Source organism: Antennarius striatus, chromosome 9, assembly GCF_040054535.1.
Source record: "Antennarius striatus isolate MH-2024 chromosome 9, ASM4005453v1, whole genome shotgun sequence".
NCBI lineage: Eukaryota > Metazoa > Chordata > Actinopteri > Lophiiformes > Antennariidae > Antennarius > Antennarius striatus.
Genome location: NC_090784.1, coordinates 19,350,695 through 19,411,762, shown reverse-complemented (window position 1 = coordinate 19,411,762; position 61,068 = coordinate 19,350,695). Strand labels below are relative to the sequence as shown.

At 39.1% G+C, this 61,068-nt stretch overlaps 5 protein-coding genes across 9 annotated transcripts; all 5 read right to left on the bottom strand.

Annotated features, from left to right (window-relative positions):
- Positions 1-1,097: 1,097 nt before the first annotated feature.
- Positions 1,098-17,541, bottom strand: stk40 (serine/threonine kinase 40). Of its 4 annotated transcripts, none has more exons than XM_068323922.1 (11): positions 17,333-17,541; positions 13,742-13,868; positions 13,136-13,221; positions 12,373-12,516; positions 10,758-10,982; positions 10,414-10,466; positions 7,139-7,254; positions 5,485-5,629; positions 5,002-5,121; positions 4,822-4,906; positions 1,098-4,627 (listed from the first exon to the last, which is right to left on the bottom strand). In XM_068323922.1, exons 2-11 carry the CDS (start codon positions 13,857-13,859, stop codon positions 4,409-4,411), a joined length of 1,311 nt encoding a protein of 436 aa, XP_068180023.1. In that variant the 5' UTR covers positions 13,860-13,868; positions 17,333-17,541; the 3' UTR covers positions 1,098-4,408. The 4 variants fall into 4 exon arrangements, with proteins under 4 accessions (XP_068180023.1, XP_068180022.1, XP_068180021.1 ...); XM_068323921.1 differs by having other exon boundaries at positions 13,742-13,884; positions 17,342-17,541; XM_068323920.1 differs by having other exon boundaries at positions 17,342-17,541.
- Positions 17,542-19,394: 1,853 nt separating this feature from the next.
- Positions 19,395-25,292, bottom strand: oscp1b (organic solute carrier partner 1b). The gene is made up of 10 exons (XM_068323620.1): positions 25,081-25,292; positions 23,834-23,988; positions 23,329-23,496; positions 22,879-22,959; positions 22,683-22,786; positions 22,196-22,324; positions 21,719-21,788; positions 21,237-21,376; positions 21,062-21,125; positions 19,395-20,267 (listed from the first exon to the last, which is right to left on the bottom strand). The coding sequence occupies exons 1-10, from the start codon at positions 25,190-25,192 to the stop codon at positions 20,148-20,150; spliced, it is 1,143 nt and encodes a 380-aa protein (XP_068179721.1). The 5' UTR covers positions 25,193-25,292; the 3' UTR covers positions 19,395-20,147.
- Positions 25,293-26,026: 734 nt separating this feature from the next.
- Positions 26,027-27,219, bottom strand: LOC137601969 (cornifelin-like). The gene is made up of 4 exons (XM_068324476.1): positions 27,091-27,219; positions 26,624-26,759; positions 26,475-26,577; positions 26,027-26,312 (listed from the first exon to the last, which is right to left on the bottom strand). The coding sequence occupies exons 2-4, from the start codon at positions 26,719-26,721 to the stop codon at positions 26,208-26,210; spliced, it is 306 nt and encodes a 101-aa protein (XP_068180577.1). The 5' UTR covers positions 26,722-26,759; positions 27,091-27,219; the 3' UTR covers positions 26,027-26,207.
- Positions 27,220-29,355: 2,136 nt separating this feature from the next.
- Positions 29,356-32,780, bottom strand: mrps15 (mitochondrial ribosomal protein S15). Its single transcript, XM_068324101.1, has 8 exons — positions 32,542-32,780; positions 31,251-31,319; positions 31,093-31,168; positions 30,860-30,908; positions 30,570-30,654; positions 30,389-30,447; positions 29,823-30,014; positions 29,356-29,615 (listed from the first exon to the last, which is right to left on the bottom strand). Exons 1-8 carry the CDS (start codon positions 32,678-32,680, stop codon positions 29,544-29,546), a joined length of 741 nt encoding a protein of 246 aa, XP_068180202.1. The 5' UTR covers positions 32,681-32,780; the 3' UTR covers positions 29,356-29,543.
- A 402-nt stretch (positions 32,781-33,182) lies between these two features.
- csf3r (colony stimulating factor 3 receptor) lies at positions 33,183-44,566 on the bottom strand. Of its 2 annotated transcripts, XM_068324533.1 has the most exons (17): positions 44,434-44,566; positions 41,575-41,671; positions 40,732-40,814; positions 40,269-40,565; positions 39,337-39,469; positions 39,019-39,185; positions 37,824-37,993; positions 37,544-37,682; positions 37,157-37,239; positions 36,832-37,039; positions 36,395-36,583; positions 35,897-35,998; positions 35,489-35,635; positions 35,265-35,405; positions 35,086-35,182; positions 34,884-34,962; positions 33,183-33,888 (listed from the first exon to the last, which is right to left on the bottom strand). In XM_068324533.1, exons 3-17 carry the CDS (start codon positions 40,793-40,795, stop codon positions 33,406-33,408), a joined length of 2,499 nt encoding a protein of 832 aa, XP_068180634.1. In that variant the 5' UTR covers positions 40,796-40,814; positions 41,575-41,671; positions 44,434-44,566; the 3' UTR covers positions 33,183-33,405. The 2 variants fall into 2 exon arrangements, with proteins under 2 accessions (XP_068180634.1, XP_068180635.1); XM_068324534.1 differs by lacking the exon at positions 40,732-40,814.
- Between the last annotated feature and the right edge of the window lie 16,502 nt (positions 44,567-61,068).

The window sequence follows — 61,068 nt, the reverse complement described above, 5'->3', positions numbered from 1 at the left end:
GTATCTATCTATCTATCTATCTATCTATCTATCTATGTTTTCCCCCCAATTCAGCTACAATAGGCGCCAGGCCTGGAGCAACTGAATAAATGAATCTACCAGATAGTTCAGATCTATTGAGAAAATGTATGCTTCATGGTCAGGCAAGACATTTGCTGTTCTTCTTCTTCAAAAAAAAAGGTGTTTGATCATAATTTTCTCTGGCAAATCCATAACTTCTGTGAGATTAAAGATTCACTACAACTGCAAAAACAGAAGAAACTGTATAAACATTATGCAAGAGAGCCGTATGTCCTGAGGAAATATTTGTTCCAACCTGCAATCAATCGTATATTCCCACCCTCATGGGTTCTTCTTTTCTAGCCATGTTTTGCAGTGTGTTGTGTATTTGCATCATTACACCACAAATCCATCTCCCAGATGATGGTTCGTTTCTACTCACAAAGAATATCTAATACTCTCTGAGGTAATGAGGCAAGAACATTTCACCCGTCTGACGTCGTCTCTTTGTTAGAGACACACACGTGACCGGAGGACGGACCTCCTCAAGGCCAGCTGCTTGTAGTTTATGGGGACAAAGCATCTGTGGAACTTTGACCCTGGAGACTTTTCCTCTTTGCTGGAAATGTTGGGAGAGAGGTTCCAATGATCCAGGGGAGAGACACAGTTGAGATATTATCTGCTGTGGGATCTCACAAGGGTGGGAAAGGTGACTCTGAAGTCTGTTTTTCTTTCTGTGAATAAATCTGCAGAGCATTTGTCCCTTTGGTTTCCTACTAATTGACAGGAATGGATGGAAGATCTGATTGCACTGATTCAATGAGCCCCCTCCCACCCATTTTTTTTGCTCTAGAATGTATAGTGTTTGTTAATGCAGCGTCCTTTTTAATGGGTTGGATTTAATGTCAGGAATGCATATGATGAGAAGATACATGTGTAGCTTTTAGGAGGCAGATGTGGAATCCAACAAAGAACATTCAACATCATCCGCAAGTCTACTGCGAATCTACCTCTTCCACAGCTGTCCATTTCATTTACTAAAGAAGTGCGCCACCTATTGTCAATGAAAGGAAATACAAAGACATGACACATTTGTATATTTCCATATCAAAGTTTATTGCTAACATGCATGTAGAGATCTGATGAAGTAGAAAAATATGTTTTTTTCTATACAAACATGTTTTTCATCTGTACAATTATGCAGTTTTCTGTATCTAGATGCCCATGTCTGACCAAGCAGCTAACATCATGTAATCCCATTGGGTTTATTTAAACTACACCACATTTCATTTCCTGCACCAAGTTTCCAGTTGAAAACAGTCAACTATACACTGGCTATTTAACTGATGACTGAGGACTTTAGAAGGAGGGTGAAAATCATCAAAAATTGTATTTGAAAAGAAAAAGACGACATATTTGTCCAATTTCTTGGCATTTATCTACTTCGATTTCTGGCTTCCTACAGGATTGACACAGAGCGATCTTCAGTCGGCACACCTTGCAAGTTTACAATCATGCAACAGTCACATGTTTTACAAGGAGTTCAACCTCACACTATTCCATGCTTTTTTTTCAGTCCACATCGCAGTCTACCAAAAACAACTCTGTAAAACTAACATTGAATGTGGTACAATCCACTAAGCTAAGAAGTGAAACATTTGATTAGGGAGGGGCAAAAAATTACACTGACATAAAGGCTCCACTGAACCTTAATTTACTAATCTGTAGCTGGGCATCATGGAAAATGACGTAAGACACTTTCCACAAACGATCACTTAATGTCAGCATTCAGCAATGGCTACGGCATTAATGAAACACCTTTTTCTGATAAACAATCACAAATACAATACTGCTGTATACCCATGGAATTCACATTGAGGTGGGAGAGAGCAGACCGCTCTCTTTAACGTATGGGTTTAGCCTCCGGATGTTGTGGTCAACGGCCAACGTGGCCGATAAATACACGTCAATCAGCACAGGTTGAGACAGAGTTGGTGTTTCTTCAGGGTGATCTAGATACAAATATGACTGGCCGAGTCACGACGTTACATATTTACATACTGACCACAGAGACTTGTGTGGGTACTTCTGGAGGTTAATGGTATTTTAAAAAAAAAGAAGAAGAGGAAAGTAGAACTAGAACAAAAGTCAGTCTCATGATTAGTGTAGCTTAAATTGATCACAAACTTTTGCAGAAAAGGCAAGACAGTTATTCAGAAAAGGGAAATCACAAACACAAATGCTACACTTTAATGAACACATTTAAAAAGGATCAAAAAGAGAACCAATTATTGAAGACCATTGAAGATCAATGGTTTTCTCCGTTTCACTAAGCAGATGTTGCGCCTAGTTTCAAAAGACGTTTTCATGTAGGCAGAGGTTTTTGACAGGTGATGATGGATGTCTGCGATAGAAAGACCTAGTGGTTTGAAAGGGGTGTGGCTTAAACAAGAGTTTAAATTAAAACAACATGAAAATTACAAGTAAAAAAAGATGTGGAGACATTTGAAAATATTCCAGAGCCTAAATTCATGCATTTAGTTGAAATATAAATAAGATGTCCAGATGGCTTGAAGCAGGTACCACTGCACAAAGGCTGCGGAGTACAGACGCCTTGTAGTCTCTAGGTATTAGATTTGCCTTGGTCTGAAGAAAATCTTTGATAAAAGTGAATTACGTGTCCAAAACCAAGACCGAACAACTAAACATAAAAAATATCAGTCTGTTTTTTCATTTCTCTATGGAATATTACAGTATCAGTTACACATGCCGGCTGGCCTCTCTGTACGGAGAGCTAACATTGTGAAATAATACAAATGTGTACAAGTTGAGCTGGAGAAAGAGCTTGAGAATGGTGATAGATATATTTTCCTTAAGAAAAGCATTCATGGAAATCATAGCAATTACTAAAACATTCAGTCAAGCCCTGTCTTGGAAAAGCCTGCTCTAGTTTTCACAGTGTCTGCCGCTGAGGCAGGCCAGACATCAAATACACAAAGATTCGAGGATAGCTTAGAGAATCTGCCACTATCAGAGGCCAACGGCTCCACGGCTTTGCGGATTTGTGTTTGCCTGACTCAAAAACACGTACACACTCAAAGATACTGCAGATGTATCAAAGTATACTAGAACAGTTCACATTCATACTGAAAAAAAAAAAATTGTCCTGTGATCTGTCTTGGTAAAAATAAACAGGAAAGTAGGATTACCTGGAGGCCATTTGATTTTGAATGAGGCTGTGTGGTACCAGTTTCCTTGGCTAAGAGTCATTTTAAGACAAGATTTTGGCAATACAAATGTGACAGTGCTCTTTCTTCACTACAGCGGCACTGAGACGGCGGTAGCGTCAATATGCCTTGGCAGAGAGGAGCCAACAGTTTTTCCCATTCAGTTCTTGGCATTGTGACTTCCAGGTACCTCACACTAGCTGCCTAGATGCTAATAGGTTTCCACAGGGATGAGCAGAAATAGGAGACAATGCACTCTCCAAATATCGAAGGATGAAAGTGCACATCATTTGATATTCAGTATCTTCAATCAAAAAGTAGGGAGAAGATGCTACTTGAGTTTACATGATTTTTTTTTTCCAAAAAAAAAAGAAGAAAAAAAAGCTTATTCAGATTTTTAGAAACCCCTGAAAAGGTTTCAAAAACTTTAATGCTTTACGTCACTGGTGGCAACATGACTCCATTGTTACAATCCCTTGTCTCAGAACAGTGAGCATGGTTTACCAACAGAGAAGAGAGACAGAGAGGTAGATTGATTTGAAGTCGGCGGACAGGTCCAGTCAGGATCGATTTTTTTGGACACGGGAAAACAGAAAAAGAGGAAAGACTGAAAGGAGGGAGTTGGAATGGAGGTATACAGAACTGACATCTGCCATCAGGCGATCTGACTTGAGGCAATAGCATTACCACGAGGAAGGAGAGAGGGTTGCTACATGATTCTGGTCCTGTATTGCTCCTGGGAGAGGGATCCAGAGTTGAGATGGGGAAACTGTTACAGTAAGGAGATCTCCAAGGAGGGTGGGGAGGTTCAATAATCTCCTCTGTAAATCCGGGAGAGCCTTTTGTTTGCCGTCACGTTGGTTGCACAGTGAGATCTGACTGGGTGACCTGAGGGCAAGGAACCTTTGGTTCAGATCTTCCTCAGGGGCTTTCCATGTTTTACAGGAAGGATCCAGGTGTTAAGAGCAAACTTGAAAGTTGGCAGTTTCTGGTGCCCTCTTGCACAGGCTCGGCCCAGGTTGCCCAAAGCCCACCAATGAATGGGGGGGCATTTGTACCCTGCTTTGGGCTTGGTAACCTGTATGAGGTCCTTTTCTGGGGCTTAGCCTACTCAGTCCTCTTTGGAGTCCACAGGACTCCATCAGGGAGGTCAGAGAGGCTGAGATGGATGGACAGGGGGACTAATTCCGGAGGAAACGTTGTGCCAGGATGGCGGCATCTAACGGGCTGACAGGCTGGGCATCGTGGCCCAGACGCCTTACAGGTGGGATGCTGCCAAACTGGCGCTTGGTGAGAAAGCTTTTGGCCTCGTGAATAGTGTTCTTCTCTTCAGCCAGCAGCAACTGCTGGCGCATGTAGTTCTCAAACTCGTACTGTGAGGACTCTTCTATCACCTTGGCCTGATGGAGGAAAGCGTATTCTGGTCAATGCACTTCAACATCTATGCTGACTGGAATAAACAAGTCATAACATGTTGTTAAGCATGTCAGAAAATAATTAGTCAGTAGCTCGAAGTAACGATATTTCAGGTAGTTTTGATTTATCTAACTAACTATGTTAAGGCAGGTGCATGCATTTTTCTATAATAATTCACCTCTTGCAGATGTTCTGGATGATTGACTTGATCATCAATATCCGGTACCACCTGTAGAGGTCCACTCAACGATGAAACCGACTGCCTGCGAATGGGAAAACAACCAGGATATTGATCAGTGGCCTTTTGTGGAATTATTGCATGTAATTCTGCTGAATATCCAGCAGGGGGAGCAACTACCATGAGGCAATGATGACGCTGAGTGACTCCAGAACTTCTCCTGCAGTCAGCCTCTGCTGAGGGTCCAACACCAGCAGCTTTCGGATAAGGCACACTGTGTTATCAGACACACGACCGTCCCTGAGAGGAGGAGGAAAGAAAGACATCAGTTTTTCATGGAAGACGTGACTACGTCACAAGCATATAAAGTCGCTACTGAAATATGACACAGCATTTTCTTCTGGAAAAAAACTGAATTTGAAAAAGTAGTCAGTTACTAGTGCAAGGACCTAAAATAAAGAATGACTGAAACCAGCATGAAGCGTGATAAAATGTTTAGAGAAAAGTTAACCAGATAATCAGTACTTTTAATGCTGTGTTTAAATATTCCTGACAGAATAAATAGACATCTGAGGATGCTGTGACTGATGTTACAGCAGTGCAGAAAACCTTTCTGTGAATACATCTCCACAAAATGTCACATGCCATGGGAAGAGCACTCACTCTGGGATGGAGTACTCAGCAGCCTTGATTTTGCGGAAGAGTTCTTGAGGTATGCTGTCGTAAAAAGGAAACTGGCCATACAGCATGGTGAACAGGACGACGCCAAGAGCCCACATGTCACTGGGTTTACCGCGGTACGGCCGACCTGATGACAAAATAAAAGATTGGTGAGATCAACAAATGTGGCGCTTGAAATGTTGACACCAAGTGCCTTTCCAAAGGAAAAAAAAAAAACTATAATGGTTGAAATCAACATTTGTTTAGTGGTGCAATGACAGTTTCTGCCTCGAGTGACTCAGCGGTGATCAATCCTTCAACCTGGAGCCGTCAAGTCTAATGATTAACAGCATGAGCAAACACAAGCATTCACTCATCATATACATATAGATCATATTTTCTAGAAACATCCTGTACATTGGTGACTTTAAAATGGCAGTGCCGTTTTAATAACGTATCTCCAAGACATTAATTCCACTGTACTTCAGCAATGAATAAGCTGGAACTGGTGAGGGTGGACCATCATGGCAGAGTATGACCACACGTTGTTGCAGCCAGGCAGGCGGTAGCAACAGCAGCAGGCAATTATGTTAAAGCCTGTGACACACACACACACACACACATGCACACACAGACAGGATGGGGTAGATGGGAGTAGTTTCCCTCTACTGAGTCATCAGTGTGTGAGTCACTGAAGCTCTGCTTAATTGTGTGCCTGTCACGTTACGCTGATATACACGCCCGGGTTTTATCTACAGTTTGAGCGGTTAGAGAAGAACTATTCCTGCTTTAGGAATGCCCAGGATGGCTCTCTCAAAGTTCCGATGAGATTGGTGCGTGACACTTGGGTTTTTACATGTACTTTGAAAAACAAGCATTTTGAAATATAAAAAAAATTGGATTTCTTCTTTTTTTTCCTCCCACAGACAAAAGGAAATGTGCCACACAAAGAGAAAAGCAGCTTCCTCTGCAGACACATGTCATCTGAAAATGCAATATCACTGTGACTACGCAAAGCAAAGACAGTAAATAAAAGCTATTCTGAGTTTTTGTTGGTCCGCCGTTGCAACATAACGTCTTTCCTGTTGCCTAATAACCGGAAAATCAAATGCAAAGCCGGCTGTTTGACGTTACGCAACGCTGTTTAAGAGAATCCCAGGATCCCATCTGATCAACAAAGAGTCCCTCGCTCACTCAAAACTCGCAAGCATGACATTTTGTACTTTGTGCGCAACACCTGACTCCACAGCTTAAAGTAGACGGTGGAAACATGACATTCAAACACTTGTGGACACAATCAGCTGATGTAAATATGAGCGTGGCTGCTGAAGGGGTTCAGAATGAACCTGCTTATGTCACCTCCATAAAAATAAACTGCACAACTGTCACAAAGGACCTTTTAAGCTTAATAGATCACTGCCTTTATGTCCTTATAAGAGTTTAAATAATTGAAGCTCCTCCCCAGCTACTTAGAAACAAAAAAGCCTCTTGGATTAGAGGTGAGTCATCATTTATTTTACATAAGAAGCCCAGTAGATTCAGATTCAAACCAAGGTTTGAACTTTCAGCATGTTTCCTTCTGTCTGTAAAGCATCTTGTTTGATGTGTACATTAGCCTTTAAAAAATGTGCATGAAACGCGACGGCTGATCACTAACCACTTAAAACATCAGGGCTGATGTAGGCCGGACTTCCTCTCTGGTCTTTCAGTAGGTCATCCTCGCTCACCAGGTGTTTTCCGAGGCAGAAATTTGTGATGGTGATTCGGTGAGTTCTGTAAACAAAAAACAAACACACATAGTAAATATCTCTTCTTTCATATACTTGATTTGAATCTGCCATTAATCCTCAATCCAGTGCAACTTCATCCATGACAAATACGTTGGAGCAATTTTTTAGTCAAACATTGTTATTAGTCATCATAACAAATTCAAGTTTACAATGTAATATGCTTCACACTCATTGCTTAAAGCCCGAAGTAAACATCAGCTGACTGAGAGAGGGAGAACTTGCTAAGAGGCCTTGTTGTTTTAATAACCGCACGCTTAGTGTGCTTTACAAACTCAGCAGCATCTGAAGAGGGTCAGATGCAAAACAGATGCAGATCCAGCTTTATTCGAAAATAGGCTTGCATCTTCTCGCATTACTTCATGTAATTCAGATGCTGTTTTTGTCATGAAGTGCGGTCCGGACCACCCTGCCCTCCAGACTAACTAATTAACTTTTTGTGTGACATGTTTCTTTCAGTTTCCTCCCTGTGTTCTAGTACCGTCATGTAAGCTTTATGTAAACTCTACTCTGTTGTGAAAAGTCATTTTCTATTTACCTACATCAAGCCCAATCTAGATACACGAGCATCTGAAAGTCTGAAACGTTCAAGATTGTTTCAGTCATTTGATTTTGTGACCACTATAATATTTCAAGTCATTAAATTTTATTGAAATTAATCATGAAGCTAAAATCTGCATGTGGAGTGAAAACTAACCATATTAAAGCTGAGGGACTCTTCTGTATATCGATGTTCTTTTAGCAGAGGAGGAAGAAATGTGAAAGCTGCGCTTTGACAAACATATGAGTCAATCTGTGGCTTGGGATAATTGTCTCAATGACTAAGCCTGAGCCTGCATAGAGATGGGCTGGCAAATTAATATATAAAGCTCATGAACATTTAAAATTTGAACTCCAGTGTACAACTTAGACTGCACGCACACAAAAACACACGGTGACAAACCGTGGTCTTAGAGCCCCGGGTCCTCTCTGGATCATGCACCTCGCCCACATCCGCTTTCTAAAAAGACCTGAGGTGAATAGCTTCCCCTTCTCTGTCTCACTTTCACACCCTGTTCAGTCACACACACAATCACTGCTTCTATTAAACCTTCTCAAGCTAAATTTCTGTCAAAAAACAGATTTTCATTCATTCATATTCAGGCATCAAGGACTCTCGACATAAAAGCTTCTATTCTCGAAGAGTCTGTTCTTTTGTCTGCTCGCATCACGACGTGGGCTTCTATTCTTGCACCGGAGATTGGATAAATGAAAATGCATGTTTGCCTCATGAGGCAAGGGTCCCAAAGGACTCAAAGGGAGACCACAGCATTGCCGCTTCCTTGTCATGTGACCCCCGGGTAAATCAGGAAACAAGAAACCCAAACAGCTCCCTGACTTCTCTTCCTTTATTGCAACAGTTTGCACTAAATATACCAGTTGATGAGAAAAAGAGGTTAAATGTGGACCAATCAAATTTGGTTTCTCAGATTGTTCCACAGCAGTTATTGACCCAAATACTGTTGCACCATTCAATAATAACACTGACGTAAAGATGCAAGATGTCTGAAAATATCAAATTGCAAACTCCTAATTCAGTCAGATACTGATCAACAGCAGAGAGAGTACGATGATGTATGATGAACACAAACACATTTGAAGGAATAAAACTGAAAACTACTGTCATTTTAAAAATACAAAGATGTACCCGGTTGATGTAGCTCTGACCCACATCGTCAATGACCCTTGCAGGGTGATTTATGACATCCTGCTTTCATAACAGCTCTCTTTCTCTGTAAGAGGAAATCACATCATTCTTGCATAAACTGCTGAGCTTGTTGAGGGCATCGGTACATTTCCCAGAATGACTGCAGGCAGCAGGAGAGGAGATTTTGGGTCTGGTCTGCAACTAAATGGACCGGGCCCAGCCCAGACTGACTGTACATTCATACTCATTGGGGTGGAGTGAAAGGGGAAACGCTTAGGTGAGCAAACACTGGCGCACAAAGAGATATAATGAAGTGAGTCAAACAGACAATGAAAGCAGGAAGGGGACTGGGGTGTAAAAGAGAACAAACAAAGTGGAAGGTAAATAAATGATGACGAAGAGTGTGTGTGTGCATATTGTGCTTCTGTGGCGTGAGTCAGCTCTGAGCTATGGAGCTTTTGGCAAGCCTCTACTTTGTCTCCAGCTGGGACGGAGTGTTCCCCTCCTCTGCTCCTTACCCCACCACCCTCCTTTTCCTGGCCATAACACTCTGCCCGTTTCGTCATCGCCACCACTGTCACCGCTGCTGCTGGTAGTGGAGGCCAGGGGTTCTCATGCCTGAGATGCAGAGCGTGTGGTAGCAAGATAAGCCAGCAACGTGACATCTCAATGCACCTACTCAGACATGCATGCTATGCACGAGAAGTAACTGGCTACAGCGTGAGACATCTCCAAAAGCGAGCATATTCCGTATTTGGATGTGTGTTCAAGCGAGCGTAGGAACAGTGTGTGTGTGTACCAGTGTTACTCATGTCCTTCCAAATGAAAACAGTGGCTTTGTGGGACGATGTTTAAGTCTAGAAGAGTCTCAAGGAATACAGTATGCATGCATTTTGTCATCCTGTCCAATCTCCACAGCAAAATGTCACTGAATAATCTAAACTTGGACAAACTGATATTAAAAAGTAGCTCACTTCGCCTCTGAATACACACTCCCACACACAAGTGATGTTTGGAGAAGGCTTTACAGTTAAGTCGTTTTCCATTCTGCCGATTTTAAACGCCAAGACTTTGTGACCTAAGACGCACTCGAAGCCCTGTATCTTCTAGAACACTGCTGTGCACTCTGCTGCAAACACAGGGGGTATATTCTGTTATATTTTTGCACCAGATTCAAGTTCACCTGCTTCTTCTCGAATCCCAACCACATGGAGAGACTCATTGGCCTTTACTCAACCCACAGACGATGACCCAGCATCGAGCACCAAAGAGCAACGCTTAAGAATGTGACCACGCCCACTCCCCCAAAGCCAAATGCATTCTTCATGCTGGCTGCTGGGGCCTCTCACACATGTGACTTGACAAAATGACTTGCTGGTGGGCTAAAATGATAGTCCCTGTATCATTAGAGGTCATTGGCCTGTGATCAGTTTGACAAGAGAATTACTCTCTTCTTACCGTTTGTTCAGCACCATGTTTCCCAGCTTGAGGTCTCTGTGTACAATGTTTTTCTGTATGAAAGAAAGAGAGGAAGACTGTTTGGTTAAATTCTGCATAGGGAATCGCAGATATTAGAACAATCAGTTGGTTTTTGAGAGTGGGATGTGTGTGGGAGATGAAAATATTTAACAATTAGGAAAAAAAATAATTCTCCAAAACAGTTGTGCTACTTGATCTTTCTTGATTAAAAAAATGGAATTCTGCAGGGACGAAAGTTTTTTTTTTTTTCAATTGGTGACAAAGGTGGATTCCAAAAAGCAAACCTTTTCTTGGTGTTTCCACACAACTCCACCTAAACTCACCTTATGAAGGGCCTCCACCACACGCACTACATCATAGAAGATGACAATGGCTTCACGCTCGCTCAATCGCTTCTCCTTTATGACATAATGCTGGAGGTTTATTAGATCTGCCGTCTTGACGCTGAAGTCGTGAGCACATAGGCAGTCCAGCACGAGACAGATCCGCTTCTTCATCTTGCGAATTTTATTGGCCTCCATGTCCTCCACTATCTCGTAGGCTCGGTCCTGGGGATTGCAAAATGAGAGTTGTAACCAGAGACGTAGGAGGCACTGAAAATGTAGGTTTGGCAATCTTTTAGAAGAATTTCAAAAAGTCATTTTTAGCATTATGATGCTTTTTCACAAGTGATTTCACACGTGGCTGTAGTTGCATGTGAAAAATAAAGGGTATTTCATCAATAGGAAGTGGTTTGCCACAGATCACATATATAAGATGTAAGAAAGTACAGAAGTGAGTGGAATACAGATTCAGAGCCCTCTTTAGTAACCACTCAATGTTTGTTCATCTCTCTTCACACAGTTTCTTTTGATCTTATTTACAGGGTTAACAGGTAAAATGTAGAGAATGAGCACAAGCTACTTCAGGTTCTTTGCTAAATAAAAAATCACTGTGGCGTGCGCCTCAAACTAAGATCCAAGTTGTTTTAGTTGTCTCGCTGGTAACATGTATCAAACACACATATACTGTATTTTGCTCACTTGAAACATTGGTACAGTACTTTATTCTATTAAACTTTGAACTCCAGAGAATAGCTTCGTCCTTCGTGTTATAGCTGTGACACCCATGGTGAGCAGATTTCTTCACATGGTGATCACTGTTCAGAGCTGTTGATCTATTTTAGAGGCACTTTCCAACGGCGTCTAATGGATAGAAATTGAATCATCCATTAATGCATTAAAGTGAATGGATTTGTGCATCATTCCAGCTGATCACCAGGATTCATTCAGCTGAGAAGGACGAGTGAAGGACATCACTCAGTCCTGCATGTAGCCAATGTGCGTAAGACACATTCATCACGCCACATGACGTCATGGAGGATGAATAACAAAGGTCGTTGCTATTCTTTACACTCCTATCTTAGGAGAGTCGCCATGTCTTACTGATTTTTGTATCAGATTTTCATGGTTTTTTTTAGGTGCAGTCTGCACCTCTGAGAGCATACATTATTAACCAATTCTCTCACAGTGGAGATGCACTATAATAATCCAATCGATACCGTGGGCTAAAACGAATTGGAGTACATGGCTTGATGCTGCTATTCTGAGAACGCCGACAGAGTGGAAGAAAGGATGTGAAAGAGACAAAGGAGATACAGAGAGAAAGAATATGGAACAATAACAAAGTTAAAGGAGGAAGCAGACAGGAAGACAGGTGAAGGAGGGGCTCATTGTGAATGGATGTGGCCCCGACTAGAAAATGACTGCAGATAATATCAGTACTATGACTTCCTTTGAAACGACCTTGACAAGGCAAAAGCGAGCAGGTCCATCGACAAATGACAAACTTCCCTTTGCTGTTACTCATCCAAAAACAGCAACTTAAAAAAAAAAGTGTTCTACCTGTGATATGATTTAATGTGATGTAACTGCCAAATATTATCAGATGTCAGTCTACCTGGAAGAGGCCATGATGGTGGACTACCCCATCCTGGTTGTGCAGCAGAGAAAGAAGGGAGTACTCTGTGTGCAGCAACATCTTCCCTTGCCTTTCCTCCTGAGTTTCTCCTGTCGAGTCCACTCTCTCCTCGAGCGTCAAGATCTGCCGTAAACATCAGTGAGCAAACGTTACAGGTCACAATAGCTCATACAAGATCAGAGTGGGGGGGGGGGCTCAACTGTTCGGTATGAAGTTAATCCTCAGTCCAGAGGCTAAGCTCTTTAAATGAGCGAGGACACCAAGTTACAACTGGTAAGCAGTTAACAAGAAGTACCATGTGTGCAGTGGAGATGGTATAAAAGGACTGCAGCTTTAACGGTGGCTCATATACTAATGTGGAGTAAACACGCTGTGAAGACACAGAGGCGCTGCAGTCATACGGTGAGGGTCATGCGCAGGGTCTTGGGAGGTTATAAGTCAACATTCCAGGTGGAGCACTACCTTCCTCCTCCCCTCGCCCTCCTGGTTCCACAGTCTCCTTGTGAACCAGACGCTGGATAGCCCCAATAAACACATTATTGAAGTGATGGTGTTTGCATCCAAATAAAACAGGGTACCATAAAATGAATGACAAAAAGGGTCGGTCAAAAGTTCAGGTGTCTACAGCGACAGTATAGCCGTGGAGTGATGTATTTAACTTCTTACAGAATCACATCCATAATTCACTCTGTTTGCAAGAAAGAAAAAGAAAAAAAAACATTCCATACTTCAGCATACTTACTTTGAGCTGATAGAAGTCATCAGTACCGTCCTTTCTGGCCAGACATTGCACTATGCTGGGCACTGGTGAGTTGCCCAGGCGAGGCCCTGCAAGGATAAGAAAAGGAACAGCTGCATGAGCAAAAGGCAGCCTACATGACGGAGTGTGTGCTCTTGCTGCAATTCATTAAAGGCAGCATGTGCACTAACCCCTTTACACCCTCAGTGTAATGTTTTCTTTGGCGCCCAGCATTGCAAACAGCAGCAGGGTTGTGAAGTATACAACAAAAAGTTTGGGACTATAGGAGACATTTACATTTTCAGGGGGTAGGAAATAGCCTTGCTCAAAGATGGACTCAGTTCACTCTGGTCGATGTGAGGGGATTCCAAAATTCCTCACATTCTTTTCACAGGTGCACACGCACGCACACGCACACCCCAGTAGACTCACATTTCCATTCAAACAGCTTTTACACACACATACTGTACCTACATGCATGCATGCATACACGTTATACATGCTTATAAGAAAAACAGCACGTTAGATGCGATGTTGGCCACATGCATCGCTTCGTGTTGACCATTTCCATGCTTTGGGGGCTTTTTCAAACACTGCCAGCTCCCTTACCGAGGATGAAGGGCCCGGCTCTCTTGGCGTTATTGCCAGATATCCCAGGACACTGCAGTTTGCTCGCCCTGCCTGAAGTCTCTCCAGCCCCCCTCTCTGATGAGCGCCGCTTGGACATACTGGTGCTCTACAGGGGAAAATATCTGATAAGTATGCAGGATAAAGATAACCAAGTTAAAAAGTACGTTGATGCAAATGACAGCAAAGACACAAAAGGATAGGCATAAATAGCATGGGGTATCCGTAACACATCAACAGATTTATAAATAGTTATAGTCAGTCTGTTTGAAATCAGACTAATAGTTTAGCCATCTGATAACTGATTGTGAGTACACAGATTAGCCAACAGAATTGGAAGGAGGTAAACTTCCGGTCAGCTCCTCCCTGTCTATTTTAAATTCCCCTCCCACACATTTACCAACACCTCAGTGTGAATGTGAGGCCATTACAGCTCACTCCAGAGCGATGGCTACTGGTGTCAAGGATGACACCCAAGCTTCAATCTTTGGCCATGCATGTGTGCCACAAACATTTGAATTTAAAAGTTTTCCATTGAAATGGAAATGCTTATGTGTAAATAAACAATTTAACAATGTTATTTAACCAGAACCTTTTTTTATTAGCAATAAGTCAAATATGTATCTTAAGAATTTCTTGTAGAGTTAGATATGATTTTTTCCCCATTCTGAATCTGTTTAATCTGAAAATCTCTACAGGTAGTTTATCCGCAGAAATCTTCCTGTGAAAAAATGTACATGTTCAAACAGAGCTGAAACAAAAGGAGGCACTAACAAGAAGAACAAGTGGCACAGTGTGACACATCATCATTACAAAAACCACTTTAAATTCTGCAGCAGAACTACCCCCCCCCCACACAGAATTTATAGAGTAAGAGGTGTGCTCTGTTTACTGATACTGAGTTCCAATGTGATGAAACCCCATCTGTTTCCTGTAACAGGGAAGTAGTGCCTTGAATCGAGAGGGATGACTCACCCTGCTGTCATCCTGAGTTTCCATTGGACAGAAAATACTTAAATGTCTAGGTGATGACACCAGTAGGAGTGTGAAATGTACCCCAAGCCTCTAATATGTGCTCAATCACAACACCCAAACAGAATTTCTCTGTAAAAGGGTCTAAAACAACAACAGAGGTAAGTAACAAAAGAATAAGCCAAGAAAAAAAAGATGATGACTGATTACAGTGGAATGCATATTTTAGTCAGCTACACAAGAGGTGATTCAGACTAGCAAAATTATATGGAGACACAAGCAACAACAAAATAAGTCAGTAGTCTTGCATGTGGAAGAAACTGAAGTCATTAGAATGTTTTATATGGAATAGGGTATCGTCTTATTTCAAAGCTGGAAATGTGTGACTCACCAGTTGGCATTATTAAGCAAAAAGGAGGTTGGACAGTTGGCAACCAGTATGGGCTGATATGAATTGTCACTTCTATGAATGTTTTTGCAATCCAAGACAGTAGAAAATGTCATCATGTCTCTCACCCATCTGTCTCCAACTCCACTGGTCAACACCCATGAAGTCTGACAAGCTGAAGACTTCTGACAGCAATGATAGCACAATCTAAGTGACATGAAGTCTTGCTGACAAAAGTAAGACAGAACAACGGATAATCTATTGGCCTAACTGGCTGGCAGTATCATCGATGTGCACGCTGCTCTCAGTGTGAATAAATAATAAATACATTTGATATGGTTGACTAAGTGCTGGAGATGCTACTAGACTGAACACACTAAACAGACAGCACAAAAACTAAGACCATTCTTACATTTTAAACATGATTTTCTGTGATAGTACCCTTTATGCACTTCTTTTCACTAAACCAGCATCGTTAAAATCATGGAAAAGTTGTGTCCAAGGACAGATTCTAGAGACCATAAACACAATTGTAGCAGAATGACATGAAAATTATAACCCCTCAACTGCATGTGAAACAGATATGGGATGCATGCCTTACAGATCATACAACGCATGTGTGAAATGTTACTGAATACAGTACTGTCTGGCAGGCTTTGGGATGAAAACTGAACATACTGTACCTACTTACATACCATCAAACAGAAGCATATCAGTACAGTCAAGATGCCCTCTTTGGGTGGAGGCATTAAAAACATTATAAAAACAAACAGATGCATGCATCTTGGATGAATAAAACAAAGTGACTCTTAGACACAAGGTGCAACACAAGACACAGCAAATTAACCCGAGGCTATTCATCTACCTACTAAATACCAGCTGTAGTGCTGTGGAGCCAGCTCCTGACACATGGAAAAAGCAAAGGTCAATGCAACCCACTAATGCACACGGACCTAAATGACATCAGCGTGATGACAGCATGCTGATATCCTTTTCTGACACTGCTGCGCCTCACTGCACAGCCAGTGATCTAGCAAGAAAGACTACCTCTGACTGTACCAGAGAGGACAAGAACAGATACAGCCTCTGATTCATATCGCACGAAAAGAGGAGAGACACGCTGCCAGAGCCTAGGAGAAATGTGGGCTCCTTAAATAGTATCGGAACAACCACGTAGCTATCTCAAGATCCACCCACTGAGACTCCTTGACAATTTTTTTAAAACTCTGCAAAGAAATTCTGATTGCAAAATTAAGCAGGTTAGGTAGCAGGATGAAGTTAAGAAAGCATAACGACACTTGTGCAGATGGTGAATCAAAAATTCCCGAAGCGATCTTGAATTCAGAAGGCGAAAGAACACACACACACACACACACACACAAACATCGGTACAAAACAAAGTAAATCGAAAGGCACTTGCTTAAATCATGCTGTTCGGTTGACTGTCAATCAATCACGTCGTCTCATGGAAGCAGCATGCAACTTATTGCGGCCGTGAACTTCATTATTGCTTCAATAACGTATACGGCAATCTGTGTACGGAAGACGCATTATAAGACGACACAGATTAGATTCACACCCCTCGCAATTTGTTATTCGGTGTCATTTTACGACAGCGGAATCTTGACACCTTTCAGGCTCTGACGCGAACAATCCAAACATGAGTTGTAGAGTAAATCCCTGACGTTACGTCACATAAACCAATCAGTTCAGATCGCATATAACTGGAGTAGACAGTAGTGAAACCCCACTATAATGAGCAACTGACCACCTTGCAGAAGTAGTCAAATCTGACTGAGGTAATGATTTACCTATACTCAGACGGATGCATTATTTTACCAGGTGTATTTCAACAGTGCCAGATAAATCAAAGATTTCTTGCGCATACAAACTCAATAAAACAACTAAACTAAAATGATTTTCTTGCTATAGACGCTGCCAAGCATTCGGGCACACACCGGCCACACAAAGGGGTACAGAACATAACAGTTCGGCTATAAGTGCATAGTGCACAAAGCAGCCGTTGGCTAGCTCCTGAGAAACGCAGCATTAATGCTAATGTGTCGTTCAGAATGATTGGTGGCGACAAACGGGCAAGTTAGCTATAGCCAAGCCAGAGGATACAGGGCAGCCGGGAGGCCATTTAAACAAAGTAGGTAATATTACAGCTGGCTAGCACTGCCAGAAGAGCTAAATAGCAATGTAGTGGCTACCTCGCTTACCTCGAGCCAAAACCGCCGGGTAAAGTCTGCGTTGTCTGCTTACAACATCGACATTTCTTGGGTAATTGCTGTGTTGGATCCGGGGAGAATCTCTTTAAACAGGAGAACCCGCCGTGGGGTTGGTTTCAGGTTGTTTAGCCTCTGTTACCGAAATGAGCAATTGAGGAAAAGCCTCCGCTCTTCGCTGATTGCATCTTTCCACAGCGACAACGCCACCTGACAACGGAAATGACGCACATAGTTGATTTGATTGACAGGTGAGTTCAACCAATAGAAACAGCCACCTTTTTATTCTAGTAAATTGGTTTCGCGTTGACGATAAAATTCCTTGCATAATTAGAGTTGCACAATGGAACGTTTTACGTCATATTTGCGCGGAAGCGAAACGTTTGATACGTAAAATGTAATATAAGAGCAAATTATAAATTATATTTTTTCATACATAAACATAAAAAAAAGAAATAAAACAGAACCATACATTGCAAACCCCAGGCTCTGCAAATTCTTTCCATCCAGCAAGACTGTTCAAAAAAACTGAAGGAACCCTTTTGTATAAAATATATCGCCCTTGATCATAACATAAACAGCTTTTTTATATGTAATGAACTTAAGCTTCATTCATATCAAGAGAGCATAAAATAACATCACATAAAAACGGAACGACGTTCTCATGAAAAGAAACATTTGCATATTTTGCATTAGATGACATCCTTTCAATTGCATACAGATATTCCTTTGCTTCAATAACATTATATACACCACTTCAAGTCTGTAAGGCATCTGCTGAGGAAGCATCGTTTCAAATAGTACTGACATTTATTAAAGCCCACTTCTGTTTCCAATTTGGTCTTTGTGATTAATCTGACTTGCCACCCACAGTTACAAGTTTCAAACCAGTGGGCAGGTATGATAGACATAGAGAGGGTAACTTAAATGACAGAGGCTTATTTTAGATGTTGTAGTCTTCCTGAATTGACTCAGCAGTGCATATGCCCACGGCCACATAAAACATTTGTTAGTGTGTGGCTCTGCAGTTTCCTTCCCACAAGAAACTGAATCATAACTCAGATTGCGTGGTTTGTGAGAGAAACGCGATTTAGTGTCTGTGAAGATTCTCACTCATCCAGGTCATGACAGATTTCTGTGCTCAATGAAGTCAACTGGACTTGTAGGAAAAGCTTGAAGATGTTTGGACTCTCATCCAAGAGGAGGATTTCTCTGAACTGTCATGTTCAGAGAAACAGTTGTTTGTTAAATCATATTAATGTAACATTACCAGGGACAATATTGGACATTAACCCTCTTAAGGCAAACCTATTTGGAAATGATAGTGCCAATTATTTATCACCTTTGAAGTCTGTGAAATCTTGCTTTGTTTAAATGCAACTACTGTATATAATTGTCATGTTGCTAAATATATGGGTAATTTTGTATTCATGGTAAAATATCGAGCATGACTAATGGTTTCTGGATGTCTTACAAGTAGGCTGTGCCTTAAGGGTATGCAGTGTTTCATTTATCACCTATGTCAAGATTTTTTTGAAGACTTCACCACAATACTCCTCCCCCAGATCAATTCAGAGAAATGTTTCAGCATGTTTTGCCTGCATAGAATTCAACGTGTTCGTATGTGACTGGCTGACAAGGGGAGCGCAGTCTCAATCTGACCTACCGCCTTGAAGATAAACACATATAGCAGGCAGTTGCTGTTGGAAATGTTCATTATAGGTCTCAGCTGGCCTATAGCAGTAAAAATCGTTTGCAAATTGAGTACAGGAAATAGATTTTAATGGTTTACAGGGATATTAAACACAGATTCTGTCACACATTTTGTTTGTTTTTTGCAGTTCAGATACACATTTGTGTAAATAAAACTCCTTTGGTTTCGTGAAGAAGTCATGAAATTAATAAAAAAAAACTAATTATAGCAGTCTCCGTTCCAACAGGTAACGCGTCACGTGCTTGTAAACGATAGTCGAAGAGCTCCCCCTACTGTTACCCATCGCTACAACAAGTTCATACTAAAATTAAAACGCTGGCATTTCCAAAACGGTGGTTTGCTCAACTGTTTATTACAAATCATACTTCAGATATATACACAGGTGATGATAAATCCAAATAAATAAAGTATTCAATAAACATATTTACATATTGGACAGTTACTTACATTGAATTATTCCATTATAATAACATCCTCATCAGTGAGTACAGCTCTGTGCCACAAATCAATATTTACACACATCATAGGGAGGTAAAGTATGTCTTAAAATTTGTTTCTCACATTGATTTCAGGTAGTGTGATGAATGATGAAGGATAAAAATGAATTTGAATCATACTGGATAGAGCACTTGGTTATCCTGCGATGGCTCCACAATATGATTTACCTGCCTTTTCATTAGAATTTCACTCTTCATTCATAGACTAGAGTCTGAAATTCACCTACAAGCAGGATTCATTATCATTATTATATTACAAATTCATGTTATTATCATCATCACATAGACATGTTCAACTCAGACATAGACCAACTGTAAATATAAAACTTTTAAGTTTATGGAACACTATGCAGTGTTTTAGCTGTGTTTACAGTGTTACCTTGGCTCACCCCATTGTTAGTTATTAATTATGAAAATCTGATTTTCATTATTTGGCGATAACTGGAAACACCTGCTCACAAGAGCACCAAAACAAAACATTTCTCTGGCTACATGTGAGATCAATACAGTGTATTTGCAGGTACAGACAGCAGACTGGTCTACTGTACAACAGACTGACGATACATTTCCTGACGCAACACTGATGATATCACAGACCATCCATCATGGCCAGAAGGTCGTCTCCTTTGCTGCTGACACTGGCTGATTGTTCTTCAGACTCTGTAAACTCACCCATGATCTTGGCCAGCTCTGCATTGGCCTGTTGGTCCTGAAAGATAATGTTAAACGCTAATCACAGTGCCAGACAAGTCATCACAGGGAATTACACCTCATTACAGTAAATCCTGTTTGCAAAGCCTCATGTCTCTAACAATTTGACAACCCTAAGCATATTAATCACATGAGTAAAAAAAAAAAAGATTCCAACCATGGGGTTAGCTTGTCTGCAGGAAGAGTTTACTACTTGTGACCAATTCAGCCAGCAGTGACTGATTGGATTAGATTAGTTGGGCATATATTTGTGCTTAAGGCCTTTTATGAGAGAAGGGAGACTTCTTTTTTATGTTTATCTGAGAGGCAGAGTGATGCAGGAAATGGGACAGACAAGGGGTATGACAAGGAACAAAGACCATTGACCCAAACTGAACTGGTGTTTTAAAAACTCAGTTAATGAAACACAAAAATTTGTAGATACAAATACTAACATCACCAAACAGTAAAATACACTACAGTACTTAATATGACAGCCAGTGTTGTGGTGCTCCAAACATCACAGCAAACAAAGAAGGTGACTCAAAAGACAAGGGGAGGAAGATTTACGTAAACCAGACACAATGTTTCTATACAAGTACTATAGCAATCACTGACTGTTGTAGATCTATATTCGATGTACAAAATAAGCACGAGGCTGGTTTCGTATTTTGAGAACCTCTAATGATTGTTTGCCACGCCCGATATTAGATGTGTGGTCACACTTACTACATATGTAGTTAACTTTAGATTTTCTTTTAACAAATTCAATTATTTTCTACGGAAACAAATATTAAATGAAGAAAGATTTACCTTTGTTGCTTGAATTTTTATAACACCGTATGAAAGATCATCTGGTCTTGATATAAATGCCTCTCTGTGACAAAGAAAAGTCACAATGTTAGCTTTCAGTTAATTAAATAGTTTGACTGATTTTTCTCATTTGATCAAGTTCTACATATTGACAGTACACAAAAAAGGAACTCACTCCTCTTCCTCATCCGTAGCAAAGAGATTGACTCGGAATCCACTTTCAGCATTTCCTGGTTTCTGAACTTTTAAGCCTCCCATTAACTTAGCTAAGAGATTCAGCTCCTCTTTGGCCAGGGGGTTGGGAGAAGCATTGACCTGTGGAAACAAAACAGTCATGTACACGTTGTTTACAAGATACTATAACTGATTCTACCGTACCAGGAAGAAGAGAATATTTCTTGACAAGTGGCGTTTCACTGACAACGTTGAGGTTCATCAAACACTGACATGCATGTTCTGGGAGATGTTTTTTAATAACAGTGGTCATCGTTCTACAGGCCAGATTATCCTTAGTCCTTTGCATCTGGTATGTGTATTATTATCCCTATTACTGCATAACTACACACACATTCTTGGGATTTGGACCTTCTGTTTTAGGATGGCCAGTGGGTACAGAAAACTAGGAACCTACAGAAAACCAGGACCCCTGACCCTCACCTTAGTGTGCTGAGAAGAATTTTTAGATGTTCCTGACATGTGGGTTTCCACTGGGCGGCTTACACTGTACCTTAATCACAAGATAGAAAAGAGAGATTAGGATCTTGTGACCATGCAACACAGTGTCAAAGATTACATATCACAAATGCTTTATTCACAGGCTATGGTTATTTGCAACCCATCTGACATATACACCATCCTTGAAATCTAATTGGGCTTTCTGATCTAGTACAGTAATGTAGACATTGGTTTACTCATCCAATAGATGTTATACTTCATGGGAACAGGTAGACAATCTTTGGCATTGTATCTTTAATCTTGTATAGGCAGTTAAAAAGTTATAAAAACATGTGATATGAAAGCCCATGCCACCCAAACAATCATTGTAACTTATTAGACACCTTAGTTGCCTTCGCCTTAGGATTAATGTAGTACCGCTAAGTTCATGTCCATAATGTGGACATTGCAGTGTCTTACATGTTTGTGCCTAGTTTGGTAACTCTGTCTCCAAATATCTCAAAAGACCCCTCCCGCACAGCAGCCGTGTAGTTTCCACCATTATTGAACTGCAGCCGGGTCATCTCTTCACCAGAACAACTGAAGATCCTGGAATTAGCAGATAAAAACAAAACATATTCAAGACAGGAATGCAATGCATGGCTGCCCTAAGTCAAATCCGTGCAGCCTCTGTTTCTTTGAAAAGATTGTTGAAGCTCATTTGTTCTTCATGAGAGCTCATGTCCTCACTGTGCACATACAATCCTTATGTAATTTGATCTCAGCTTAAAATACGGCACATATAAAATTGGAATATAAAACCTTGAGCAACAAATGCAATTAGCTGTAGACAGGCCTACTGAAGTTTTCTGTGTCTTTGTACGATCAGCCGACACATGTGACAGACAAAAAGGTAAACACTAAAGATAACGGACAGACCAATGTGAAACAAGCCATGACGTGTTACCTTATCAGGCCAGGGACTTGTGTTCCATGAGGCACCGGACCACTAATGGGAAGCACAAAACGACCGTTTGAGTTCTGCACTTTATCCTTGAGAAAAATAGATACCTGTGATGGAAGAAAACAGAGAAAGATATTTGAGTGATTAATGACCAACCAATAGATGACATGCTATAAATTTAGTACAACGATGGACTTACTCTTATATGCATGTCTTGGAAGAAGATAAGGACAGTTTGTCTGATCAACTGAAACTCTCCACCAGACAAGGTCGTGTACATCTAAAAAAAACATGGAACACAATGAAATGATAGCTGATTAAACCTGCATTATAGAAATATAACCACAAAGCCAATTATATCTAAAATATAACAACTGCAGTGTTTACACTAGACAAGAAACACCATTTATGTTTGTGAGGTAGATCAGTTGCTTTAAACATACATTGCTGCCCTCTACTGTTTATTCTGAGTGATAATTTTGTAAACTGTGGACCTTTAGTTCAATACAACTGTAGTGCTGTAGTACAACAATGCTGTTTTGCATTTCACCTATTTTGAAAGCACGTTCCTCCAAAAGCTGAATGATTTTGCAGAAGCCTACAGGAAACTGCAAAAAGCAATGCCAACAAATGAAATAATGCAACATACCTCTATGAGCTGTTGGTATGTTTCATCAACCTGGGTGAGAATGCTGGGACTGTCTTTCACAAAGTCTTTGATTGCATCCATGTGGTTGAAGGAGATGAGGAGGATGTCCTTAGGTCGGGGGCAGAGAAGCACCTGGTACTTAAAAGCCATGGTCATCAAGTCATAGAGCTGTAAAGACAAACATGCATGCAGGTACTAACTCATGAACCAAAATGAAATGAATGCACTCAGAATTACTGTTGTACTATTAAATGCAATGTAATAAAATGAGCATTAATGTGATTTTTATGATAAACCTTACATTATTGTTTAAAAATGTAAAATATTTTGTTTGATGCATAATCAAACAAAGAAGTAGTAGGAAAAATGACAAGTGATGAGAGAATGCAGTCAATTTGCTTTTAATCTCTCTCTTAAAAGACAAAATTCAAATATGAAGAAAAATACCACGGTTCAATACAACCTGTACAGGATAAAACACAATATAAATGAGGGCTCTACTTGCCTTGTCCATGCTAGCTTGGTTGAGTCTCATAATAGAGGCGTGAGCGAGCCTGTCAAACACAGTCCGCAGGGCCTTTTTGGAATATAACTCCTGAGGCTTGAAAAGCTCTTCCAGGAACTTTTTGTTGAACATAGTGGTGATGATGTCATTCATAACTGGTCAGGCAAACAGTACAACAGAAAATGTCAGAAATAATGGTTTAGTTTAGATCAACACCCTTTCTACACTGAAGTTCCGGCTCAGAAGTCACCAAATAATCATGCTATACTACAACTATGTCAGCAAAAAGCATTTAGACAAAGCTTAACCCAACAGCCCTAATAAAGCAGCAGCATAGAAAACCATTGCCATATGTTCTACGTAACATTTAAAAACAATTTTATTATAAGCCGGCTAACTTGACCTTTTGTCAAGTTAGCCAGCTAAACAAGCATGCTTAAAACAGTTTGAAAGTTTTATTTGGTACTACTTGTCCATAAGGAAGTGAAACTTCAAACACAAAAATAAGTTCTGAAAAATGAAACATTGGCTCTCAGAGGCATAGAGAGATAGTTTGCTAACCCCTGGATTACCTAGATAAACATTTGATAGAAAAACAAATGCAAGGCAACTGGCCTGTGAATTTAAGGACCATGTATATCTTGTCATAGATGGTGTATTTGCCTTGTTGGCACCTTGAAATAATTTTCATGAATAGAGCTGGAGTATTTTGTTGACATTTTTAAAAGCATTCTTTTATTTGTGTGAGTGTGTCTCACATAGTTAGTAAAAGGCTTCACGTCTACATAGACAATCTGAGTAGACATGAAGCATGTCTGTGAGGTGTCTTCTGGTATCTGTTCATCAGATCATCCTGTTTATTCAGTGTTTCTTTAGTTAAGGCCAAAGCGGAGCAAAGAGCTACTAGAGCATCAATGCGTGGTTACGCAGTACTAACGCTGTAGCAATACCTCTCCTTCTGTCCACGTCTATCCAGCAGGCTACTGCAGAAACGTTCAGAGATACGAGCTGAAAAACCAGTTCTGCCAAACCTGAGGTATGTGTTTTAAATGCCAAATTCAGTTTCATAAATGTGTGCTGAGTTTAATGCGACTACGCACTCATGTACATAATGTGTATACACACAGCATTTTAGCGTCCCTTCTTGGAAATTACAGACTATTGTCAGGTTATTATAAATAAAATGACATGCTGGAACTAAGTTAAATACGTATATGTGCTGCTTATCCGAATAGCTGCTATGCTACCTTTCTTAGCTTTGTCAGCAGGGATATTCTGAGCTCGAAGTCGCTGGTCGAGGATATACAGCATTTCTCCGCCGAGGTTGATGAATAGCAAAGGCAGAGTTCTTGACGACATTGTGATATTTGAACGGTTAATTTTGTTTTTTTTACGAATACGTAGGTAGCTAGCAAATGATGCTAGCCTAAATGCTCTCCAATTGACGTCGCTGTGTTTGGTAAAGCCTCATCTGGTTGCCTGGCCACGAAATAAACAGCCAATCAGAGCTCCGTTTATCTATGACGAAACGGATGGGAGGGGTCACATTGAGGGAATTACATTTTCCTCAAAATAATCTGCTTTTGATTGTGTTTTCACAGTGACCCAAAGAAATCTAGGAGGAAATCTATCTATCTATCTATCTATCTATCTGTCTGTCTGTCTGTCTGTCTGTCTGTCTGTCTGTCTGTCTGTCTGTCTGTCTGTCTGTCTGTCTGTCTGTCTGTCTGTCTGTCTGTCTGTCTGTCTGTCTGTCTGTCTGTCTGTCTGTCTGTCTATCTATCTATCTATCTATCTATCTATCTATCTATCTATCTATCTATCTGTCTATCTATCTATCTATCTATCTATCCATCCATCCATCCATCCTTCCATCACAGTTCTTCTGTGTTTCTAGATTCTCCCCATGTTTGTATGCAATTTAGGTGAGGATGAGTGGTTGTACTCCCTTCATGTGACACATACAGTAAGTACATCAGGTCATTTTCTTCCAGCTAAGGTAACACAACTTTGCTGCATGTATTTCAGAGGTACAACTGGGGATCCGCTAAGCTGTCTGCAACATCAATGATCGATGCCATTAAAGCCTATACAGTGGAGCTTTGAATTAGTATTAGCTTACATTTAAGAACAGTAAATAAGACAACATGAAATAAGCAATTCCTTTATTTAAAATGAAATCTTATAATACGGTCTGGAATTACTGATCTACACAAATACTTAGAAGCATGTAGATCAGTGGGCTACTAACATTTTGCCACATTGTTAGTAAATTTTAGTTGAGATAGTTTAATTTTTTTCATAATTGAGACGCTGAATCAGACACTCAGTTGGTTGTCATGAAATGACACATCTCAACGTTCACATTCTTTTCCTATAATGAAACAATTCCTTTTCTGATAAGGACTTCTCGTGTCATCCTGCACATCTCACAATATCCGCAGAATAACATCATTAGGGCATCATTGGTCACTGTATCCTGTGAAATAGAGGGTGGTTGTTCAGGTCTTTGATTCCAAGTAAAATGCAGCATAAGATCATGAAATATCTTTTCATAACAATCAAGGTATGTGTAACCGATTTATCTTATAGTTTTGCTGTCTTTATATGAAATGACAATGTAGTCAAAAACCCAACTGACCTCAATACCATAGGTCAGTCTCATATGAGTCCTCAGAGCTGTGAATCCTCCTGGTAAGTTTTTGAAAAGAACAGCAACCCCAAAACAAAACATTAACGTATGCCTGAGTGTCTCTGTGGCATTCTATTTATGTTGAATATCACTCAAACATGTCTTTGGTGCAGGCACACAGGCCTGTGCTCCATTCTCCTCTTGGGACCTTTGTCACATAACTGTTCAGACCTGGTTGATGGGTGATCACTGACATTATAGATTGCTTGCTCTATTTGTTGTTTCAGCAGATACCTGGAAAAGAAGACATTTAGCCATCAGTGATGATGCAGACTAAAATGTGTAAAAAAAAAATAAAATGAAATAAAATAAAATATTGGCAATGTTCTGAAATAATTTTTACCCACTTCAAGTTTTTGAACTACTGTATTTTAACAACCATGCGATAAACTGACAACTTAGAAGAGAATTTTAAAGAAGGTACTGTTCAAACTTTGCCCACTGGCAGGTAAAATTATTATAATAACTTTTTAAAAATTAATCTTGACGGTATATATACGCGTGTGAACACATTTCAAAAATACGCAACCAGAGTGTCTCGTTTCAGAAAACAAAGAACACTTACATTCCTCTACATTTCTGGTAAGCAGATGATCGAAAGGCAACGGCATGCGACCAACCCCCTAATTATGAAGCACAGTTATTGGTTATGAACACAGGCGTGTTCAAATATTCACTTTAGTGGGTCTTGAAAGTCAGGATGTCGTCTTTTCATTTAAAAATGGGAAACGCATGTTCTCCTGGTGATTGATGAAGAAACGCAAAACCTTGCGAATTAGAAAAAGAGAGACAGAGGATATTAATATTGAAAATTTTCAAATAAAATGTGGGAATGTCTCAAACAAAATAAATTTTTTCTCAAGGAATAGTGAGTAGTGGGCACCTGAATGCACCACGTTGTGTTACAAACGTGTCAGTATAAACTGGACAGGATTGTAATTATTATTTAATAAATAGCGATGGCCTGAATAAGCGTGACATTGTAAACTAAACTGTGAAGGGTTACAAAAAGGTGCAACACTTCTCAACGGACTCAAGACTTTTCCTTTAATATATTAAAAAAATAATCCAAAGATTGAGCATGCGTTTAACTAAGCAATCAGACAACTGTTGGAACCAATATAAATTTAAAAATACAATTTTGTTTTGAAGAAACAATTGAATAATCAAAAAAAGTACGTGAGTGCGTTATGTGAGTGTGTGATCTGTTTAGTGTGACAAATTCATGGCACTACTGAGCTACATAAAGAACATATTAACATATTGCTGTACATAGCAATACGTGAAAACCTGTGGACAGCTCTAAATGTACTGTCAAAACCAACCAACCAACCAACCAACCAACCAACCAACCACAACAGAAAAACGGACACTTTATGTGCACGCCCAAATAAATTGAGTTAATGAAATATCCGTGAAAGCGCCACTGCCACCTACTGTGGTGAATGTGCAATTACATTTTTTTCAAGCTGCACAAACCCTGTAACCTCATCTTCACGGTATACTGTTTACACATGTGACACAACACATTCAGGAATGCGCAACTCGAATTTCTCGTTTCAGAAAACGAGAAAAATGTATTCTTACCGTTAAGGGGTGATCGAAAGGCAACAGTAAGCGACCAGCCCCCTAATTATGAAGCACAGTTACTGTACATGGACTCTGGGTGTGTGAACACATGCTGTGTCCATTCACTTCTGAAACAAACATGAAGCAAGGGTTCTTGCAAGTAAAGATTTCGTCTTTTCATTGACAATTGAAAAACAAATGTTCTCCCGGTGATTGAGTGTACAAAGAAACGCAAGAACTTGGTAATTAGGAAAAGAAGACAATGTTTATGTATGCGTGTTTTGTTGGAAGTCCTTGGACACTGCCAGAGTCAATAACAGGTGTCAGGGAAGAGAAATAACACCTCTTGGCCTTGTATCCTCAGGAGGAATTTCTTGATATCAGCTGCTGATGCTTTTTTAAAATATTAACAACAACAAAATATATGTAATTTCTACAACAATTGGTGTTTATAGTGTTTTGTATAATATTAAAATATAATTTGTATTATTTTATTACTGTACTTGTGATTTTATACAATTAACATACAATATGCTGAGGATGGAAATGTCACTCTTAGCGGGCGGAATCGTCCCAAAGCAAACAATGTCAATGTCGAAGTCACTCTTCTGTATGACCCAGCTTATCACGCAAAGCTTGTTTTCTCTTTTTCTTAGGTCAAAAATGTTTGGTATTTTTGGTGATATTAGCCTATGTTCTACCTCTGATAACTAAAGAATATAAGAAATGAAAGAAGAAGAAATTTCAGCTACCTCGCTCTGAGGCTGACAATGGGAATTATGTCAAAATTACAGAAGTATGTTGATTTAAGATAAGATGTGAAGGATTTATTTTCAGAGAATCATTTCCAATTCTACATTGGATCATTTTTAAGAATTCAAGGTTGTTATAACCTTTTGGCCTGTGCCCCTACTAAACATGTATTAATGCATGTCCCTTTTCATATTGTGATAAAGGGATATAATCAGCCAAAATGTGTCATCAGTCCAGTTTGAATTGAAAGATTCACCCAATCTATGAATGATTACATCACTGAATATAAACAGATGCACTTAAAGATAAATTGGTGCTAGCACGTTTCATTTAAAGTTTAAATTTTAAATGACCTATAGAAAATAGCACCAATATAGGAACAACAAGAAATACTTATATTGAGACTGCTTATTTAAGATTATCTAATATATTTCTAAACAAATGACCAAATTAGCTTTTTTTTAGTACAAATAATTTACAAAGCACAAATCACAACTTTCTGTGACATTTGATTTCCATTGTTTTTATTTTCACATCAATAATATAATAGAAACAAATGATAAAGAGGAAAAAAAATCATTTATCCACATTTCTTATAACCATATCTGAAGGAGTTTAAGACGACCATTTGCAGACAGTTGTGATACACAATATATTGCATTTTATTGACTTTCACCCACTTTAGCACAGGCTGCCTCAAGGTCTTTGGGAGGTTAAGCTTTGTTTCAGCCTCTCCTCAGCTTTCTGTTTCTGAACTTCTTTGAATATCTGCAATGACATGTGTAAAAAATGTTACTTATAGATTTACTTACCATAATGTTGCTGTAAACCCTACGGAATGCTGATTTATTATAAGTGCAGACTGAAAAATGTAATGTATGTGTTAAGGTATTTGGATTAAATATCTCTAGCAGACAACATTTATACACACCATCATACAAAGGAAATGCAGTGATGTATCTGTTATTTCAGTACCTTAATGCACAAAGCCTTCTTGGCCAGCCAGCGGCGAGTCTGCCTTCTGTGGTAGTCAGGAGGGAAGGTGTAGGTGATGCCCAGCTGCTCGCACACCTTTTCAAAGGCATTATAGTCAACCGACCTAAGGCGTTTTAAAATCTTTTTCCTTTTATCAATGGCCAAGAGCATCCCCCTCTTGTTGGCTTTGTCCTGGAATGAAATAACATGAAAGAAGTAGACTGTAAATATGACACAAGCAGGCTAAAAAAAAATAAAGAAAGAAATTGGGACACCAATATAAGCCCAATGTACAAGCTAACCAGTTCAACTTGGTGTTAATTCACAGAAATGTTTAATGCATTTTGTGATGCAATATGGAAATTTCCAATATTAACTAAACTGTGTTACTACATATTCTTTTTCATATGAGGGAGTACACAGGATATCTTGCAGCAAATGTATGCTACACATCAGAGGAAGGCAGAGAGGAAATGTGGAGAGATGTTGCTGGCCAGCAACAAAATAGCTAACATTATTTTTTATTACCGAAAAAATCTGTTGGAGATTTTACTCCCTTAACTCACCTTGCGATGTTTTTGCAAGTGCTCTTGATAGTTCCGGATTTTTGTGGTAAAAATAGCCACTGGGAAAGAAAAGAAATGACAAAGACAACTGAGTCAACATAAAAATAAAACAAGCTAGCTCTTCACTTTTAGTGAATACTAGTGAGAACACAGCATACAAGGCTGAGGACAAGTAATTTACCCCAGACTTCCATTGAGTTACGGTCATTCTTGTCCTTCTGGACTTTTGAGATCAGCTGTTCCATTTTCAGCTGTACCTTTTCACTCTGGAGACATGAACAGATTATTAAGAAGCATGAAGACTACCTGATTTTCATCAAGTGACTAGTGTTATCGCTTAAAAAAAAGGACAATCAGGAAACACTACTGAATAATGAAAAAGTGGTTGAAATCATCCCTTTGGTAAGGGCATACTAAAAATACTGTAGTGTAAAACATGGCAAGACGATCTAGTGAAGTATGAGAACCCACGTGACTCGCTAGCTCCAATGAAAGAAGTCTTCTGACAACATCATCAGTCCTGTGAACACAAAACAGACTATTAGATGAGTAGTTGAATCCAGATGTCATAAATTGTGAAAATAAAGTTTTTCTTGTGTGTGAGCAAAATACTATATGTATTTGATATTTTGCCATTGCTGGTATACAATAGAAAGATTTTTCAAGACACATGTCATACAAAATACTGTGTATTGCATATTTACGTTTGAGCAAGGGGTACAGCTGTGTAATCATCCTTCAGCATTGTTGGAGTTAAGTCACTGAGCTGACTCACAGGAGCTGGAAGATCATGTTTAAAAGAGCAGCTGAATTTAAAATATGCCAATTCATTGTTAGGTGACAATGTTGTCTGATAGTATACCTGTTGTCTTTTTCTTCGATGCAGACTGACCATAATGTCTCATTGATGGAACAGCAAAATGTCCTGCAACTGAGGAAAACATATGTAGAGATTGCATGGAATGATGGTAACAACAGAGTGTCAAGGTGCTCTGATGATAAAACTGTCTAGCACACTGGTGTACTGTCCCTACAGATAGGGATTACCAGGCCTGAGAGGATGAGGCAACATCTTTGATGTTTTGAAATGTGTTGCAGAAATAAAGATCAGAATGACTACACATTAATAAAAACCCAAGGGCTTGAATTAATTAATTTGACTATTATTCATTCCTAAAAGTAAAATTTGCATCTAGGTTAAAAAGAACATTGCATTCGGTTTTAGCGACATTCTACATTATGTCATTATATCAGTGCATTGTATCTGTTTTTTTTAAATAGGTTGTAAACTGAGTTTGTCCGTACATGTGTAACTCCCCTTTCCTTCTTCTTCTCCTTTCAGCTTTTCCCCATCTTCTCACTATCTAAGATCCTGTTGAACAGCCCAGTCAGAAACTCTACTGCCACCTCTCCTAGACACTTCCATACCTCCACAGGTATATCATCAGGACCGACTGCCTTTCCACTCTTCATCCTCTTCAATGCCCTCCTCACTTCATCCTGACTAATCTTTGCTACATCCTGGTCCACAACAGTCACCTCTTCTAGTCTTTGTTCCCTCTCATTTTCCACGTTCATCAACTCTTCAAAGTACTCTTTCCATCTTCCCATCACACTACTGGCACCTGTCAATAGACTTCCATCCCTATCCTTAATCACCTTAACCTGCTGCACGTCCTTCCCATCTCTGTCTCTCTGTCTTGCCCACCGGTATAGATCAGTCTCCCCTCCTTACTGTCCAACCTAGCATACAAGTCATCATAAGCCCCTTGTTTGGCCTTTGCTGCCTCTACTTTCACCTTACGCTACATCTCCATGTACTCCTGTCTATTGTCCTCAGTTATCTCAGTGTCCCACTTCTTCTTAGCTAACCTATTTCCCAGAGCTGGATTACCTTGTGGCACTGAGGAGAGTAAGGTGAATATTTCACCGTCAGAGGAGCGCCGCTGAAGCTCCCTTTTGTCAACAGTGCCCACTGCCGTTGGTCTTAGCGAACGGCTAATGTTCTAAATGATGCTAACAGGCGGGCAGGTATAGGCGCTGTAAAAATCCAAGTCAATGTGACATGGCTGTGTAATGTAGCATTAAAATAGCCAACAATTATATTAGCACATGTCTGCCAGACTCCAGCGGGCCGTTGTAGTCACACTTACCACAGCGGATTGTCGTTCCAGACAACAAGAAGCTGCATGTCCGCGGTTTCGTTGACAGAAACGAGCAGAGGGTTCCGCTTTCTCGCAAAACACCAACCGAAGATTTCAGAATAGTTTCTAGAGCAATTCTTGAAAACATGATCGTTCAGGATATTTATCAACGCAGAAAATAAACTACTTAAAATAATGAAAATGTGACAGGTATCCACACTCGACCCCTAGGAGAAGCTCGCCATTTTGTCCAGGCATCGCTAGATGAGCGCAGATGGATGAAAAACAATTTCTAGGCCATGCTAGACATCCCAGATCACATCGATGAGGGCCGAAAGGAAGCATTTCTTAAGAAATGCTGAATTGTGTATTCAGTAGCTGAATTAAGCTAAATTTTTAAATTGAAAACTAAAATTCAATTGCGTAGCTCTGACGTAATTTTTTCAGAATTTGTAAAAATTTTGGTGAAGAAGAGGTCCATCATGAGAGAAAGGGGCAAGTTGGTAATTCATAAATTATTAGGGCAATGTTTAATTTACATTCAAATGCAGTTTAACTGTTTGTCACCTTGCAATACTTATTCTTTCAGTATTTTGAGAACCTCACATAATCCACAATCATATTTAATTATATCAATGACATATTTTTCTTTCAATAAAAAAAGTTTATTTTGTGATTGAGGTAACAAACTTACAGTGTGGTACAAACAGAATGTGAAAATCATAAGCTTTTCATATCAAGGAGATTTTAGGATTCAATGAAGCATGCATTTACAGCTACGTGCTATGATGCATCACTTTATCGACTTATTATACACATTCAGATCTACATAAACATCTTATAGAATGATCGCTTATAATTATTAGTTAACTTTTATTCATTATACACATCATTCATGGCTAGTGCTCTTAGAAAAGGAAAGTCATTCCACAGAACATCTGGGTCTTCTGCCTCTTCAGATACACAATCATGGCATGGTCCAAAGAAACATTGCTCCACCGGCATCCCATTGGTTTCAATATTTTGATAGCTTCCTGGACTGATGGATTCCTCAGACTCCAAGAGGGGCTGTTTGGACTCAGAGCGCAGGTAGACACAAGGTGCTTTTGCTATGAGGCTGCTGCATGGATCAGAGAAGATCACAGTAGCGTAAGGAACAGAGCCACTGTTTGAACCAGAGTATCCAGGGATTAATGGCAAGCCACAAATGGACTCTCTGAGGTCACTTTTTTCCTCTCCACTGCTTAACCATGGGTCATCCTCCCCTTTACTTGGTTTCACAGGGAGATCCAAGAAGCTGAGATGAGACAGGTAAATTGGGTTGGGTTCTTTACTGTCTGAGGCAAGGTAGGTATCCTGCAACAGAAATTTTTTTTTTAATGTCTCAAGATTTTACATTGTCTTATGAAGTGTTAGTATAAGCACCATAAATGGATTTTTGTGACCACTTTGGGAAAGTAGAACAAACAAGCCGCTGACATCTCAAATAAGCAATGTGTTGTTAAAAAGTTGCAAGATTAAAAAGACTTTAAAACTTTGCATGTACCCCATGATGCATTAAATATATAAAACCATGATTGTTTCTCCTTTAACTGTTGCTTTGTCATTATGTTGATGGTCACCAGGTAGCTGCTAACAATGCATGTTTAACATTCTGCTTTGTTTAGTGCAGGGAAGGTAGGTTACAGGTATACCTCAGCTTACATCATTAGTTGGTTCTAGAAGACACGAAAGAAGTGGAAAAATGATGCATGTTGAATTAACTTGTCTCCACGCTAAATCAAAAATAACCTTTCCCAGTTCTGTTTTGTACTTTGTGGATACATTTTCAATAATATATGGTCAATAAAATCCTATTTTAATTCTATTCCAGACGTGCCGCCAGTGCTTTGCAGAGCGTATTTATTGTCCAGTAACATAATATCATGCGCTTTTAACGGTTTACTTGTGATTTTAAAATTCAAGTATTAATGGTGGAAAGACTTAAAGTCAAGTAAAATGATGTAGACTGGATTTTTATTTTTCTGTTTATTTTTTCTCGTAAAACTGGCATATAATATAGAACAGTGCAATTCAAAATGACGCAAGCCGAGGTATACCTGTACTGAAAAATTCTCAAAGCCCAAAGCAACTGCACAAGAAAAGCCAAAATAATAAGAGATTGTCATACCAAAACAGTAAGAGGAAAGATGATGAAATGTACCACAGAAACCGCAAGTTTTGCTTAAATTTTATGTGAATTGACAAGCGAATGATTGTGTATCACATCTCTTTGTACATAATTGATATGTCTGTTTTAACCTAATGGGGATTATTATATAAAAACAAATTTACAGGTTATTTTTTTGCACCTGTGTTGAATCAGTCGTCCAACTCTTGATGCTGCTGTTTGCCGGATCTGGAACAGCAGGCCAGAGGTGCACTTTAAACCTGAAAAAACAAAACAAAACAAACAAACAAACAAACAAACAAACAAACACATAAACAAACAAATGGGAAGAAGATTGTAAGAATATCGCAAGTCCACAAAATACGTTGTGGCAATGATCTCACCTTTTGTGGCTGGAGAAACAAGTCAAGACCATGAAGATAATTAACAAGGACAGCCCAACACCAGATGCAGTCACAATGATGACAACAGTAACTGCATCTGAGAAAGAGGCACAAAATGTGTAATAAAAGATCTACAACATCCCTGTCATATTTTCAGCAAATCAATTGATGATACCAACCGAAGGACTGGAATTCGAAATGAATTGTCGAACCATTCAGGCTTCCTCCAGATGTGCTAACCATCATGAAAACTTCATAGAGAGGTGCACTTTTGAGGTCTTTGAGTACCACCCTCCTGTCTTCTGGGTCAACATTTTCAACTGAGGGAGAATTCGTGCACCAAATTTGATCAAGGACAAAACACAGATAATTAAAAGAAATAAAATTGTGGTTTTCACTCTACCTTTAATGGCTCCACCCTGATACCAGTAGAAAATTTTATAGCTGTGGATGATTCCATTCCTTTGGCTCAATGGTATTTCATCCCAGGCAAGCTCAATACGTGAATGCCATTTCTTTCTAATTTGTATTTTTGGAACCATGGATGGAGCTTTAAAAAGAAAATATCACTGGATCATATAAACAAAACTTACATGTTATGATTGAACTGAAGCTATCAAAAATATTTATTCATTTCTATCCACAAGAGGGCATTATTTCATTATGTATCATTTGTTTTTGACAATCCACACATCATTTTTATGTCTTTACTGGTGACAAACTCTTTTTCCATCTATGCAAAGATAAGGCAGCCCAACTCCCACACTTATGTCTGCTGTGTGTGATCCTCTTTGTGACTTTGGTGGCTTACCCTTTTGTCTCCAGTAAGCATTAACAGTCTGAGGACGGCCTAACCCATCCTTAAACCCTGGATACACAGAGATCTCATAGGGCTTGTAGGGCTCAAAGCCGCCTATTGATGACAGTGAAGAGGTTACTTTGTATCAGCGCCCACAAGCTCATAACAGTGTGTATAGGCCGGTTGTATGTAAGAAAAAGAAGAACTTGCATAAGACTGGAGGTAGAGGATGAGAGTTAGATTTAGGAAACTGAACACAAGGTGGATCTTTATGTCGAATAAAGTAAACTAGGAAAAGCTTGATGACTTTTTTCTCTCATCCAAACGCTTCATCTGTAGAACTTCAATAGAATTCAAGACCCTCTTATACGAGAGGGGAAATGTCTTTTCCTGTAAGTACAGCTGACTTTATTGAACACAAAGATCTGGCATGACCTGGATGATTGAGAATCTTCACACACACACAAAAATTAGGAAATTGAGCTACAAAACAAAAACCATAACATGTACCTTTTATAACAAGACTTGTCTGGTTCCTGCTGACTATTTCAAATGGTGAAAGAGAAGGTTCTTCATTCAACAAAGGTCTCCATTCCACCACAAAATCAACTAGATGAGAAGAAACCACTGTTCTCCATTTGACCAGTAAAGATTTGTTGTCTTGCGCAACAGCAGAGACATCCGATATCACTATGAAGTCTACAGAAACAAAAGACATCCAAACCACACACAAAGACACACAGACACACAGACACACAGACACAGACACACACACACACACACACACACACACACACACACACACACACACACACACACACACACACACACACACACACACACACACACACACACACACACACACACACACACACACACACACACACACAAATTAAACAGAGTTATTCTACAGCCAGTTTAAGAAGATCTAAATTTGTCAATTTTACCTTTTGGTGGGTAAATGTGGCATTCAGTGGGGGCGGATTTCCCTGCTGCATTTACAGCCCTCAGATACACTTTTTTTACCCTCCTGGGAAGCTGGAAAGTACAATAATTCCCCTTTGTAGTACACAACTTTCCCTTTCCACCCAGTGTTTTTTGATCTGAGACAATGTATGACACATTTTGGCCGTTGGCGTGAAATTTTTTTGATGGCTACAAAGAAAAAAGCAAGAAAATATTTGAAAGCAAACCTCACACAGTTATCCAGAGCAATAACAGGAAATACATGGGTTTTTGATGGGTGTCAAGCAATTTGTGTGATGTTTGTACCTTCCAAAACAATTTTATGTTGAGATGTTTGTGCATTTGATCCCTCGATACCTTCATCCACCAGTCTAGGCGTCCAGTGGGAGCTAAAAAGAAAGTGATGGCTGTCAGGTTAGCTGCTCGTCAAAAGTATGCACTTCTCACTCTTTAAAAAACTAAAAGTTTTCTATACAAGACAAGTCTATGGACTTGTCTTGTATAGAAGTCTGCTGTGCTAGAGTTCACAGCAGAATTCAATAAATCAATTCAGCCTGTACTATTGGTGCAAAGCAACGGGAGAACGTGTTGAACATGACAGCATATATTGAAAAGACCAGGAAATGGAAGAAAATGCAATAGACTGGAAAATGTTAGAGTGACTGATTATGAGTGAATTGATCAAAGTCCTACCGCTCTCTAAGGTGACTGCAGACTGGCTACTGCTCCATTCACTCCAAGGGCTCTGCTTGTATCTGACTCTTATCTGGGTGACATAGTGGGTCCCATTCAGGAGATTACACAGGGTTGCAGTAGGTTTGCTTGGCAGGATCTAATGAGAGACACATTACAAATACGATTCCTGCCACACAGGTTAACTTCAAAAACATTGCTTTTTTTTTTTTTTTAGCCTAATCAAAAGCCAATCAATGATATTTTTCAGCCAATATTCACTGCAGTGAATTATACTCACTGGTCGCACAGTCCATTGGCTGCTGTTGACAGTCTTATGGCGGGCTTCCATATTCAGGTGCTGCCTATTGACCCAGATCTGGTGGTGAGATAAGCTCCAGCTCAACTCCAGGCAGCTGTACCTTCGAGGCACAGCTTCAACCCTCAGAATAATTGGTGGGTCAAACTTTGCTGAGGAAAAATGACCCTGATGTTTAATTGACATGACTGCTTTTGCAAAATGGAAGATTTTGTAATCCTATTGAAAACGACTACATAAGATTTAAGACCAGTTTGTGTCTCTAATGTTGTCTGTTGGATTTGAGTCAAGGAGATGAACTTTAGTTCCCACACAGGGATCTCTGAAAAGTTCAGCAGCTTTAAATATCACTTAGAGTGGCTGTGAAAGCAATTTCCAGTATCCTCACAGACTTTTGTGATCATCTGGATAAAATGATTCCATTTCACTAAGACCATTAATAAAATGAAACAATTTATCATGCTGCAATCACATTTTGTCATCCAAAACAAATGTGGTGGCTTATATGTGTCTTGATTTGAATAAAACAAAAGAGTGCAAGTGTGGAAATATCTTTTCAATAAATAAAAAAATGCTGAAACTTATATAAACAGTAAATGCATACATGGAAAATTCCTATAGCTTCTTGACTTGTGTCAAGAAACATTACCAAAAACATAAAAATAAATGAAAGTAAAACAAAAAAGTATGGGCGTAGAATAAAAAGCCATTGCACCAAGCGTTATTGCACTGCTACAGAGTAAGTTTTCGAATCTACTTTTTATAAGAATGATGAAACTTGATCACTATTTTACTAGAGGTTTGCTGAAGTAACCATGACCTGTTAGCCTTAAGCAAAGTAAAAGTATTGTGCTGCAGAGGAGTGGTTAAATGTAGAATTTGTCTCTTTGTATTACTTTGCAGTTGTATAGTAATAATTTTCAACAATATTGCAGAGTAATTATATTTATAGACTTCTATGTAGCTAGTTTTCTCAAGGTCAAGGTCATCATCTCATTTTCATCCCCTTCGCCACCCGAGTAATGTACTTTTTGTTTCATCTTTTTATCTGCAACGGTTGCGAAGATATTTGGTGGATTAACGGACGGACGGACGAACAAACACAAACACTGACGACTACAATACATCACCACTTTGAAGCAGGATGTAATAAATGTATGTTTAGTTTATTTCCAACCTTTACTGATGGGCTTCAACATGATTGGAGCTGACGTTGCCTCTCCGAGTTCATTCACTGCCCTCACATATATTTCCATTTCAGAGAATAATCCAAAGTCTGGACGAGGGATGGTGTAGCGGTGGACTCCAGGTAGCATTAAATATGTGTGGTTCTCGTGGAGTTCCCTGAAATGAGGTCATTGAGATATTGGAGAATGGTTGTGTTAACTTCCACAGATAGTTTGTAAAATCACTTTTGACACCAAACATAACATTTACTTTTGGATAACATCTTCACTGTGTTCCCAGAAGATGCTAGTTAAGAGTAGGATATTACCATATGTTGGTATGGAGAGTGTACTTTGTGGGCAGATAGGTCTCCTGCTCTCCAGGGTCCCAGACACAGATCATGGTGTTGGGTTTTGTCAGGTTTGTCTGACAGCTGAGGTTTTGTGGTGCTTCTGGTGGATCTAAAAGAACAAAATGTAAAGGAATTTTATGGAATTCAAAAAATTCTCTTCATTCATCTTCCAACCATTTTTATAAAGCTCGTGTATTTTGAAATGTGGCTCCCTTGATCATAACATGATATTTGGACAAAAATCATTTAAGAGTTTGCAAAGAAAAAACCTTGCCTTTGTCTTCTGATAAAATCTCTGCTACTAAAGCCTTAAATGTCATATATCCATGAATGTCTGCCAGAGTTCTTAGATTGGTGGACATTAATAAGTTCGGACATGAAACAGAAGTTGAATGCTTTGATGGTTTGCTCATTTTCTTTGTGTGTTTTTTTTAGATTCACATGCAGTATATATATATATATATATATATATATATATATATATATATATATATATATATATATATATATATATATATATATATATGTATATATATATGTATATATATATATCCAGTATATATATATGTATATATACACACATACACACAGTATATATATATATATATATATATATATATATATATATATGAATGAATTATATACAGTATATATATATATATATATATATATATATATATATATATATATATATATATATATATATATATATATATATATATATATATATATACTGTATATAATTCATTCATTCAGTCCGTCTGTCAGTCATTCATTCAGTCATTCATTTGGACATGTAAACTCCACAGAGAAGGCCCTGGTTTCAGTTAGATTCACAAAATTAGGTAACCACTACTGTCTGGTGGAATTTTTACGACTGAAACAAAAAATGTTTGAATATTTCTCACATCCAGCTCTGATCTCTACTCCTTTGACTACTTGAGCAGGAGAGGCCTGGACACAGCAGGTGAGGAACGCTCTGGTGTGATTGAAGCTGGGTATAACAACCTCTGAAACCCTGCTGTTCGCTCCGGCCATGGTGTTGCTGGGGAGCAAGTGATTATCTAGACGCCACTCTATACGAACAGCCTCTCCAATGACCAGGGGGCAGCTGTCTCTGATGACACAAGTGGCTCTCACAGGCGATCCCAGAGGCACCACTAAGCTGGATGTTTGGATATCGGCGCATGGTGGTATCTCATTATCTGAAAATGAGTAAATGAATGTTAATGTTGCATGTTAAAGATTATGTAATAAATGCTTACTAAAAAATCTCTGAGGTAGGGGAGGGGGATGTGTAGGAGCAATTCACAACGGCTGTTTATGCATTTACATTTAGATTTGCAATTTTATCCAGAGGGCAGCACTCACCATTTCTGGCTCCATTCACAAATGCCACCAGCATAACAATCACTGACAACCACGTTGGTTTCATGATGATAAAACCTGTCAGACTGGCAAATGAAATGCATTATTCTTAAATTACAAACCCTCACATCCCATCGCAATAATGTGTGAATCGTTCTTCTTCCTGAGCCGCTTGTTTTGTGGTGCGAAGAGAGCAATTGAGAGTTAAACGTCTGCTTTTTCAAAATACATCACAAACGCTGTGTTTCAAGTGTTGTGGCATGGTGGTCTGATGTGGCCCACGATGTGATCTCCATAATGCATAATATTTTTATATAAACTGACTGCATGTGAATGGATCCACTGAGAGAAAAATCTAGTGCGCTGTCTGCATAAGTATGAGGAAAATCCTGACACATGACACACTGTAGAACCTAAAAATCAATGACAGTTGGGTCAACATTTATGAAGCATGATTACATAAGTGATTTGGCACTTAAAGTTCCATTCGCTACGAGACAATGAAATCTGGATTCGCCGTGGGAGAAATTAATAGGTATACTGGCGATATGCATCCACCTCTCAATCTCGTTTTCTTATCAGGGGGACGAAAGTTCTCTGAGCAGACAGGAAGATTGTAATTGCCAGCTATTAACAGGTCGTGGGCATGCGCTCCACAGCTGATTGATCATGTATAATGAGCAGAAGAGCTTGTGAGCTAAGCAGATGGGAGCACTTTTCTACCATATTGTGCTTCTAATACTGAGTCAACAACCTGATCTGTATATTCGGTACTCAGTTGGGGGTTGTGGCAAACACAGTTGTTATGTAAAGGACTTTTTCTGACTGTGTTTTGCAAATACGTACTGTTACACAATTAGAAGAACACGCTGAACTCTTCTGGATCACAAAGCAACAGGAAGAAGGTCCAGGTATGCTCTCATAGCGTTTCTGTCTCTTTGTGCTGTGTGGAAGAAAAGATAAAACCGTTCTTAGTTTTAAATTCATTCCTGAAACATTACTTCAGTTAGTAATGGCCCTTATGTAGCGAATCTGAGGAACTGTGCCATCATGTTTCCTGTTCTTATCACCTGTAGAACCTACATGCAGCCTGCAAACGTTCACAAGTGCAACAGATGACAAGAAGAATAATCTTGTATAAGTTTATTTAGTGTCATCTCAGTTTATTTAGTGTGCAGCTGCAGATATTTCACCAGGGATGTTAAGGGGCTAAACTGGCTTGTAAAGTAAGCATCTCTGTGGTTGATTCTGAACTAATCTGGAGGAGATTACTGAGAAACGGAGAGAGAGAAAAATGGACTTCACTCTCAAGAACTCCTCCCATCCTTTGGATGGAAGAGGATGCATTCAATTAAAAAAACATTCTCATTGATTTGTTGTCTAATGCACATTTTATTTTCTGCTTTTCATTTGAGGAAACTGGCACGCCAGTGCACTGCGGAATAATAATAATAACAACAACAACAACAACAACAACAACAATAATAATAATAACTATTATTATTATTACTATTATTATTATTATTACTATTATTATTATTATTATTATTATTATTATTATTATTATTATTATTATTATTATTATTATTATTATTATTATTATTATTATTATCTTTTTTGATAAAATCATTTGTCCAAGCAATTCCAGCTTGGACAAACTGCTGTGTTTGAGATTAATCAGTTCCCTTTCAGTTATTTGCGTGTGATTTCTGACCTTATAGGCCAAGTTGGCACAGTAATTTATATGACTTATTTCTGCACTAATACTATGAATTCAATTGTCCGGGTCTCACACAATCTGAGCTGAGGTCTGCCTATTATAGATACCGACATGCTATACACATATTGAGAATTTGTCTTGTCTTTCATGTTATGTAATATGATCAAATAGCCTTATAATTACAAATAACAGTTGAAGGTGTCATTAAAAGCATCAAGTCATATGGAGAACAGAAATATTATTTGATTTTTATCCTGTTCATTTAATACTGCTAATAAAATCAGAAAAAGTGTACTTTCAATTGTAACTCCAGTGTAAGAAGACAGGATATCTCTCTCATCTTATCAGACAATGCAGAAGGTGACCCTTGAGATAAATTTCACAGACAAGTTCCCTTGGATACGTGCGTGCGACGCTTATACGCATAGCAGTCATGCATGGGACGAGCCACTGAGACCACAGCATTAAGAAATTCCCTGTCCTGGTCTGTTTGATTCTGTTGGTCAACTATTGCTAATTTCTCATCCAACCAAAACATGACAACATCGTCTATACATTCTATAATCATCAGACAGTTACTATTAAATCTACTTCAATTTACTACGTAGTATTTCCGCAACAATTCAAGAATCTTACGTCTGGACTGTTTTCAAGCAACTTTACGCCAGGAGGAATGACTTTAATAATGTGTAGCTATCACTCAAACTCACAGTTGGATCACTGCCTGTAGCAGACAATAAGCTAGTATAAGGCAAAGCCTCTGTTAAAGCAGTGTGTGAGGAATTGCTCCATTCCTTATCAGCTGTGTACATAAAGGCTTCAATTTTACCTCCTGCTTTCTTTTTAAGAATTTCTGCTTGGTACTGAAAAGCAATCACCCGTGATTCTGGCCAAAAGCAGAAAAAGAAGATTGAGACTTTTGTGTTTTTATACGCGCGCGCGCACACACACACACACACACACACACACACACACACACACACACACACACACACACACACACACACACACACACACACACACACACACACACACACACACACACACACACACACACACACACACACACACACACACACATAACCACACATTTTGACAGTTGTATTATTAATATGTTACTTGGTGTCATTTATGTGTCTGAGTGAGCATTTTACCACCGTATGTTTCCTTGTCCATTGCTGTTGTGGGTTACGAAAGCCCACTTTCAGGATTTAGCAATATCCTCAACATAATGTGCAATGGCAAGCTTGCCACTGTTTCCCCTTTTTGATCCAGTTTCTCACACTATGTGCCACACTTTGAATAAGGACATTTAAAATGGTTAAAATTGTAATGTTTTCAGGTCAACAAGCCCATAAAGGTCAGACACATTGACCTTCTGTGTCAGCAGCTGTGAAATTCCATAAAGTCAAAAAGGGAGAAAGCAATCTGTTTCACATCCTCTTTTTCATGGATGATGAGAACACACCGTGTTTTTCTTAACATGCTAAAATACTCCCTTGGTGACAGTTTCACGATTTGGATGAATGCCACAATCATGAAAGAGTAAATAGGAATACTCATATAATGACTGTTTGGACAAAAACAAACCGACCCCCCCCCAAAAAAAACCAAAAACAAAAAAAACAATGAATCATAAAAAGGGCTATGTTCTTTTAAAATTAAAACTCTTTTAGAATTTTCTCTTTTATATGTTTTTTAATTAACCATTGAATTATCTTGACTTTAAAAGTCTGTCTTATCCTAAAGATGATAAATGGCACAAGTACCAATAAAATCAGATTAAGGGAGCATTTTAAACAAAATTATGCAGAGCAGTCTGTGAGTTGGATCAGGATGCAACTCTCCAGTCTGAACCTGTGTCACTCAGAAACAAGTTTTGTGAAGTTTGCCTTTTCAATCTGGCACAAGTATCGAAATGAAAGGACAAGCAAATCGCTTGATGTGAAGATAAAGGAAAGCCATCAGAGACGCTTGCCACTCACCAGACAGCAGCTGTGCGGACCCAGAAAGACGAGAGGCTCTCATCAGCCTAGATGAAACGGTGAGGCTCAAAGAGGCTTAGAACGGAGGACACATGTGTGTGCCAAGCAGCAGCAGCAGCAACATCCTTATTTTGAATTTGTCACTGTTTTCCAGGAAGAAATATGTGACTGACGGGGCCCCGTTACGGGAAGAAAAGTGACGTTTTGAAATTCTAAAGAAAGGAGGTGAACAGCTTAATGAGAAATAACTTAAAACTGTAAGAGATTCAATCACGACATGTGACAATCATTAAATGTTACAAGACAGAAAGTAACATTAACACTCATTGTTTGGCTATAATGAAGTTAAACATCAAAATAGACATAATAAAATTAAAATATTCTTAATTTTTCTTATTTTGTGCAGAAATTCTGTGATGCAGTTGGTAGTGGTTTGTGGTTCACTAATAATCCCAGAAGAACCAGCAGATGAAATACATCAAGTGCATCATTGATGCACATGCGCAACTGAAACGGCAATAATTGTTACGCACTGGGATATTTAAATGTCAAATATTATTAAATCTATAAAACAATCAGTTGGTCATTTTATGTCTCATCCTATTTTTCTCTTCAGGTGATGGTGAATGTGTTTTTCAAGTATAGATCACATTTTTTTGACAAGCTAAAATTATCTGCAGGAAGAACTCAAGTGGTGAAGATAAAGTATAATCTGGTAAATAAATATGAGCATAAAGACCTTAAAATCCTAAAAAAGAAAGGGTAAAACATGTATGTCTAAAAATAGTAGCAAATACCAAAATCAATTATGAAATGCACATCTCCAGAGTGGTGCAACAGGAGATGTGGATAGAATATGTCCCGGTACTCATGGACAAACAAGGGCAAGATTATTTCGCACTTCGGCGGGGGAAGTGTAAAAAAATATACCTAACAGTTATTATATTGGCATGGCCCATGAGGAGCAAGTATTTATCAGTTATTTATATTAACTGAAAAATAAAATCAATGTGAATCCTTTGAGACGGTTGATGAAGTGATAATAACAAAACATTTGTCTCAGTCTGAAGCGAGGTGAGGCATGTTTGCCTGAGTGGAGTGGAGTATGGAAGCATTTCAACAACATCCCATGGTCTCTTTCAATAAGATGCTACACAACAAGACATGGCAGCTACCAAATCACCTACAAGAAGAATGCAATAATTCTGGTTCAGGCTGCCCCTTTGTCTCAAGTGCGACCTTTTGAAATAGTACATCTGCTGTATCAGTCCCAAATCGCAGTCATCTCCCTCTGAACCTGCTCAAGCCTTTTTCAGAATGGTAATAGAACGAGGTCTTAAATGGGATTGTAAACTGCGCCTTGACCCCCCCAAGGGCACTTGAAACTACTTGCCATATCACGTTTATTAGCTTATTAAATTGTAAAATGATTCTCTGGCTGAGGCCTCATTTCAAATGGTGCGTGAGGCGAGCCAGTGCACCCGACCACTCAACTTTTAATCTAACAGCTGTATCCCCGCTCTGTCACTCCCCCACCCCTCAAAAACATAATGGTAGCTAACAGTTAATCAAGAGGCCACTGGCAAAGGAATTAAACATATCCAATGGTCGGTTTAGGAATAGGAATCAACAGGAGGAAAGGAAAGGCAAGCACTAATTAAAAATACATTACGCTGGTTATCATGCGTTGACATATTTTGCTTGATCTTCTTTCCTAATCAACTGTAATGAACGAAGTGTTCTCCATCCACTGGGTATTACGTGCTACATTTCAGTGAGCAGTAAAATTAACTAAGGGCCCCGTAGCTAAGTTGAAGTAATGAAGCTTTGGTAGGTCTGATTATTGCTCTTGTACTGCACTTAATAGAATGCTGTCTCCTCTTAAGATACTTACTCACATTAGAGATATGACAAACCCCAAATTAGCCAAATATATCCTCTCCTATTTTTCCACAGTTACACGGAGAATTACAGTATTTAACTGTACTCCAAACTGCTGTAATCGAAGCTTAATTATAGACGTGTACATTCAAATCTAACATTATTTGTGGTCCAGTGCCCTCTGTTGAAACAGAACCATCCCACTACTACAATTATGCCATAAGTCAAACTCAATACACTGCACAAAGGCTTTAAGCATAAGGAAAATGTCAGATTGAATGCTTTGTTTTTTCTTTTCTAACACATTCCGAAAATGTACGATGAGTCAGAGACATGTATATGCCATTAAATACACAAACCCCAACTCGTAGTCACATTAACTGGTGTCGGATCTGCTAAAACCAGACTAGAGACTGTTATTGTTCATAGTTCTTTAAGGGAGGCTAAAAGAGCCATTTTAGGAAAAGTGGTTATCAAATCAACACAATTCAATTGAACACAATAAAGCAAAAACAGCTTGATGAATTTTTTTTTTTTTTTAATGTGTAAAAGTGTCCTCAATGTGAAAAAGGTCCAACTTATGATTACAGGTGTTTTTCACCAGCTAAAACTCTTCTCTAGCAAAGAGAAAAGAGGAGGAGGATTAAACTGGTACATTTTCTGTTATCCATTATATTTTCAGTGTGCCATAATTTTTTAAATTTGAATCCAATACTTTCAAACAGATTTTGTAATGTCTAGCAAAATTATCATATGCAGCCTAACTGCCCTAAAACCACTAAACAATGGTGCGTTTTTAATTTCGGAGTGATTTAATAACAATAACTTATCACTTGTTATTTTTCTCTGGAAATTGGAAATCATGTGTGCTTTTTTGAAGAAATATACCCAATATTGATTATAAATAAATTTGTTATCCCACTAAATGTGCAATAGTTTTTGAGATCTTTTATTGAGGACTAAAGTGTTTTTACAGTCTTCAGTATGTTACATGTTGACGGCAATGGCAATAAAGAATGTAATTAAGCCATGCTTAATTACTGTCGTCTCTGCTACAGTCATAGCATGCCAGTAGAGGTTGTTTGCATATGTATGTTACTGAAAGCGCCCTTCCATATGAATCTAGTTCACACAAATGTATGGTCTATTCTGAAATGCCTGCATCAGTTAATGAAGCCAGATTAATTGTATACTCTTTGTAACACTGATGCTAATTCAACCGCTGTCGCAGTCTTCCATAATATCCAGCATGCATCTTGAATGATTCTTCATTTAATTACATTTCATGTTGTGTACACTAGAGAGCGTGGCCTCTTGCACCCTTACTGATTCCACTGCAGGGCTCAGTCAATTGAGATGCCGGGACCCTGAGAAGAAGAAGAAGCAGAAGAGGAAGGTTTTAATTTTTAAAAGTACATTTATTCATAAAAGTGAGAGAGAGAGAGAGAGAGAGAGAGATAGATAGAGAAAGAGAGAGAGAGAGAGAGAGAGAGAGAGAGAGAGAGAGAGAGAGAGAGAGAGAGAGAGAGAGAGAGAGAGAGAGACAGAGAGAGAGACAGAGAGAGAGAGAGAGAGAGAGAGAGTCAGAGAAGTTCTGACTCACACTGCTGCTCCTAACATGCACCCAATCCACTTCACTCTAGTACCTGTCACACGCTGGTTGCAAAATGGAATTGACTATTGATTTCCTTTTTACCACAGGTCAGTTGTGCTGGAAGGCTTTAGCGGGTTTGCTGAGAGCCTTGCGTGGGACAGAAAGAGGAGAGGGGTAGAACACAAGGGGAGCATTACACAACAGACAAACAGAGCAGCACAAATAGACATCCTTAATAAGAACTCTGGGCTAGTGTAAGGGGAGACAAAGCAGGTTGCTTTAATAGAGGTGTGTGTTATTTCTAGTGTAACTCAGACATGGCAGTGTGCTGATACTTTGGTGGGGTTATTTTTGTCAAAGTTTGACAAACATTGGAATGTATCCAATATAATGTATATCTAGATCTACATATAGATTTGTTAGCATACAGTTTACTGTAACCTAGTTCTTTCCCACTGTTGACAGATGGATACATCAGCTGAGACCAGATCTCATTCTCTTTCACGGAGTAAAGACAAAGTGCGAGTGTACTCATGACTTTTGTGTTTCTTCATCATTCCTTACACACCTTATATATAATCAATTATACACAGGTAAAGTATGCATTTCTATCTGTTGATAAAAATTTATTTTTTTCATATTTTTTTAATAATTCTTTTACAACGGATGGAACAGATTAATATGATTTTAGTCATTTCAATGGGGAGATGATTTACTAGCTCTTTGACTTATGAGCTCAATCATGGGATGGTTTAAACTCGTATCTCGAGGTACTACTGTAATTTAAATTTAAACAGCTTTTTAGCCTTTGCATTCCATATATCCACCTTGTCCTAAAGAAAAAAAAATGACCCACCTTTACTAAACCCCTAATGTATTATTCATATTATTGCTGAAAGTACTGCATCGGTGTAGACATCTACAGAAAATAGTTGTATTGAAGGTTTTATCTCCAGTGAGCAGTGCTTTATTTTTATCTTGCAATATGGAATTGGACTACATAATTTGTCTAATTTTTAAAGTCTTTACCCCTATCTACACATTATAAACAACAACAGTATGTAGGAATTAAACATACAAAATAAAATTGAAAATAAATAAATAAATTGATGAACCAGTTGCTCCACTGCTGTTACTTTGGGTCTATGATTATTGAGGTGTTGCAGGCTGTACCCCCGGATTCCAGAAATCTCTTATGACCACTGGTTTGTCTTTCACATGTCTGTTGGTATAGACTCAGTGTTCAAATCATGAGAAAGTGTGAAAGACTTGCAGCTGCATAACAGTATAAGAAAAATCTCCTCTCCACTCTTTCCATCCTAGAGACTAGATGCAGCATCAAAACCTTGGAACACTTACTAAGATCAACATCTTGATGGATCAGTGTCATTCATCCTTTTCTTGTTGTCTCCATATCTATGAAAACTCTTCAATTTTTTTTTTCTTTTTCTGTGGCTGGTGTCATGAACAGGTGCGATGTTAAGGTGATGTCCTGGACATGAGAAACTGTACATCTTGTTTCAGTTTATGTGCCACTGCTACTAAAGTAGCTCAACCGAGGCTGCTGTAGGTGAACCACCTTCTTGAGGTTTGTCAGGTGTGCCAGCATAAGGTAAGGGCTAACATGTGGAAGCAAAATAAAAAAAATTGTTTGTTGTGGCTCATTTCTGAGTGTAAACAGCAGCCATCTGTGCATAAAATAACATTTATATATATATATATATATATATATATATATATATATATATATATATATATATATATATATATATATATATACATATAAATCTTCTCTTGCACGCTGTGACAAATGAGGCAACTTGTGATGATATGCATTTGCAATTTTTAAAGGGAGTTCATGTTAATATCACTTTGCTACAACGCAACTTTCCTTGCATCTTATTCCAACATTTCTTCAGATTTTTGCCCTCATTTCTCAGAAAATTACAAAGACAAATGCTCAAATCTTTTGACTGAGCATTAGAAGTCAGACAACGGTAGAGTGACATAACAAAGTTACTGAAATGCCAGATGCTATGAGTATAAATAGAGTCGAACGTATTCCATCACTGCAGTACTTTAACATATGAACATTAAAGTTCACAGCTTCTCAGCATCCATTCAAATGCTTTGTGAAATCATAAAATAAAATGGTGATAGAAATTGAAGCACATGCATCATCCATATTGTCTTTGTAGCCCATAGTCGTTCCACACTTTGCAGTGATTTCAGTGTATAAGAAAGGTTGATATTTTTCTATTCAATATAGGGTTCATGGACCACTGTGAGATAAAAACAATTAATGCAAGAGATGGTTCTCCCTTTTGGTTCTGGTATTTCCTCACATCACAAATTATATGGTTTCTATGTGGGCCGCCCTGCTGCTTCCAAACATCCTCTTTTTCCTCCCTCGACCCGCCGTCCTGCATGATGCATGGCCGCTGTTGACTGGCTTTCTTCCCACTTCCCGTTAACAGTTGACTGCTTTACTTTGTTTTGTTGTTCATTCTCCCAGTCATTTTCTACATGAGCATGAGTGGCTGACTTTCTTTTTAGCCCAATTCATTGATCAATGGGTCAATGATCAATTCATTAATCAATTGATCAATGAATTGGTATGTTAGATACAGTAACCTCTCACTGCCTTCTATTCTCACACACTTTAAGAGGAATGAAAGCATGAGGTTGACATGAGAAGCTTGTGCGCCGAGTTCATGCTCTAACATTGGGGAACAAAACTGCAAGGACAATTATTTGCTGACAGTTGTGAAAATTTAAAATCCAAGTCTGTAATTTTAGGACCTCATGTTATGAAGCCTGACATGAGGCTAAGGCCATTTGGAGAAATTAGCTTCACAACCACAATTTTGCAATCAGCAGATTGTAGAGAGATTATGGGTTCTTACCCTCTGTGGTGGAGTACATGCGTACGTCACTGTGAGCCAAAAAATATCTACCCACTAAAACCAACAGATGGCACTCTAGTAACATCCAGATCTCAGTGAGTTTATGATGATGGGAAAGCACTAAAAGCATTAAAACATGTAGTTTTATGTTTATTGTATAACATGCTTTGCTCTGGAGACACAAGTGAGGGATCAACCACACAGGAGGTTGTTCACAGAAGCTGGACATCAGCAAATTTTGGAGAAGCAGACAAATCAATACTGAAATCATTGTTTTTTCCATCAAATAATCCTTCGACCGTTAACTTTAAGAACTCCTGGGAGGAACTCTACTTGACATGACAGCTAGTGTGTCAGATCCCCTTTAGCTTATTGACTCATTCTAACAGGATCTGATTTTAGCTTTGTCATATGTCTAAGAAGGGGGTTACCTTGAACAGACTTTTTGACATTCATGCTTCTGAGCAGAAGCTGAGCATGATTGCCAGGGAACCTAATCCTTTTCAGTCTACCAACAGCGGGAACTTGAATTCTTACGCGGTTGTGGCTGTTGAGGGTGGATGAACCGAGGACAGGAATGTCTTTTTCCAGGCCATACACAGTCAGACCCCTCTGGTAGGTGGCGTGACACTGGCTGCAGGGCAGGGGGAGCCCATTCAGAGACACGCCATGTCTATTTGGGACAGACTCGTCAACAGCAAGGTCATGCTCATTGTAGACAAAGAAGAGTAGCTTGCTGTGCCCTTGAGTACACCACTTCACAAGGTCAGACCTGTGCTGGGCTTTAGCTACGACTGAAGTGGTAATATGGTTGACCTCAGAAATGGACTTGTAGTTAATAAGGAACTCTCCTCTGGGAAGCATTGGTCAGTGGTGTATTTACTTTGAGCTGGATTTTAAGGGCCACGTCTCATATTCAGAGCTCCTATAGTAGGACTGTTCATGCTGTCTATCATCCAGGAATTTTATTCCTGGTTGATTCTGACTGCTGGTAACTAAGATAGATTCACTCTCAAGCAATTCATGGTCCTCCTTGTTGTAAGGTTGAGGCCTGAACAGTACTGCGCCAGCATGGATTCCAATGCTGAACTGATCCGAAGACATCAGGGGTACCACAGACTTAATAATTCAAACTCAAAGCAGCTGCATAGGCTACAGCAGAGAAAAAAAACCACATGCAAAGTACTGTATTAACAAACCGTATTGTTTTTTTTTCTGTGTGTCATTTTCATTGTTTTGAAATGTCAAATATACCCTCTAATTGGTAATTATAATAAAGTGGAGACACCAGTCAAACAGCACCACACACCTCTTGCTGTTTTAGCACAATACACGCCTCCAGCTGACACAGAGTGAAACACAATGGAGCTGAAGAAGACAACAAACAGCAAACAGGCCATTACTGATTGGGTACGATTGTTGTTGTGTTTTTTTTTAAGCAACAGTAAAGACTCATGTTTAAAATACCTGAGAAAAAAAAATCACCAGAGATACACACATCCCTGTAGTGATCAACAAAAGCTAAATGGCAGTCCAATTACTGAGAGCACTTGCCACTCTTGACTTCTTTTGCAGCCACTCTGACTGTCCAAATCCTCACCCTAGCTTGAATTTCTAATTAAAGACAGCTGGTTGTCATAGGCACCAAAGCTCAACCACTGAATCCAGTCAGCCACTGGCAAATTGCTTTATTATAGGCAATCATCCAAGATGCTTGCAAGCAGTAGAATTCGATAAGACATTTTCTTTTTCTTTTTTTTTTTTATTTTAGCTTAGTGAAACCCATTTTAAAAAATGACATGTTCATGAGCAGTGAGAGTAACAAAAAAGCAAGTATTTATAATTTAGAGCAATTCTGAACCCCCCCCCCCCCCAAAATTTCAAGTTGAGAAATCTGAAAAACTGTTTCACATGAATGTTAAATATTTTTAAATCCACGCATTGATAACATCATCACATTAACTGAACTTAGCGTGGTATGAAATTCAAACTTCAAACCTAAAATCCATCATAGGTGATTTACAAGTATTACAAATTTAAAATGTTGTCATGAATCTTGACTTATCTAATGACACAGGTCACTGTGGGCATGCCACCACAATTGATGGACAGTTGTTCCCTATATCATAAACATATACTGTATCATCGAAGACTAATTGAGAAAAGCACAATGAGTTGCTCAACTTTAAAAGCATGAGAAAAACAAACTGGTTTCTGGCTATGTCTGAGCCAACAATGAAGAAGCTTTAATGAGTGAAAGCATTTAATAATTCACTCAAATGAATTCTGTAAGGGCTGGCAAGCTAAATCAGAACTTGATTTAATTCTGTAATTGCACATTCACCTTTACCCTAAACCTACACTTTGGTAATTAATAGGCTGGAGCTTTATTTGAAGTGTGGCAAGGGAAAAATGGAATTTAAATTATAGGTGATGAGAAACCAAAGATGTGAATCCCTGCTTGGAAACGGTGGTCACGCTATTTTGACACGACTATGTTATGTTGGGGAAAGGGAAGCCAAAAGATGGCACTGGGCCTCAAACACTTTACAGACTTCAACCTCTACTGCTGCTCATTCCAGACTATCTGTCTGCTGGATGGACTTGAACTTTGCTATACGACTTATACAGCCCTGATTAACCTCCATACCCACACGTTCAACTGCATGCATGTTACAGTGGTGGTGGTGGTGTGTCTGCTAGCAGTGGCTCTGCCTTAGCTTTGTGCTGGGTAACATTTCTGGAGAGTCTTTGCAAAGCGGATTCATATCCCATGTGGATGAGGTTGAATCGCTTGACACACATCCTATGGAGGTTATGGCGTATGAGGCGAGAGAGGATTGGTGCTCCACCTCTCAACCTCAGGGTGAAAAGTACCCAGGCTCTCCTACCATCATCCCCCCCCTTGGGCCCCATTTGTGACGAGCTGGAGGTCTACAGTGTAATTTCCACAAGATGTTGACACAGACAGAGCAGTCTCACCGGATTTCCAAATGACCGCTGAACTCTGACACCGCTAAAGCATTGTTTCAGTAATGGCTGTTTCAAGCATAAGGTGGCATGTAATACACTCGCTGTTACGATCACGATGAAACCCACTCACATTTGTTTTTGACTAATTTTCCAAGCTCGTGTAAATATGTATCTGAATCAATTAGACCTAATAATATACAGTCCTTAGAGGATACACATCAAAGCTCATAAGCACACAATCCAATTAAGAGTGTTTACTGTTTAGATTGAAATGCTCAGCGTTCCGGTCTTAAACCCGAACCGCATATCAGTAAACAATATTTGCCAGAGTGTGTTTTCCAGTGGTGGTGCGTGGGTGTGTATGTGTGTGTATGCTCGTGCGTGTTTGTTTATATGTATGAGTCGAGAAAGAGAAAGAGAGAGAAAACAGAAAGAGAGAGTGAGAGTTAAAGAGTGGGAGCGTATGCAGCTTTGCAGTTTCATTTTGTGTATTTATTATTATTTTCACAGCGGCCCTGCATTCTCAACACTTGAGCTGGAGATGACGTGAGGAATGCAGTTACAGATATTTATTTTCTAGTTTACAGTGCACAAAAGTATAAGGGTGAATTTTCATTATGACCAAAAAAGCTTAAGGCAAAGCACAAACACTAAACACTAAAGCATTTTTGTCATTGCAAATATAAGAGGAAATAAAGACAGTAATGTGTATATGTTTATGAATTGCATGTAATGTAAAACATGCAGTATGAATGCATGTAGCTAGTAGTGCCTTACCAGTCTTCTGTACCATTTTTATGCTGATGACCCCCATCCAAAAAAAAGTTAACTAATGCATTCTGTTGACGAAACAGAATGCAATCATTTTATAAATTCTTTTTCAATGAAATTCACTTGAATCCAGAAGGAAAGTTGAAATTGAAATTGAATTGAAAAAAGTATGAACTAATTAAAAATAAATATCAACTAATTCTGAATTTTTTGTCTGTGACATGATGTGTGTTAGATCATCTCAACAGGGAGGACAGGAGGCTAATATTCAAGTTTTGAAGGTGCATGAATGGATGATGGATGTCCATGTCAAAATACTCAATCACAATGATCAATAGGTTGTATTGAATATGCCACAACTTTCCTTGTCTTTTTCTGAGCCCTGCCCCAACTTTAGGAGATATGTTATATACGTTGGACGTGCATTGTTTTGAATTGAATTTTATTTTATGGCATCAGGAATATGGATAGCAGAAACAAAGAGCATAAATTAGATTTTATGGTATATGGCATGAAGATGGAATAAAGTAGGCAAACCCATGGTAAATGGTCTATTTGTATGTGATAAAAATTTGAAATGAGGCTGCTAACAGTGTGATGAAGCTAAATGTTTAATCTTGTTGCCTCAAGCAATCTCAGGGTTCAGATAGAGACAGCACAGGCAGCCTTTATTTTCATGGTTCTAGATATAATTAAATGAAAACACTATTGTCAAAGTAACAATCTATAGGCTTCACTTCCTTTTACTTCTGCTCCCTCATTCTTCCCTCAACTGCAGACAACATATACTGAACTCTTTGAGGTCTATAGGGCTCAAGATGCCTCCAAAGCATGAATAGCAATCAGCAGAGGGAGTGAGGAAGAGAAGGGGAGGAACAGAGGAGGAGACAGACACACACGCACACACACACACACACACACACACACACACACACACACACACACACACACACACACACACACACACACACACACACACACACACACACACACACACACACACACACACACACACACAGACACACTTTCTATGGGAAATAAATGTTATCTGCAGTAAATGATCGTGTGCAAGTATTTGTATGGAATCCAGATTGGAGAGCCCTTCAATTCATCCGATGCTCTTAAATCTTTTATAATGGAGGCTTGACTGTATCAGACGTGCTGAGTCTGTGATTTGAGACAACATTTAATTTTGGGATTTTTGGAGCCTGTCTTCTCATCTTTTAACTAAGTGAACGTAGACTGTTGCTTACAATCTGTCCCTCTCTCCAGGCCTTCTATAACAAAAGGGGGGTGGGTGGGTAGTGGGGAATGGGGGTGGGGAGTCGGGGGGGGGGGGCAGCAGTATGAAGAAGCTTTAGGCCTAAAATATAATTAACGATGACAGCACCAGAATGTCTCCTTTAAATACCATAGCAATTAGGAAAATGAGCAGTCAGCAAATACTGTGATATCCTAAACAAATGCCCCTTGTGGATGGATCCAGCATCCGTGCAGAGCGTCGCACCAGAGACACAGTCACCTGTCAGGCCTCATTTGGATATGGTGGATTCCACTTTTGCATTGTGTTGTCCCAAACTATCTCCCTGCACCCCAACTCCTTGTCAGGGATTAATTAGCTGTGTCTGGTTCTGCAGAGGCCTTGAAATTCAAGCAGGACAGTCAAGAGAAAAGAAAAAAGAAAAAAAAAGAGAGAAATCAACAATAGTGTCTTCAGTTATTTTTTCCTCTACTTAAACAAAAGGCTTCACCTTCACAGTCATGATGCTGAGCAACGAATAGCACAAGTTCAACTGCAGCAGCAAATCAACGCTTGCCATTTTGAGATGCAACTTTGTGGTTTTGAGTCTGGCGAGTTCATTATGCATCCCAATTTATAGTTTTAAAAAGTTTTTTAAAACAAAAATCTAATTATTACTACACATTGCCAGTAATGATCCTCTACAACTACTGAATATAGCATGTCCCCTACAAACACTGAAAAGGAAAATGCAGTTATTTGTCCTTGCAAGCATGTTGTGCCATGATTTTCATGGTAAAAATGATGATGAATAACATTTAATAACAAATGACAAAAAGACAGAAAAAACAACTCCTTTTTCTCTCAAACTAGATTCATTTAAACATTTTTTCAGGATTTTATTTCAATTTCATTCTACACTTTTCATTTTTACACTACTGTACCCTCCATGCCATGGGCAGAAAACATTACTGTTAAAGAAGATGAAGGACCACGTTATCATCTCACATTGAAAACACATTTACTGCCACATGCTAAACCTTTAATTCATTATCTAAATTGACATAATTTATACTATGAGCAGTAGTCAGACTATAGCAGTAGTCAGCAACACTTAGCAGCACTTTGCCGTTATCTCTGAAAGAATGTCTTTTTAGTTGGTCGTTCAACAAGCTTTACAGGGAGCAATGGAGTTTTTTGCATGGAAACTAGCTTAAGGATTTTAGCTTAATTCTTTTATTCATTCATTGTCATTAGCCGCCTTCTTACACTATTACTGAAAGACACACAAATACACACGCAGACACTAAAAACTATGGACAATTTGAGATCGGGCAATTCACCTGAAGTGCATGTTTTTGGAGATAGGAGGAAGCCGGAGAACCTCCAGAGAACCCACGCAGATACGGGGAGAACATACAAACTCCTCACAGAAAGGGACTCATGCATGTAGGTCTAATCGGAAACTACGATCATGTGTGATAGTTTATACAATGTTTTTACAAATGAGCTATTATCATGGGAAGTTTGAATCTTTCTCACTGTACCCTAGTGGCTTGACTGGCCTTCAGCTGTTTCTCACTCCGTCTGTCTCTCTCTCAGTCCCTATGTGTGTGTGTGTGTGTGTGTATGTGTGTGTGTGTGTGTGTGTGTGTGTGTGTGTGTGTGTGTGTGTGTGTTTCACCATGGACTCAAGATTAACCTTTAGTTCGAAGTGGTTGTTACTAATCGATTGCTGTTTTCAAATTAAGCATGGCTGATGTTCGTGCAGGTCAGAGGCTAGTTGAGAGTGGTGGGAGGTGAAACTCACTGCTTGCAAATGTCTTGGTAGTACTGCCACTGGAAGTATAACATTTTAAAAAAAATTGTAATTCCAAAAGGAAACGTCTTATCTTGGATCTTAATTATGTAATGATATTCCATGTATTCTGTTACTGCTTCTCTACCCCCACCCTCTACCTTTTTGTACAAAAAGCAAACATAACCAGTGACACATTATAATGTAATAAGATGCATGGAGATGGGTAAGAATCCACTGAAATTTGAATTGCTATGCATCCATGCAATGCAGTCAGGCAACATCACAACCTCTGTCACACTTGAACCTTGGCTTTTTTCTTTTGGTGAGAAAGAAATGTGTTTATCCATCTATGGAGAAGAAAAGATTTCTTATGGATCATATATGACTTTGTTTCTATAGCATAGCCAACATCTTTACAGCTTTTACGTGTGCTTCAGCACCCCTGCAAAGGGTCTCAAGTCTTCAGCACAATATTAAGCTCTGCCAAATGGAGAAAAGAGGCCCAGACAGGAAGAATGGGTCTTGAAAGGGAGTGAAAACTGAAAATAGCAACCTCTTAGGTTTTTTGATGCTGGAGATTGCTGCCATGCCTTGATTCCTCCATCATCTCTATCTCTCTGAAAACCTTACTGGGATTTTTTTCCTAAATCTGCCAGACAAAAGTAGAGTGGTGGAAAGTGAAGGTCAACCTTCCATTAGCTTCTTCTGGGTCTGCAGACAAGAAATGTGCCCATAATGAATGCATGGAGGGTGGTCTGTTGGTAAATGGCCTTTGGCTCTTTAATGAGGGGCGAGCAGAGCAACATGCTGACAGGGATGATCTTACTACTGCTGATGCATATCGTATCAAAATGAACACACATCACAAATAACATTAGCTTCATCCTACTTTTCTGAAGTCTCACAAACAGCCAGCATTGAGGTATTAACTCGCTGTGCTTTAAAAGTGCTTTCCTAACAAGCTTCACTGATTTACTTACACAGAATTAGACATTTCCAGAGAGCCTCTCAGCAGGAATCGAGGTACGTTTTATCGTGTCTTCTGAGACCCACTAACATGGTTGCCATTGTTACAAAAATAGATATTCAAATTCCACCACTTGCTATCGCAGCTTTGGTGCCTGTTTTCCACAGAGCTGCTGTGTGGCTGGATAAGAGTATGGAATGATAGCATGTGGAGAAGGAGGGAGGGAAGGATTTTTGAGCTGCACTCCATATGTTGTGTCATTTGAGGACTTGCTGGTGTCTGGGTATTCTTGGCTTCTTTCCTCACTTTCATGGTGTGTGTGCACCCGTTTCTGTCAGCATCCACCTGCACATCTGCCTCCCAGACCTCACGCCCATGGTGCTTTACAGACAGTGAGAAATTTTTCAATAAAGCATATGGGCGACACCTTTGTAATGTAAAAGACAGACTATTTTCTCAATTGTGATCTAGAATGTTATAACATGATTGCAAAAAATATGGTTTGTCTAAAATGTAATATTAAAGATTAAGAATAACTTCAAGATGAGAACACAGCCATGAAGGAAATGAATGCTCACTTCTTTTTTATACTCCAAGTCTAAAAACCTCCTATGGTGATGCCTGACATAACGACATGACTTGAGACTATTTATAAGATTTTATCGAGGATTATAACAGTGTATTAAAAAAAAAAAAGACATTCCTTCTGGTGACGCAAAAAAAGCTCTGCATCCTGCATCCTTTCAAATATTCATTCGAACTCCCACAGACCTCTATATCTGTTGTGTAAAATATATGTCTGAACCCTTTGAGGGTCATCAATGAAATCAAATATCTCTAAAACATTGACGATCAATCATGGAGCTATCGTAAAGAATATGATGCAATCAATCAGGTTTTCTTCAAATGAAGTTGCATGGCGTTGCCATGTCACATGTGATTAGTGTAATTTTACTGCAGAAGCATTCACATCCTACCCTATGGTGCTTTAAAAAGATCTGTCGACCATCTGGAAGCTAATCTCTAAACTTCTCAGAGGAAGTTCAGCCCTCTCCACTGTAGACTTCAGCAAAGCAGTCAACAGTCAATTAGTTTTGCTGAATAAAACAGATTTTTGAGTTTTTAATTGGCCAGCAGCCTTGTGGTGAATGGAGACAGTAATGCAAACGCAGCAGAAATCTGCACCAGGATAAACCACAGCTTCATGGAGCTGTGACTTATTTGTGCTGACTGGTAATGGCAACCTTTTTGAAGGACCTGCAATAAAAGCTGCTCTGATGGGCTACTGTTCTGAAAAACAGCAGCAGCAGCAGCAGCAGTAGCGACAACAACAATAGAAAGCCACTCAACAAAAACATTAACCATGTTTATATCTCACAGTAATAATATGATTATTTCTGAGCATGTCTTTAATTTATAGTGCACCACTAGTTAATCTGACCAGAATCTGGACCGCTTTGATAGTCCAAAGAGCTGCAGAAACAGCAGGTGGCAACAATGCTTAATGTTGTGGAAGGAGGAGGTTTTTTGACTTTTTGCCTAGCATCCTCTTGCCACGTACTGCTCAGACGAGGAGGAAATACCTTGCAGGTGAGGCAACAGGAGGATGAGCAATCACATAACTAGTGGCTTGTGCTGGGAAACTATAGCGTCATCCAAACTCAAAATATGAACAACCCAGTCAGAAACTCTACTGCCACCTCTCCTAGACACTTCCATACCTCCACAGGTATATCATCAGGACTGAGTGCCTTTCCACTCTTTATGCACTTCAATGCCTTCCTCATTTCATCCTGACTAATCTTTGCTACTTCCTGGTCCACATTCTTTTATAATGCTAACATTTAAAATCACCATTACACTTAAGTGCTGAAACATTTCACTTGTGATTGAATTTTCACGATGGAAATTCGAGAGAATCAGAGAGAGGCACTGTTCCAACACATGGAAATGCACCTTTTGATATCAACAACAATGGATGTAAAACATGCATGGTCACATTCGCCCAATCGTAAAACTGTGGGGAACATAATGACATTAATTAAAATCTAAATGGCCAAACAAGTTTCTACAGTACTCTCACATGCCTCTCATTTGGAATCAGGTGTTTGTTGGGGTAAATTGATTCTGCTGGAAAAAACCAAAACAAAATCTGAACACCATCTGACAGCTTTTCGTAATCAACACTAAAATATGGCATTTGTTCACTGCATTGCATTTGTAGAAACAAACAAAGGAAGCTGGCTTTAAACCCCCCAAAACAGAACAGGAAAGACAGAGTAGTGCTTGATTGCTGAGTGGGCACCTTCTGTGTGATGCCTTGATGTGGAGCTTATCCCCAGCTGCCATTCAGGCAGTTACTGTCAAAAAAGAGAGAAATATGTCAAATGCTTAACATCAATCAAATACATTGCAAACTGTACAACAATTCATTCAGCAACGCAAAAATCATACTGGATTGAATGAAAACAGATTATCAAATGCAATTTTTTTGTCGTTTTA

What these genes read in the sequence shown, in the direction of transcription:
- LOC137601969 (XM_068324476.1), bottom strand. Translation starts at nt 26,721, where the DNA reads ATGTCAGTGATCACCCATCAACCAGGTCTGAACAGTTATGTGACAAAG. An exon ending in TGTGCCTGCACCAAAGACAT is followed by an intron (nt 26,578 to 26,623) that starts GTTTGAGTGATA and finishes AGAGACACTCAG; the next exon opens with GCATACGTTAATGTTTTGTT. An exon ending in GACTGACCTATGGTATTGAG is followed by an intron (nt 26,313 to 26,474) that starts GTCAGTTGGGTT and finishes TCTATTTCACAG; the next exon opens with GATACAGTGACCAATGATGC.
- stk40 (XM_068323922.1), bottom strand. Translation starts at nt 13,859, where the DNA reads ATGTCCAAGCGGCGCTCATCAGAGAGGGGGGCTGGAGAGACTTCAGGC. An exon ending in AGCCGGGCCCTTCATCCTCG is followed by an intron (nt 13,222 to 13,741) that starts GTAAGGGAGCTG and finishes TTATCCTTGCAG; the next exon opens with GGCCTCGCCTGGGCAACTCA. An exon ending in GCTGAGTACTCCATCCCAGA is followed by an intron (nt 5,122 to 5,484) that starts GTGAGTGCTCTT and finishes TCCTCCTCTCAG; the next exon opens with GGACGGTCGTGTGTCTGATA.
- csf3r (XM_068324533.1), bottom strand. Translation starts at nt 40,795, where the DNA reads ATGAAACCAACGTGGTTGTCAGTGATTGTTATGCTGGTGGCATTTGTG. An exon ending in TGTGAATGGAGCCAGAAATG is followed by an intron (nt 40,566 to 40,731) that starts GTGAGTGCTGCC and finishes ACTCATTTTCAG; the next exon opens with ATAATGAGATACCACCATGC. An exon ending in GACAAGTCTTGTTATAAAAG is followed by an intron (nt 35,999 to 36,394) that starts GTACATGTTATG and finishes TGTCATCAATAG; the next exon opens with GCGGCTTTGAGCCCTACAAG.
- oscp1b (XM_068323620.1), bottom strand. Translation starts at nt 25,192, where the DNA reads ATGTCGTCAAGAACTCTGCCTTTGCTATTCATCAACCTCGGCGGAGAA. An exon ending in GCTACGGATGAGGAAGAGGA is followed by an intron (nt 21,126 to 21,236) that starts GTGAGTTCCTTT and finishes TCTTTGTCACAG; the next exon opens with AGAGGCATTTATATCAAGAC. An exon ending in TAAAAATTCAAGCAACAAAG is followed by an intron (nt 20,268 to 21,061) that starts GTAAATCTTTCT and finishes ATTATCTTTCAG; the next exon opens with GACCAACAGGCCAATGCAGA.
- mrps15 (XM_068324101.1), bottom strand. Translation starts at nt 32,680, where the DNA reads ATGTTTTCAAGAATTGCTCTAGAAACTATTCTGAAATCTTCGGTTGGT. An exon ending in ATCGAAGAAAAAGACAACAG is followed by an intron (nt 31,169 to 31,250) that starts GTATACTATCAG and finishes ATGATCTTCCAG; the next exon opens with CTCCTGTGAGTCAGCTCAGT. An exon ending in GCTGTACCCCTTGCTCAAAC is followed by an intron (nt 30,909 to 31,092) that starts GTAAATATGCAA and finishes TTGTGTTCACAG; the next exon opens with GACTGATGATGTTGTCAGAA.